Source organism: Petaurus breviceps, unplaced genomic scaffold, assembly GCF_028583685.1.
Source record: "Petaurus breviceps papuanus isolate PSGF00001 unplaced genomic scaffold, PetGlider_PUasm1.0 37, whole genome shotgun sequence".
Classification (NCBI taxonomy): Eukaryota; Metazoa; Chordata; class Mammalia; order Diprotodontia; family Petauridae; genus Petaurus; species Petaurus breviceps.
In genome coordinates this window covers 7,090,073-7,146,793 of record NW_027186296.1, presented here as the reverse complement: position 1 = coordinate 7,146,793, position 56,721 = coordinate 7,090,073, and the positions used below count along the sequence as shown (strand labels likewise).

The following is a 56,721-nucleotide window of genomic DNA, read 5'->3' as shown; positions in this document are numbered from 1 at the left end:
AGGATATCTACTCGCCCTTTTTTTTTGTCACGAAATGCAACCAATTTTGCAATTGTGAGTCGTTATGTAAGGTAAGAAGAAGTATAATTTCAAAAAACTTCAGTTTAGGAATGTAAATAGAAATGTTGGTAACTTTATGGATAATATTGATATTATGTTTGCTTGCTTAGCTACCCTTGGTAATATTACAATTAGTGTCTGACACTCAATTACCTTTGAGCTATTTGAATGGAGGGGTTTCACTCTTCCCTTTTAGGACTCTAGTCAGAAAACTAGGTCCCAAGAAAGCATACTTTGAACTATTTTTTTTAAGTTTGACTGTGATGAACATGGATCAGAACTAGTAGGATGAATTTAAAAGAAGGTTTTCTAAAAATGCCTTGACTCATTCACTCTCCTAATGGAATATGAAAGCAGAGACTTTTGGACTATGCTCTCTTGAATCTTTTCTCTGGAAGGAAGGATAAATAGAAAATACCATGACTTTTTAATCACTTCTTTTGGATAGCAATAACTAGAAGGCATACAAATGGCCAACCATCTTTTTATTTCTTCTCCCTGAAACCTTTCCTTTGGGAGAGTTGGGAAGTCCATATGGCCATTTTGGACCCAGGAGAGAAGATCCAATTCCATTCCCTCTTAAGAAGTAATTTAGATTTTCTGTTCAAAATTTTATTCATATATTGGAGTAAATTTTTATTGATTTCTATTTTTTTCACTGAGTTAGGATTACTATATGCTTGGGAATTTCATTAAGCATTTCTCTTGAACAAAATTGTGTGTTTTTTTCAAGGGATTCAGCCTTCCAAATACTTTACTGGTTACTTCCTACAAAGACCCACCAAGTACATGTCTCTCAACAGAATAAAAAAATTATCGGAGATGTCTGAAAATTCAGTTGTTGATCCTTATATCTCCTGTGCTTATTACATCACTCATTATGTTCAGCCACAAGAGCAGGATTTTCAATCTTCCTAACAAACTTGTTTTCCCCTGCTGACTTTTATCCAATGTATCTCATTTTTAAGGTATTTGTGTTTAAATTTCCCCCCACTTTCCTACTTTCTTTCTAATCTTGTCTGTATTAATTTCATTTTTGCAAAGACTTCTTTAGTGTAATTGAAATTAACCATTTTACTTCTTGAGATACTCTTTATCTTATTTGGTCATAAACTCTTTCCTTATCCATAGATCCAATAGGTAACTTCTTTCCCTCACAATTCCCTCATTGCTTATGTCTTAATCATATACTCATTTTGAACTTTTCTTGGTATGTGATGTGAGATATTAGTCTTTGCCTAGTTTTTGCCAGATTGCTTTCCAGCAATCAAATAGGAGTTCTAACCCCCAATACTTGGATTTTTGGGTTGAATAAACACTAGATCACTGTGGTCATTTATTTTTGTATACTGTGTACCTACCTTATTCCACTGATAGATCACTCTATTTATTGGTCAGTAGGAGATTGTTTTTATGATTACCACTTTGTAATATAGTTTGAAATCTGGTACTGCTAGGTTGCCTTCCTTCACTTTTTAAAAAATTGATTCCTGGGGGTGGCCAGGTGGTGCAGTGAATAGAGCACTGGCCCTGGAGTCAGGAGGACCTAAGTTCAAATCTGGCCTCAGACACTTAACACTTAACTAGGCGTGTGACTTTGGGCAAGTCACTTAACCCCATTTGCCCTCCAAAGAGCAAAAAATAAATGGTTCCTGTGGTATGTTTGACATTCTATTCTTCACTAAACCTCTCTGTATTTTATTGGTTATTTCATAAAATCAGGTCCTAGATTTTTTAAATTAATTCAACATTTTTTTAAACTTTTATTTATTTATCCTTTCTTTTTTAAGATTTCTATTTTTGGTGTTTAATTGAGGATTTTTCATTAGGCCTTTTTCTAGTTGTTTTTTTTTAAAGTTTTTAGTTGCATGGCCAGTTCATTATTCTCCTTCTTTCACTCTTTTATTTATGTATGTCTTTAGAGATATAAATTTGTCTCTAAGTACTGCTTTGACCGCATTTCAATAAAATTTTGTATGCTATCTAATTATTGTCATTCTCTTCAATGAAATTATTGTTTCTATGATTTATTCTTTGTCCCACTCATTCTTTAGGATTAGATTAATTTCCAAGTAATTTTTGATCTATGTTTCCAAGATCCCTTATTGAATATAATTTGTATTGCACTGTGGTCCTCAAAGGATGAATTTAATATTTCTGCTTTTCTGCATTTATTTATGAGGTTTTCATGCCCTAACACATGGATATTTTTTGGTGATGGTGCAATGTACATTTGGGGAAAAGGTATATTTTCTTTTTCTTTTTATTCAATTCTCTCTAAAGATCTATCATGCCTAACTTTTCTAAAATTCTATTCACCTCATTAACTTTTTTTTTATCCATATTACGGTTAGATGTATCTAGTTATAAAAGGGGTAAATTGAGGTCTCCCACTAGTACAGTTTACCATTTCTTCCTGGAATGCATTTAACTTTTCCTTTAAGAATTTAGATGCTTTGTTATTAGTGCTTATGCTTAATTTTGATACTACTTCAATGTCTATGGTACCTTTATCAAAATGTAGTTTCCATGATTATTTTTAAAATTAGGTTTATTTTTGCTTTTACTTTGCATGAGATCATGATTGCCCCCCCTTATTTTTTTTAACTTCAGTGTAAGCATAACAGATTCTGATTCAGTCCATTATTTTAACCCTGTTTGTCTTTCTGTTTCAAGTGTGTCTCTTTTAAGCAACATATAGTTGGATTCTGGTTTCTAATCCATTCTTTTATCAATCTCCTTTTCATGGGTGAATTCATTCAATTAATATTCAGAGTTATGATTGCTGACTCTGTATTTTCTTCCATTCTCTCTCTCTCTCTCTCTCTCTCTCTCTCTCTCTCTCTCTCTCTTTCTCTCTCTCCTTCCTCTCCCTCTCCTTTCCTTAACCTACCCTCTTCCTTATCATCTCTACCCTTCCTCTTTGTCTTTTTTTTTCTCCTACTTCTCTTTTGGCCAAAAAAATTTCTACACTCAGTTGATTGTGTGTGTGTGTGTATGTATTCTTCCATTTTTGAACCAATAGATATGAGTGAGATTCAAGTGTTGCCTGATGCTTCCCACCCCACCCCCGTTTCCCCCTCCATTGTAAAAACTCTTCCTTGCATATCTATTTTATGAGAGAGAATTTTCCCCATCCTTCCTCTCCCTTCCTCCTTCACTCAGTACATCCCTCTTTCTCAGCCTTCTATTTTTCTTTTGAGATCATCCTAAGTAACATGCTCACACCTATGCCCTCTATCTAGGTAGATTCCTTCTAACTGCCCTAATGACAACACAGTTCTCAGAGGTTATATTTATTTCACTATTTGGTAATGTAAACAGTCTAACCTTATTAAGTTCCTCATGATTTCTCACTCATGTTCACCTTTTCATGACTCCCTTTATTCTTGTATTTTAATGTAAAATATTCTGTTAAGCTCTGTTTTTTTTTCATTAGGAATATGAAAATTCTCTGTTTCATTAAATGTCATTCCTTTTTCCCCTTTTATAATTATATTCAGTTTTGCTGAGTAGATTGTTCTTGGTTATAATCCTATCTTTGCTATCCAGAATATCACATTCCCAACTCTGTGCTCATTTATCATGGTAGCTTCTAAAACTTATGAAGTCTTGCCTGTTTCTTCACAGTATTTGAATTGTTTATTTATGGTTGCTTTCAATATTTTCTCCCTGACCCAGGAGCTCTGGAATTTAGTTATGTAATTCTTGGAGTTTTCATTTTGGGATCTCTTTAAGAAGGTGATTGGTGATTTCGTTCCATTTCTAAGTTTCCCTCTGGTTCTAAGATATCTAGGAAGTTTTCCTTTATAATTTGTTAAAATATGATGTCTAGATTTTTTTCATCATGGGTTTCAGGTAGTCCAATAATTCTTAAATTATCTCTCCTTGATCTATTTTCTAGATGATTTGGTTTTTTTTATAAAATATTATACTTTTTTTTCCTATTTTTGACTTTGTTTTATTGTTGCTTGATGTCTCATAGAGTTATTAGCTCCCACTTAACCAATTATAATTTTTGAGGAATTACTGTCTTCATTGAAGTTTTGCACCTCTTTTACCATTTGACCAATTCTATTTTTAAGGACTTCTTTTCTTTAGTATTTTTGTGCCTCTTTTACAAAGCTGTTAATTGTTATTTTAAAAATAATTTTCTAGTATTGCTTATATTGTAAATAATTATTTCCCCAGTTTTTCCTCCACTAACTTCATCTTATTTTTAAAATATTTTTTTTTCTTTTTAAAAGGTCTCTTGCATTAGTGCTTCTAGGAATTTTTGTTGATCTTGTGCCTAATTGACATTTTTCTTTGAGGCTTCTCTTATAGATGTTTTTACATTGTTTTCCTTTGAATTTGTGTTTTGAACTCCCGAATCACCTCAGTAGACTCTTATGACCAAGTTCCCTTTTGCTGTTTGTTCAACTTTTTAGCCTATTTCTTGAACTTGAACTTTATGTTAGACCTCTGGGGAAGGAAGGGCACTGTCCCAAGTTTTAGGCTTTTTCCCCTGCTGTTTTCACAGCTAGTTCTGGGGGCCTTTTAAGTTTTTGGTGTCTCAAAGGTGGTGTAATGTGGGGAGAGTTGTGGTCTTTTCTCTCCTGGAGTATACACTGGTACTTACCCAAGTAAGGTCCCTACCTTATTATGACTACAACTTCTCTCCTTCCTGGAATTGCCACCTAGAAATATAATCCCTGCTCCCTTGTGATGGTGAGCATTCCTCTGTGCAATGGAACTGAGACCCTAGAAATAAAGACCCTGCTCCTTGCAACCACAAGTGTTTCTCTTCACCCTGGAAATGTGACTCCAAGTGGCACCTAGTCCTGTGTCTAGTGCTAGCACAGAAAACTCCTGGAATCTTTATGTGACCAGATATTTAATTTGAGAGGTGAGAGCTGTTGGTACTATTGCTGTTACTGCCACTCCAAAGGCTCACAGCTTTTTTCTCTGTCACATTGTACTCCCAGGAAGCCCTTATTCCAGTACCACAGACCCCCTCCTTTTGAACTTCTCACTTGTCCTTGGCCAAAAAAAAGTCTTACCTTGATCTTTTGTTGTATTGTTTAGAATTGTATTTAAGGTGTTTCTTTTTATTAATTAATTTTTAGTTTTCAACATTCACTTTCACAGAATTTTGAGTTCCAAATTTTCTCCCCATCTCTTTCCTTGCCCCACCCCAAGACAGTGTGGATTCTGATTAGCCCTTCCCCCAATCTGCCTTCCCTTCTTTCAGTCCCCCATGGCTTCTTATATCCCTTTCCCTTCTATTTTCCTGTAGGGCAACATAGATTTCTATACCTTATTGCATGTATATCTTATTTTCCAGTTGCTTGTGAAAACAATTTTTAACATGTTTTAAAACTTTGAGTTCCACATTCTCTCTCTCCCTCCCTCCCTCCCTACTCACCTTCATTGAGAAGGCAAGCAATTTGATATAGATTATGGATGTATAGTCATGCAAAACACTTCCAAAGGAGTCATATTGTGAAAGACTAACTATATTTCCCTCCATCATATCCCACCCCCCATTTATTCTGTTCTTTCCTTTGACCCTGTCCCTCCTCAAAAACATTTGCTTCTGATTACCCCCTACTCCCATTTGCCTCCCTTCTATCATTCCCCCCATCCCCTTTTCTCCTTCTTTCCTATAAGGTAAGATAAATTTTCATATCCAATTGAGGTGTATATTATTCCCTCTTAAGGTGTTATTTCAAAGTTGTTTAGGGGGGAATATTGTGAAAGTACAGCTAAAATGTTTCATTTTCTTCACTATCTTGGATTGCTATCTAAATAAATGTTTTCTTTAGCTATTTCTCAGAAGGCCCTGCAACAGTAAATTTGATTTTACAGGGTTTCAGGTATTATTTTCCTTTATTTTATTGTAGCCATTATATAAATTTGTTTCCTGGTTGAGCTTATTTGGGAACTATATCAGTTCATAGAAATATTACCGGATTTCCCTGAATCCATATTTATTTATTTTTATCATTTCTTACAATTCTGTAATATTTCATCATATTCATGATTTGTCCAGCTATTTCCCAAATGATAGGCATTCACTTTTTTCCTATTATTTTCTTCTACATCTATATCTATACTACTGAATATCTATACCACTGAGATGTGTTTCAGAGGAATAAGACATCTTGACCAAAGCTACACTCTCAGTGAATGAAAGCTGAAACTGAAATATAGGTCTTCTGAATTCAAGTTGAGTATTCTTTCAAATATAACACACCATATATCTTTCCTTATTATTTTGTCTTTTAATCCCAACGTATTATAAATGTATGTGTATTCAATCTGAAAATAATAATGGAACTTTAAGTTGCTTAATTATAACATATACATATATGGAAAATTTAATTATTGCAAAGAGTATTCAATTCAATCCATTTTTCTTCAATAGATATTAACTTACTGGCCTTTACAGACAAGTCACTGGGCTAGGTACTAGAGTTAAAAGACCTTCCTACATTTATACACTTACATATATCTCTGAATCATAGAATAAAAGGGTCACCAGTTCTGGCTCCTTAGCAAAATGCTATTATTTGTTCCTCATCACAAAGGATGGCTTCACTTTTAAATATAAATGCAATAAGAAAGAAAAGAACCACACACCTCTCTTACTTATATTATTCTTTTTTTTTTTAAGCAATTGGGGTTAAGTAACTTGCTCAAGGTTACCCGGCCAGTTATTTCTGGGTGTGGTGCTGAGTGTCTGAGCCCGGGATTTGATCTCTAGGTCGTCCCAACACTGGAACCGGTGCTCTTACTCGCTGAGCCACCTGGCCGCCCCTACTTATATTATTCTTGATACTAACTAATGATCTCAAAAGGTTTCATTTCAGCTGCCATGAAGGAATAACTACTCATGCCTGAATATCTTCCATTTTCCTTGAAGTTTTTGAAGATGGTGAAATCTTTTGGTGGCACTCTATCTCCCCTCCCCCTACCCCATCCCAACGGATTATGTTACCATGTTGTTTTGCATATTGCAGGAAGTGATTCATTCATTCATTCATAATGAAGCACCAACTTCTGACAGATACACAGGCATACACTCATACTCCATTGCATTAAAGAAGTTCTTTCCACATGGGATTATATTCATGTCTTGAGGTGTGCTATGACTCTAAGTCCTGGGATCCACTCTTCCCTTCTTGTGGTCCAAATAGGAAGTTTAAGGATTTCCTGAGTCCTTTCCCAACCACTCATCATATAGTGAAAGACCCCTGGATATAGCTCAGGGGAAAAAAAAATCTTTTTTCAAGATCCTGCTCTGAAAATTGCTGCCCTGGAGACCTTGGTTTCCATATCTGTAAAATGGGGACTTTAATACTTATACTGGTTCCTTCACAGAGTTATTGATAGAAAAAAGCTTTGTAAAAAATTTAGGTGCTATAGAAATATGAAATGTTTTAATGATGCTTAGCACTTAACACAATAATTTATGCTTGTTATGCTTTATTCTTTTAAAATAGCACAGTTGACTGTGTTGTATGCTGTATTATAATTTTCTCTGTTACCCATGTTGGAAGAAGTCTAGACAGTTGGTCCATATAGCCCAGAACAAAGGAACTATTATTTCCTCAGGAATAATGACTTTCATCATAAATATGATGAATGAGAAAGAATTAATATTTGAAAGACTAGAGACTCATAACTTTTTAAGGTTGTAGGTTTTTTCACATCAGCATGGTGGCTCTGCAAAATCAATGAAACTTCAATAGCATGACTAACAGTGTCTGGACCTGCCAGTTAACACAGATAATCTAATAGTCATTCAGCACTGGCATCCTGAACAAAGTTGTTTCACTTTTGGTCAGAGGTTTATTAGGTTTCATCATGGATATTATAATGACATTGTGTGTGTGTGTCCGTATCTTTATGCTCATTCGGATATACCTTTAAATGTTAATTCCCCATAGGCAGGCTGAATTAATTTGTTATATGTCCAATGAGAGCATATCATCACTATCTAATAAAGAAAATTAAAGGCAGGATGGCATGATAAATAGAGAATATTCCTCAAGATTAGGAAGATTTAGTTTCAAGTCCCATTTTTTGCATGTACTAATTGTGAGACCCTGGGCAAATTGCAGACTATATACACTGAAGAGAATTTCTGATTTATAGCAGTAGAATGTGGAATTTACACTGCATACTGTGAGTTCTCTACCTTAACGTAATCACAAGTATAACCTCTGCTCCCCATCCAAAAGTGTGTGTGCATTAATGGACAAACTAGCTTATTTTTTTGAGGGATTCTTCCACATCCTTTATTCATTTAACAGCTTCTTACCGATATTCCAGATAGACCTAAAGATGGATACAGAAAATAGTATTAAAAAACTGAAACACGTTCAATAGTGTTAGGACAGAGTCAGGTTCATACGGTTGAATGAGTCCTAGGCATGACCTGGGAAATCCGACTGTTCTATTTCCAGCCATAAGGAAAGCATTAAATATGCATTCCAAGAATATTACAATGAGTATGAATTGTATTGAGTTTTGCTGACAGCCAGGACATACTGAGAGTGTGATGCCTCTTTGAAAGCAGGTCACCGGGACCCTGAGAAACAAGTGTCCCACTTTCCTGAGTGTAGAGAATTAGACTATCAGAAATCATCAGAATTTAGGAAGTCTTCTGAGTCTATTCCTATTGATGATGATGAAGATCATTATAAAAACAATGCTGATGGAGCAGAACCATTTCATTTTTCATGTCCCTTAGGAAACTCTTGTGACAATCCCCTCAAGACTTTCTTTAGGGCATCCTTCATATCTTTGTTGCGAAGACTGTAGATCAGGGGATTGAAGAATGGAGTTGCCATGCAATAGAACAAGGTGACAAACTTCCTCATTCCAGGCTGGTTCTTAGACCCTGGACTCACATACATCACCATAACTGAACCATAGAAGAGGGATACCACAACAAAATGAGAGGCACATGTGGAGAAAGCCTTATTCCTTCCTGTGCCTGCAGGCACCTTTAACACTGCTCTCAGAACACGGGTATAGGAAGCCAGGATATAGAGGAAAGTAATAAAGATAATGAGAGAACTAACAGTAGCACATGTCAGAGTAGTTTTGGGGACTGGAGTACAGGACAGAGCAAGTAGTGGCCCTAAATCACAAAAAAAGTGGTCAATAATGTTTGGACCACAGAAAGGCACCCGTGACATAAGAATCGCAGGAACCAAAATAGAGAGGAAGCCTCCCAACCAGCAGAAAAATACCAGCTTGGCACAGAGCCTTTGGGTCATAATGGTGGGGTAGTGTAGAGGTCTGCAGATTGCAAGGTACCTATCAAATGCCATCGCAGATAGAAAGTAACCTTCAGAGGCACACATTGAAAAGAAGAAGTAGAACTGGAGAAGGCAGCCAGCAAAAGAGATGGTTTTCTTCTGAGAAATGATGTTGGCTAACAGTTTGGGCACGTCAGAACTAACATAACACATCTCTAAGAAGGAGAAGTTAGCCAGAAGGAGGTACATAGGTGTATGGAGCTGCCGGCTTGACCACACAGCACAGATGATAGATGTGTTCCCCACAATGGTGAGGGTGTAGATCATAGAAAATAATACAAAGAGGAGGATCTGAGTCTCCCTGCGGCAGGGGAAACCAAGTAGAATGAATTCGTTCACGGTATGAGAGATATTACTGGTCTCTAAGAGTTTCATTTCTCCCCAATCTGTAAAGATAAAATTTCAGTTCCATACAATGAACATTTGTTAAGTGATGACTATGTGCAAGGGCCCTGGGAGAAAAGTCTTTTTCTAGTATCTTTCTGGGGGATGAGTAATCCTTGATTTTTTGACAGCTATACTATTGGAGCACAAGCTCTGGCTTATTCTACCAAGTTGACTAGGCTTCAACTTCAGGCTCAGTGATGGACTCTCTCTGTTGTCTAAGCCTTAGTATTAGGGCTAAGTTCAGTGGGGCACTTTGCCATATTGACCACAGGATGATGAGCTTTGAGGACGAAGCAACTCTTGAAGACCACGTCATGGAGGGATTGTGATCTGTGTCTTCAGAGGGAACCTATATGGATGAAACTGTAGATCTTTGAAATAATGAAGTATTCATATAAGGCATTGTGCTCAACCCTAGAGGTAAAAATGTGAAGACAGTAAGAATCCAACAGATTAGCCTGGGCTTTGCATTTAATAGAATACTATACCTGGAATAAAGGATACCCGTGTTCAAATACAACTTCAGGCACTTGCTAGATGTGTAACCCTGTACAAAACTCCCCCAGACTCTGTTTCCTCACCTATAAAATGGGGATAGTAGCACCTAACTCCCCGGGCTGTGAGAATAAAATAGGTTAATATCATAAAACACTTTGGAAACCTTAAAGCACTGTATAATTATTAACTATCTAGTAAAGGAGAAAATGAGCAGGCAAGTAGGTAGGAGGAAAAGTAAGAGAGTGGTGTCTTGAAAGTCTGAAGAGAACAGAGTATCAAGGAACAGAGAGAGTTCAACAGTGTCAAAGGCCACACAGAGATCATAGAAAATGTGGTTGGGAAAGTCATCGGATTTGGCAAATAAGAGATCATTATTAACTTTGGAGAGAGCAGTTTTAGTAGAATGATAAGATTAGAAGCCAGATTGTAAGGGGTTAAGAAGAGAATGAAAAGAGAGAAAAGGGAGGCACCTCTTGTAGGTCTTTTTGAGGAGTTGAGCTATAAGGGGTAGAAGAAAAATAAAACTGTAGTTAATGGGGATAAAAGGATCACGTGGAGGGGGAGAATTGAAAATAAGGGGCAATCTGTTGAAGGAGATGGGATTGAATGGATTATGTAAGGGAAAGTATGGGAGAGGTGAAAATCCAACAGATTATAGTCAGATAAGGGGTTTTCAGTATTCTTAAGTATGGAGGTGTTACATTTGTGGATAATGGCAAGATCGAGGTATGGTGATGAGGCCAGGTCCATAGTTCTATTTCTATCTGTGCCAATTTACTTCAGGTAGAGTTTACTATTAGTTCCTTAACCCACAACTACTTAAACCTGGAGAAAACATCATATTATGAGTCCTGAGGCCCAGGATCTATAACACAAAAAGTTTCAGAAGAGTTCCCAGTGATAAATCAATCAAACACTCAAGTATCCATAGAGTACCTACTAGGTACCAGTCACTGTATTAAGTTCTGGGGATATAAGTATAAAGAATGAAACAAGATCAAGCTTCTGGCACCAGGAGAAGGGAAGAGAATAATTGAATTCTGTTACAAGGCAGAGTTTCTCTTGGCAAAATCTTGCCACAGCATAGTGGTCCATGGAGGAGGATTAATGTGAATGAGTTAAGGGTTAGGGATTAGTCTTCTCTTCCATCTGTTTATCTGTTACCTCTTTAAAGTTCTTGGTGTCCCAGACCATGGTGAATGTGAAAAATGTTTTGTATCTTGTGCACAATTCTTATTTTGGAGAGGCTTGAAAGATCAAGAAAATCAAAGAAAATGTCCAGTCTGCCATCTTGTCAGTCATAGGACTTAGAATCAATGATTCTATTCTAAACTCTTCTAAACATTCCAATCTTTTATGACACTGTTAGTGTGCCCCCCATGATTTCATTTATTACAGTCTATGATTTTTTTTAACAGAGTGAAATAGTTAATATACATATAACAGAAACCACCAGAGGCCTAAAGGAAATAGAATGGCAGAAATAGAAAAGACCTTAAAAATTCATCCTGTCTGGCTCTCTCATTTTAGGAACATGAGATTCAGAGTGGTGAAATACTTGTCCGAGGTCAGTTGGCTAGCTAATAGAAAAACTGAGACTTTCATAAAGATCTCCTGCCTCCCAGTCTCATGCTCTTTTCACTCTAATACCCCATAGATAGATACTACTCTTTTTCAAGTTCAGAGACCTAAAATGTTATCAAAATCAGGATTAGCAACATATATGTCTTCTGCTTTCCTTTCTTTTTGTTCTTAAGGACACGCATTTATCCATGGTAGAGTGGAAAGGATGCTGGGTGTGGAGTCAGAGGATCTGACTTTGAATCCCAGCTCTCCCTCTTATGATTTGTGTGACTTTTGACAAGTCATTTCACCTCTAGCTTTCTTCTCTATAAAATGAGAAGATGGAACTAGGTGAATTTCAAGGTCCTTTCCAGCTCAAAGTTTATAATCCTCTGATCTATGATACTTGGAAGGAGTGTTGGCTTCTAGTAGTTATGGTCCTGTCACTCAGGCAATCTATTTTACCTCTCTGGGCCACAGTTTCCCCATCTGTAAAATGAAGAGATTGAATTAGAATGATAGAAAGATACTTAGAGTCCACTTAGTACAATTCCCTCATTTTATAGATGAGGAAACTAGGAGGTTAAATCCTAGTCACAGTGATCACACAGGGTCACATAGCTGGTAAGTGTCCAAGGCAGGGATTTGAACCCAGACACCTCTGACTTTAAGTCCAGCACCCTATCTATTATTTCCAGACTTAAAAGTCCTATAGTCCATTGAAAACAGTTTTTAAAAAATAAAACCTACAAATAAAATGGGTAATCATCACTTTATAAATCAAGTTTGAACTTACCACTTATCCAATATGAAAGAAAGCATTCTGGGAAAATGTGTGCTTGTATACAAATATACATATATGTGTGTATATATACACACAGTACCAGGCTATTTATGTGTGTGTGTATATATATATATATATGTATATATATATATATATATATATATATTTATATACATTTACCCTTTTATTTATTTATTTAGACTTTTGGGGGGCAATTGGAATTAAGTGATTTGCCCAAGCTCACATGGCTAGTTTTTGTGCTGTGTTTGAGGCTGGATTTGAACTAAGGTCCTCCTGACTCCAGGGCCGGTGCTCTACTCACTACGCCATCTAGCAGCCCCTACCCTTATATTTAATACACATATATTTATATGACATTAACAAACTTAAGACTATTCAACAATAAACTTTGTGTCTAATTTTTCCTGTTATTTGAATCAATATAGATTTATTTTACTTATGCTTATACATACACATATATTTCTCTCCCAATAGAATATAAACTCCTTGAAGGCAAAGACTATTTCCTTTTTGTCAGTATATCTCAAGCATCTAGCACTATGACTGACATGTAGCAGATGCTTAATAAATGCTTACTGAGTTATTGTTTGATAGATATTGGTTTGAATTGAATGAGGAACAGTATTTTTTGCCCCTTTTTTCTTAGATGCAGTTACCATATTTGACCACCAGATGGTACACCAGCACATCCAAATGGAAAAATACTCATTTTTGGCTTTTCTAGGAGTGTATTTTGGCCTTTTTCTGGGGAAGGCTAGGGGTGTGAATGAGTAGGTTCAGTTGTTGAAAGACAAAGTATAGAGAGTTTTTTTGTTTATGTGTTTTGTTTTTGTTTCTTTGGGTCAAATGAGGAGATTGGTAAGATGTAAAGGAATGAAGAAAAAAAAAAAACCAGAACACCCATTTCTTCTGAAGCCTCAGTACCGCCATCACTACTTGATGGATGCTTCTTCCAGAACTCATCTTTCACAGTACCAGTGATTTAACTTCCTATTCATGGACTACTTGATGTACCAGACATGTGTACTTCCATTCTCTAGTTCCTAGATGTAGATCTGGGCTCCCAAGCTTTAACTTCGTGAAAGCAAGAATGACTTTTGGATTTTTTTGCTAGCTGCATCATACACTTCTACAATACTTGTTGCCAGGCTCATTCTTAGTTGTAGATAGTCCCACACTATTAGCCTCTGATGGTTAGCAACTAATTTTACTAGAATTACATTTTTTAATGCCAAGAAATAGGCTCAACACTTTTTTGAGTCCTTGACTTCCTACTTTGACAAACTTAAGATGTAATTTATTCTTTTGAAAGCCAGAAATTTTGGTAGCAGAATGATGTTGTGTTGCCCAATCATTCAGGTTAATATTTTCTGTATTTAAATCTATGTTAACACATAGATTTCTCTATATAGGCCAGTTTCCTTTTTATATTGTGTTCTTATTTATGAAGATAATTTCATATCTCCAAAAATAGTTTTTATTTTAATATTTTAAAAATTATTCTATCTTCCTTGATTCCTCTCTGTATCCATGGTAGTCATTGGAACACTCAAAACAGTATCATTGTGGTCTTTGCAGAGAGACCATAAAATCATTAGCAGTACAAATATTTGTCACATGAATGAAAATTGTCTCCAAGTTCATCACTAAACATCATATTCATTGGCAATCTCTCCTATCATTTCGGATTTTAAACTCTATGATTCAATAATTATAAAACAGTGCTATTCATGAGGAGAAAATGTAGAGATCTGTTATTTTTATGAATAGCATAGCTGTATACAAAGTTTGAAGAATGGATTATCTATGGACACATATACTTCACTCAGTGAATGAATGAATAAAAAAGCATTTATTAAGTGCTTATGTTTTATGTATATACTAAGAGCTGGAGACACAAATACAAAAGTCTCTGCCCTCAAAGGGCTTACATTCTAAAAGGGGGATACAATCAACACATACAGAGGAGGAGTGGTCAAGGTGTTTTCTTCAACTTGATCCCATAATGGAAACCACTAATTTGTTCATTTTTCTCCTTTCCTCTTGGGAAAATAACCTGACTCACTTTGTACATCATTTTTTCCATTCTAAATAGCAGATATTTCTATTAATTATTGATAGTATGAAATCATCTCTGCCTGGGCAAGGCTTGGCATCTTGAGTGGGATACATTTCATTATTTATTCTCTGAACATATTTTTTTGACATTTTTGTGGGTGCTATAAATTCCTGACTCAAAATGACTATTTTTTGCAGCCAGATTTTGAATTCTCAAAGGTTTGAATTCTCTCTGTAGGGATGCATCTACCAGTTCTCCATTACCCCTAATGACAAAACAATGTTTGAGTGAATTGATAACTTTCTGAATAAATTGTCTGTTATACCTCATGAGGACAGACCATTTTCCCATTACCTTGGAAATAATTAAGAAGATATTTATCAGTTTGCCTATTACTGCTGCCAAAAAGAGACTCAACTCCCTTTGTTTTAATTTTCCCAATAGCAGGCATTCAAATCTGGATAATAGATGTTCAAGCTTGTGTTTCAGCACAATAGTACTTGTCTCTGTGGGGAGACAATTTCTTTTTCATCTATTTGTGTTAGCTGAATTGTTCAGGGATCAATTGTTTCCTTTTGAGGGTTTCTTGCCTAGTTTGGTGAAGGCTTTATCATGTAGCCACCTTCTTCAACTAATGAATCAAATATTTTGATAATAATATTTAGAATTAGAAGGAGCATTTGAAATCATCTAGCTTCACTAGAGGAAACTGAGCCCCAGCAAGGTTAAGTTACTTCCTTGAGGTAACATAGGTAGTTAGTAAAAGAGATAGAATTCAACTCCAGTTCTGTGACCATTTTTCTTGTACTTTCTTCCCCTCCACTGAAAAGTATTCATCTAATTTTTTGGACATCACTTTGCCCTGGCACCTCAGGTATGGACAGAAACATTATAAAGTTAAAGATAATGGCTATGTATGCTTACATTTTAACTTTGATAATTTCTGTCTGCATTCTATCAGAGTAATGACTGTGGGAACAGAAGCCCCATTTAGTCTTTGTCATGACCCTTCACTCATGGTTCATATTATGTAACCCTTATGTGAAATAAGGCAGCTAAGTGGTACAATCTATAGAACATGGGGTCTGGAGTCAGTAAGACCTGAGTTTAAATCTGACTTCAGACATTTACTGGTTTTGCTGACCTTGGGCAAATTGTGTAAAACTGTTTGTCTCAGTAAAATGAGCTGCAGAAGGAAATGGCAAACCAATCCAGTATCTTTGCCAAGCAAACCCCAAATGGGGTCACAAAGAATTAGACATGACCAAAATGACTGAACAACAACAAAAACAGAATAATAATAACTGACTATATGGGACATTTAAAAAATATCACATTTAAACATCACAACAACCATGTGAGGTTAGTATTATCATGTATCTATTTCAAAGATAAGAAAACTGAGGTTGAGAGAGTTTAATTTAGTAAATGTCAGAATTGGGATTTGAACTCAGATCTTCTCTACCCACTCCAACTATAATATAATGTTTATTGTACCACACTGCCTCCTTGTATATCTTAGAGCTTACATTAACCTAGTTTGGGCGGAGTATAAAATAAATGACCATTCTTGCTTATTGTCTTTGATTTCCTGGGAATGAGTTCAGTGTAACTGTGAGCACAGATTCAAACTTTTCCTCTTCCACTTATTACCTATATGAGTTTGGACAAGTCATTAAACCTTCCCGTGACTCAGTTTCTTTCTTTGTAAAATGAGTAGGTTGGATGAAATGTTCTTTAGGGTCTTTGCTGGCTCCAAATCTTTGGCCCTATGGTCCTAGCTTCCTATATACTTGAACAAATTGTCCTGGCAATGAGAGCATTAGCTTTACATGTCTCACCACTCTCTTGGGTTCATCCTTGCTGACTCCACATTTAACTGTCCCTCTTTCATTTCATATCTGCTGAAATAAGTTTCTCAGATTGGGGCTGCTGATGGATTGAGGCAGTACGGTATCCTCTGACATGAAAAACAAAAAGAAAAACAACCCCAGACTATGACTGTGCAATAAGTATGATCTCTCAGACTCAAGTTCCAGATATGGAAAATGAAGATAATTTTTTATAACTACCTCAAAGGGTTGTTGTGTGGAAAGTGCTGGGAAAACTTAAACTATTTCTACTATTACTGCTAGCACATTTTAGATGGAATTAAGGAAGTATTTATTAACTTAACTATATCTTTGGATTACTCTGTATCTGTTACTTTATGTCTGAAGTATGTTTGTAACTCTCCCTAACACCTAGCGCATTATTAGCAGGAATTTAATAAAGTTGAGTCATTCATTCATGCATCTTAATTTCTTTGGTTAAAGTTGTGATGATGACACAATGGTTTGGTGTCAGGAAAATAAAGGTTCAGATTCTATCTGATATTTTAGATTAGCTCTGTGACTCTAACATCTAACATCTCTGTACCTCAATAAACTTTCTAGGACTTACCTATTAAGTTGAAGACAGGTCTGACTGAACCTTTCACTTATATGGGCACGGTTTTTGTAAAAGAAGCAGAGATCACTCTTCATACACCTGGACTTCATGGTGGATCTTAAATCTCCAGAAATTTTACACCAGGATGTTTCTGTGTTGAATGATGGATCTAAGGGTAATCATATACATTGATTGATGGGGCATAATTTTAATGAAAAAATACATCTTTAAAATACCTTATTCAAATAGTTGAAAGTATGCTATTCATATAATAGTTGTAATATTATTTCATGTAATATGCTATATTGAATATTTAATTTGTTAATTTTTTCCTAATATGACATAAAGTAAGTTGCATCACTGGTTTTCAAGATCATGGTCTAGGGTAGAATCATTGTCCTTTTTATTCAGAGGTTCTTGTGGTTCATATTGTTCTTTGTCTTTTTGGTGGGGGGGGGGATGGCAGGGAAATTGGGGTTAAGTGACTTGCCCAAGATCACACACCTAGTAAGTATTAAGTGTCTGAGGCTGGATTTGAACTTAGGCCCTCTAATAGAGCTGGTTCTCTTTTTACTGCACCACCTAGCTGCCCCATACTGCAAGATGTTTCATAGGCTCTACCTCAAACCTAAAGTATACTTCTCCCTAGATTTTGCCTCTCAGAATCCCTAATTTCCATTGAGGTTCATCACAAGGACCATCCTCTACATGAAACCTTGCCTGAACACCCCAGCCCCTGGTGCCTCTTTTCTTCCCCAAACCTCATCCTCACAAATGACTTCATATTTTTTTGAATTTATGTTCCTGATAGAGGATGAGTTTATAGAAGCTGGGAATAATATAATTTCTATTCTTATAAGTATCCTCTAACACAGTACCTGGCAAACAATAGATGTTTAATAAATGCTTGTTGATTTCATGAATGTAGAGTGCATTAACGGGAACAACATGAAATGAATCAAGGCAGGTAGGCTAGAACAATATTATAAAGGTCAAAATGAGCAATTGATGTTCTATTGTGACACTGGCCCCCTACATAGGACTCTTTAGGTCTTCCTAATGCTGGGTCAGTGGCATCACTTTTGTATTAAAAGGATGGCACAATATTTGAGACCAAAATGAGACTAAAACAAAGAGCTCAACATTAGACTGGAAGGCAGAAATAAAACTAGGAAAATAACAAGTACTTTAACTCAAGGGTCAAAATCTAGAAGGATCTTCAGTTTTGAAAACTTAAGTTTTGAAAAACAATTTTGGGCCAGCTAGGTGGCACCATAGTGGATAGAACACCAGCCTTGGAGTCAGGAGGATCTGAGTTCAAATTTGACCTCAGATATTTATTAGTTATGTGACCTTAGGCAAGTTACATAACCTTGATTGCGTCTAAAAAGAAAAGAAAGAAAAAAATAAACATCCCTTTTGAAAATGACATTGAGAGGGGCGGCCAGGTGGCTCAGCGAGTAAGAGCACCGGCTCCAGTGTCGGGATGACCTGGATCAAATCCGAGCTCAGATACTAAGCACCACACCCAGAAATAATAACTGGCCGTGTAACCTTGAGCAAGTTACTTAACCCCAATTGCTTAAAAAAAAAAAAAGAAAATGACATTGAGAAGCACCGGCCCTGGAGTCAGGAGGACCCAAGTTTGGTTCTGGCCTCAGACTTGAACACTCCCCCCCCACCCCCCAACACACACAAACACAAATTAGTCGTGTAACCTTGGGCAAGTTACTTAACCCCAATTGCCCTCCAAAAGGTAAAAAAAAGAAAGTGACATTGAGGAGAAATGGTGGCTGGAAGGGGCCATGTAAAATTTAATAATTGCACTAAGTTAACTGAATGTACCATGAGACTGCATTTTTGAGCCAATTCTAGATCTCCTTACCATGAAATTAAATCTAGTCATGTACTTGAACTGATGATGTGGAAGCACCATCAGTGTTCAAAAAGAGAAAATGGAGAAAATTTAGAAACCAGGGGATACAACTTTTGGAAGAAAAATTCCTTAACTGTCTAAATTTCATCTAGTAGCATCAGAAAGTTAACCTAAGAGAGTTGTAGGGCAAGAAATACCCTGAAAGATCCTTCATTCTGTTTGGAATGTGGTTCTGTCATTCAGGTAATTCAGATAATTAATTATTTCTTCAGAAGAGATATGGAAGGAGCTAGAGAAAGATGTAGTGCCACAAAGAAAAAAGAAGAGAGTGGAGGTGATCCCACTTTCTATTTCCTGACCATCCTTGTTCCAAGTGTCCTCCTCCTTTGGCTATACCTATTAAGGATACTGATGAGCTGTCTTCAGCATTTACTAGAGGGAACTAAAGGGGGTGACCCTCTTCAGTGTCTTTCTCAATGTCACTCTGTTCCCTCCAAAATGTCATATTTTCCCTCCAGGTAAAATACAGGGGAATCTAATTCTTGTCCTTGCTTTAGGGGTCATATATTCAACTGGAATTCAACAGGCCCACTTCCTCCTTGACTTTTTATTGCCCTGTCATTGCCTTATTTCATATTTTAAAGACTATTTTAATCTGGATTATAATGGGTAAAAATATTGTTATATTTTACCATTAACTCATCCCTTATTAATCCTATGCTGGAAAAAAATTATATATTTGTGTGTGTGTGTGGTGTGTGTATAAAATCTCCCTTTGTTGTGGAAGAGAAAATAGGTATGAATTCAAACTATTTTAATAAAACCTTCAAATTCATATATTCCTGGCTATTAAGAAAACAATCTTCCTGTATTTCCTCAATTTTCCTGAGGACACTCTGTAGGAAATTTTATAAATAAATTCCTTTGTTTTCTGTCTACTAAGGTACATTTAATCTGAAATATACATGTAATATCAAATCAATCTTGTGTATTCATACTTCTTTTTGATAGCATCATTTATAATGAAGTAAAAATTGAGATAACAGAGAAATGACATCCTTATGTAATACATACTTGCATATCTTCAAACAAAATCTGAGGTCCTGGGTTTCTGGGTCATCACTGAAGTATTGTCATTTGATTTTCATTCAAAGTGGCAGCTTCATCTTTAACTCATAAAGGAGAAGAGTGCCAGGCTACTAATTATACATCCTCTATTACTTATCTCATTCTTGGTCATACTTTCATTTCACCTCTGGGACAGTGGGGAAAATAACCATGCAATGCCCGAGTGTACCTTGTTTTCAGTGATGATTATAAAAATGATAAGCCCTCAAGGCCTTTTAATGTCCTCCAGTGATAACATTATTATGAAGTTTCATCCACTATATCTGTTATGCCTCTCTCCTAATGGAAATAGATTGTCTTTTGGTCTGAATAAGTGGTTTCCTCATGGGATGCTTCCAAGTTTTGAAGAGGTGATACCTTTGATCCTAAGTCCTGAGGTCCTCTTCTCATGTATGTAGTAGTAACTAGCAAAATTTTAGAACTCTTGAACCTCTTGAGTCCCACACACTCAGGTTTGTGTCATTGAGATCATCTTTGTAGTTTGGACATGATGTTTTAAGTTGACAATTTCTCCATTTCCTTCTGACACTCTTAGTTCTACCTGAAGGAGAATTAGGAGGAGGGATGTTGCTAGGGAATAGACTGTCTAATGGAAAACTAGAGTAACCAAAAGAACAACATGGTAAACGCAATAGTTAATAACAACCATTGATCTTAAGTCTCTTGGGTCAACATAATGGTTCTGTCTAGTTAAAGTTCTGTTCTGGTCATGGTCAAAGTGTCTTTCCTCTTCCATACTTAGTTTTCTTCAATATTTCAGTTTTGTTCTATTTCTCTATATCCCATTGTTGACTAACACTCTATTCATGCCTTGGATCCTTTGCTAGAAAAGGTTGGGTTTAAGTTACCTTGGTCACTGTCTCTACTCAGTCAAGAAAACACCAATGATTCAATTCAATTAAGTTCAATATCTATTGAGTTCAATTAAGCAAACATGAATTAACTAAATTCCATTGGCCTGACTGATTCTGAAAGATTCTGAGTTGAGGAATGACATGATCAGATCTATACATTAGGCAGATCAATGTGGCATAGTATATAAAATATATATATTTTGGGTAGAGAGGCTTGAGGCAGGGAGAAGATCTAGGAAGCTATTTTCATAAGCCTATGGAAAGTTGAACATTTCTGAGGGCGTAGATGAGGTCTGTGTCACTGGGAATAGATATATGAAACATTTCCAAGGTAGACTTTACAGGATTTTGCAGCTAATGCAAAGTAATGGTCAGAAGAACAGTGAGGAAGAAGTCTCAGAGTTGGAAGGAACTATTTATTACAACCCATACATAAAAGGAAACCATACTATAATATACTCGACAAGTGGTCATCCAGTCTCTCTTTGAAGATTGACAGCACAGGAGAACCCACTACTTCTCAAGGTACATCATTCTATTTTTAGATACCTCTCATCACTAGAAAGATTTTTGTGAGATCAACCCTAAGTTGTTTTCTTTATAATTTTCACTGATTATTCTTATTTCTACTCTGTGGAGCTAACCAAAAGTCTAATCAATCATCACATGGGAGCCCTTCAAGTATTTTCAGAAATCCATTATGTTTCCCCTGGGTATTTTTTTTATTCTGGTTAAACATGTCAAGTTCCTTCAACTTATCCTCACATGTCATGAAGTCCAGGTCATTCACCATCAAGGCTGCCCTCCACTGGATACTTTAGTTTATTAGTCAACGCAATTGGGGTTAAGTGACTTGCCCAAGGTCACACAGCTAGTAAGTGTGTCAGGTGTCTGAGGATTGATTTGAACTCAGGTCCTCCTGACTCCAGGGCCGGTACTCTATTCACTGTGCCACCTCGCTACCTCTATTAATGTCTTTTTAAAAGTCAAACTGCACAGACCTGAACAAATAGTATGGATGAGGTTGGATGAAAACAAAATGAAGTAAAACTATCATTTCTTTATTCTAGAATCTATGCCCCTCTTAATGCAGCCCAAGATCGAATTGGATTTTGCTTTTTGGCTACATCATACAATACCTTCATACTGAGTATGCAGCACATGAAAACTCTCAGATTTTTTTCCCAGAAGACCTGTTATCTCTCTATGCCTCCCTCATTTTATACTCATGATGTCATTCTTTTATACCCAAGTGCAAGAGATATCTACTGAATTTCATCTTATTAGATGCAGACCTGGGCTCTAACTTGTCAAGATTCTTTGGAATCCTGACTTTGCCATTCTCTTTGTTAGTCCTCCTTTTCATCATTGTATGATTCACTTTATTAGTATTCAAGTTTGGGTATTCACTTTATGCTGTTCTCTGAATTACTGACAAAATCGTTGAACAGCCTAGGGTTGAACACAAACCCCTGGGGGACCACCCTGCATGCCTCCTGCCCCATTAAACCATTAATAGCTACTTTTTTAGTCTAATAATATAACTATTTCTTAATCCAACTGGTCTTATTCTTTATCTAAAGCTTTCCTAAAATGTAAATAAACTCTTATACACAGTATTTCCTCACCTACTAGTTGATAACTGTCAGAAAAAGGTAATGAAATTAATATTACATGACCTGTTCTTGGTGAAACTGTGTTGGTTCTGTTTGTAATTACCATTTTCCTTTTTGATATTGACACACCGTTTCTTTAATATCTTCAATAATTAATCCATTGTAGAATTTCCCCAGAAGTCAAAGACAGACTCAATAGCCTATAGTTTTTAGACTTTGTTCCTTTCCTTTTTTTGAAAATCAGGATAGCATTTACCTTCCTTTAGTCTTGTGGCATGTCTCATGGTTTCCATGGCCTTTCTTTTTCTAATCTTACTTTCTTTTTATATTAATAAATATTTATTTCTCTCACCCCCTCTACCCATTCTTTAAAAGAAAAAAAAGCAAAATACATTTAATAAATCTGAATAGTCAAGTAAAAAAAGCTTCCATATTGTATATATCCAAAAAAATATGTATCATTCTGCATCTTGAGTCCATCATTTCTCTGTCAGGAGGTGGGTAGCACAGACCATCATTTTTCCCCTGCAATTATGGTTGGCCATAGCATTTATCAGATTCTAATTCTTTTTCCTACCATTTTACAATACAAATTGTATACAGTTTTGCTCTTAGTGACTCTTTTCAGGACTACTCAATCCATATAAAGTTGTTGTTTTCTTTTTTTTTTCAGCTATTGTTTTTATTGGCCATATTAAAACTTTCCCATAAAACCTTTTGGATTGCCTATAAGTTTTCAGAATGTTGCAGTAGAAAGTTAATAATAAAATGAATAAATTTAAGGGAAAAATAATATTTCAAAACATCAGACCCAACACTTTCATGTATACTTATGATTCACTAAAATTTCATGTAATTGATGTGTATCTTGACTTGTTTTGACATTAATTAGTCTTGTCACTGGGATGATAGCATCCTTTTTGTTGATTGAATAAGCCACAAAATCACAAATGAGGCATCTTTAATAAAAATAGTCAACACAAACATGTCTTCTTAAACTTCATCAATTTTCCTCTCTTCACACCACTCAGTTTCCAGTCCCAGCACAGATAATACAAAAAACAAAAAAACAGGGTTAAAACAATCAGAAAATATTCAGGCTTTAGTGTTCTTTAATCTTTTGGGGCAGTAGAAAAGGAAACAAATTACAAGTGTGGAACACTTGATTGATTTTCCAAACAGATGATTTTTGTGGAACAGATGAATTTCCCAAACAAGACTGACTGCAAAATGAATAAAAACACATTTCATTTCCTCTTCAATGGAAGGAAAGTTGAAAAGCTTTTTTCTCTTTTTCTCATAGAAATATTTTCAGAACCCAAGATATTTATTATACATATCACACAACATACCACCATTTAAAAAAAAATCACAAATTTAAAAGGAAAAGGGATAACATTATAGCAAAAATAGATAATACTAAAATAAATCAAGAAATACCAACATAAAAACAAATTGTCATACTAACACATCTTTGACTGGAGTTAGAGCCACAGAAAAGAGGGATATATTCTAATGAGATGCATGATCCTTTAAATGTAGTCTATCATTTTGATTACCCTTCCTATGCATTAAAACACAGATTATGTTGTTTCTAGTTTAGAAAATTAATTCAAAGAGAGGTAGTGGTCAGAAGAAAGTCAGACTTTTGAGAAGAGACGGGGTAAAGAAGAAAGGGGAGAGACAGAGTGTAATATAATGCCAAGCAAAGGCAACTTCCCAAGGTTCAAAATACCAGCATAGGTGCTCTCCATTTTATTCAGTGACAAATTAAGAACAGAGAAGATCAAAACATGACATCATTCAAAATACAGCATTTACTAAGTGTGATTAAATAATCTCCAAGTACTACCCCACCCCAGGACCTTCCATTCATTCAATCAATTACAAAGTCCCTGTTCTAAATACTACTCCACCCCTAGGCTGTACCTTCATTTAGTCCACCACAAATCCCCTCTTCTCAAATGGAGATTAGTTTCCAATCTAAGTAAAGTACATTCATTTGTTCAACCATAGAACACAAAAAGGTCAAAAGTTCCCCACCCCTGGATCACAATTGAATCTACCCCAGAGTTACATCAAGTTTAAGCACAGCACTTAATACCCAAATGGATGTCTTTTCTTCAGCTTACACAGGCAAGTTCTCAGCAATCTTTGTTCCTGGGGAGACAAAGTTTAGCAAGGCCACAAGATACATTGCCAGTCTCTTCATTAGTTCATCCTCTGTCTGCAGAACAGTCCTAGGACCCCTGAAAACATTAGCAAAACCCTCTCCCAGGATTTCTGTAAACCTACAACAAGAAAATCCTTTTTCAGGGCTTCTGAACCAACAGAAAGGTTCCCAGACCCCTGCAACAACAGCACTGTCCTTCACCAGTGGACAGTATTCACTCTCTGTCTGCAGGACAGTCTCAGGAGCTCTTATCCAACAGCCAGGTTCCAGGACTTCTTCAACAACAGGACTGTCTTTCACCAGTGGACAAATCTAGCAAAACAACATCAAAACAGACAGACAAAGTACCAGCAAAACAGCCATGTCTCCTCAGTCCTTGGCAGCTCAGGGGGCAGGTCTCAAAAGTCCAGGGCAATTCAAAGTGGCCCTCAGCAATCCTCTCAGTCTCTCTCTGCCTCCACAAGTACTGCTTCCAAAAAGTTCTTCTGCCTCTCTCTCGTGTCTCTCCAAATCTACGTCACCAGCTCCTCCCAGTTCAGGACTTTCTTTTCACATCAACAAGTCCATCCCACAGGTGGGATTAACAAGCTCTGGGTTTTAACACAATCAGTTTGAAAACCAAGCCAATACAGGGGGATCTTTATATTCCATTACTATCACACAGAGTCAGAGAGAGAGAGAAAGAGAGAGAGAGAGAGAGAGAGAGAGAGAGAGAGAGAGAGAGAGAGAGAGAGAGAAACTCAGAATAGTGTATATTCATCAGTGAGAAAGTATGAAATAGAACCTTCAACTTGATCCTTGAAAAAAGACATGTTCACCAGTTTGGGTTTGGTTCCTAAGCTAATAAGTAGGCCTCTAGGGTTGTGCAGTTTACTAATGAATTCCACAGAGCTCTCTACAATGTCGCCTTTCTTTATAATTTCAGATTAGAGGAGGAATGGGTTTTACAGTAGCCTTTCATGTCTTGTGAGAAGTCCTTTTGGTCATCAGAACTTTCCGCAGGGCTGCCTTCATATCTTTGTTTCGAAGACTGTAGATCAAAGGGTTGAGGAGTGGAGTGATAACTGAATAAAACAGTGTCACAACTTTCTGGAATTCTAATGGCTTGTCTGATCCTGGCCGCACGTACATTATCATAACAGAACCAAAGAATAAGATCACTACAGCCAGATGTGAAGCACATGTGGAGAAGGCCTTACGTTTGCCAGCAGCAGAGGGAATCCGCAGCACAGAAAGAATGACCAAGGCATAGGAGATGAGGACGAAGATAAAAGTACCAACCATAAAGATAATATTGAAAGCAGAGTAAATGATCTTTGTTGTATGGGCTTTGGAACACGAAAGGGCCATCAATGGGACAGGATCACATATAAAGTGATCAATGATATTTGAACCACAATAGGACAACTGTGAGATGAGAGTAACTGGTATTATAAAGAGGATAAAGCCACTTGACCAGCCAAAGGTCACCAAGCCAGTGCAGAGATGTGTAGTCATGATGGTTGGGTAATGTAGTGGATAACAAATAGCAAGGTACCTATCAAATGCCATGATGCAAAGATAAAAGCCTTCATCACAGCCAAAAGAGAAGAAGAAATAAAATTGTACAAAGCAACCAACAAAGGTGATGGTCTTGGTCTCAGAAAGGAAATTGGCCAACATGTTGGGAACAGTTGTGGTGACATAGCAGATCTCCAGGAAGGAGAAATTCCCCAAGAGTATGTACATGGGAGTGTGGAGGTTCCGATTGCAGCGCACAGCACAGACAATAGCTGCATTTCCCATTAATGTTAGCATATAGGTTACTGAGAATACCACAAAGTAGACCATCTGTATCTCTTGGCTGGAGAGGAAGCCCAAGAGGATGAAGTGAGTAACAGAATTGACCATGTTTTCTATATTGGAGATATTTCTTTCTTCAGAAGCCATGAAGATGATGCTAGGTAACAAAACACAAATTAAATTGAAATTGTCGCATTTCCATGAGAAATGTGAATTACATTTTTGTTTATCTTAATCAAGTGGTGAGCATCCTGATTTTTGCTGGAGAGACAACATTATGATGTCCCCTATCTATTAGAAGATATACACGGACTTCTTTACACTATAAAGCAACACAATACTACAAAATAAAAAATTGTCATGATCTGGGTTAGATTTTAGTTAACAAAGACCATTGAACTCAAATTCAAGAATCCTTGTTTTTGGCCCTGGATTTGCCACTACCTTCCTATTTGACTCTGGGTTTGCTGCTTAACCTGCTTCCATTTCCTTATCTATAATATGGGTATGAAAGAAAGCATGGCATAGTGCATAAGAAGATAAGCTTAGAGTCAGGAAGATATGGATTTGAGTCTCTAGATTTAATGTATCTCTGACACATATTGTCTGTAGAATTATGGGCAGATCAACTTAGACTATCAGTATCCCAGTTAATTCAGGTTGCAGAGCAGTTGCTGTGTTGGTGGGAGGGAGTGCCATCACCAACTTCCCTAGCCACTTTTTCCAGCGTTGTTTGCACATTCTTTCATACCCCCAACTCATTGGTGAAGGTGGAGGAGTTGAAATATCACCTCTTCCCCATTGTCACTTCCACTTTCCCTTTACCATGATCACTCAATAACTACTTTGAATTTTATTGAATTCATATTTATCATCCAATAAAATTCTGATGTTTTTTATTGTCTATCAGTCTCTGGGATACAACTTCCTTTCTCAATGGTTAAATGCCTGCTTCACAGTCTTTCTCTCCTCATCAATTCCTGCTCTAATACTTGGGGACTTCAATTATTGATGCTTCCCTCAAAAACTCTGACCTCAATTCCTCAACTTATTCATTTCCTAAGAAAGATTCCTTTGCCCCACATCAGTTGCAAACAAAGATGGTCATACCTTTGATCTTACCATCACCTAAAAACATTCCACTTCAGAATCCATATAGACTCTGAAATTCCTTTATTTGATTGTTATCTGTTGTCTGTCTCTTCCTCCTCTCTGAAGATCCATGCTCTTCATCCTCCCTGTGAGATTCAATCCCTCCATCCCTCAGTTATTCCTCCTCAAACCATCACACCTGCACTGGCTACACTCTCTTCCCTTTAACTCTACACTGACCTTTTCTTCTAAGTCCCTTGAACCCCTTACCCCATCAAAGCTCTTGCCAAATTTTAGCCTCAGATTACTTATACCATCTGTTATCTTCAGTCCTACTCACATGCTATTATTGAAAGAAGCCAGAGAAAATCACAAACTGTGATGGCTTTCTGGACGAATCCACTATAAATTTGTTACATAATATTGACTGAGCCCTCACTGCAGCCAGACAATCCTCTTAAACCTCCTGAATTGATTCACTACCCCACATATCAGAGTCTTTTCCAAACCTTTCCTCAAACCTCTGATAGCTTCTCCTCTTCTCACGATCCCAGATAAGTATTTCATTAAAGAAACTGAGGCCATTCACCTAAAGCTTCTTTTTTCTTCCTTTTCAACTCATATTACCTAGATACCTTTCACTACTAACTCCTTCACTCTTTCCTAACATGAAGGAGAATGTCTCTTTCACCTTGCCGAGGGCATTCTCTCTATGTGTACAGGGGATCCCATTTTGGTTCTTCTCCATCAGACTGACCCCTCTATTTTTTTCAATATCTCACTTATCTTCATTCTCTCCTTGTTTACTGGCTACTTTCATGATGCCTGCTAATATGTCTATGTCTTCCCCATCCTCAAACACCCTCTCTAGTATAACCCATCCTCACTATCATCCCATATCTCTCCTCCTTTTTGCAGATAAACTCCTTGAGAATTCTGTTTACAGTGGGTACCTTCACTTCCTTCAGATGTTAATTTTCTGCAGTCTGGCATCTCATTTCGTCATTCAACTGAAACTGTTCTCATCAAAATTACTGGTGATATTTCAATAGCTAAATCCAATGGCCTTTTCTCAATCCTCATCTTTTTTTTTTTAACTTTTCTTCTGCCTTTAACATTGCTGACCACCCTTTATTTCTTGTATTTTTTTTGGAGGGAGGGAGGCATGACAATTGGGTTAAAAGACTTGCCACAAGCTAGTAAGTGTTTAGTGTCTAGGTCACATTTGAATTCAGGTCCTTCTGACTCTAGGGCCCATGCTGTATTCACTGTCCCACCTAGCTGCCCCCCCCCCCAACCTTTACTTTTCTCTCCCTCTCCCTCTCTTTTTTTTTTTTTTTTTCTTTTTTTTTTTTTTCTTTTGGGTTTATGTGACTTGCCCAAAGTCACATAGCTAGTAAGTGTGTCAAGTGTCTGAGGCCAAATTTGAACTCAGGTCCTCCTGACTCCAGGGCTGGTACTCTATTCACTGTGCCACCTTGCTGCCCTCAGTCACCCTTTACTTCTTGATGATCTTTTCTCTTTATATTTTCATTTCCTATTCTTTCCTGATTCTTCTTCCATCTTTCTGACTTTTCAGTCTCCTTATCTGGATCTTTATCCAGGTTATGCCTATTAATTGTGGGTATTTTCCAGGGCAATATTTTGAACCTTCTCCTCTTCTCTTCCAAACCATTTTGCTTAACAATCTCAACAATGTCCATAGCTTCAATGATCATATTTGTGCAAATTATTGTCAGATCTAGTTGTTCAGCCCTAATCTCTCTCCTGTCCTCCAGTGTTTTCATCCCCAACTGCCTATTGGACATATTAAACTGGTGTTTTTAAGATGACTTAAATTTACTATGTCTAAAACTTATCTTTTCTCCCTCAAAAAGGTCCCCTATTCCTGTTTCCTATTACTGTCAAGGATATCACGATCCTCCAAGTTACTTATGTTTACAATCTAGATGTCAACATAAATTCTTCCTGTCATCCCCCATCTCAAATCAGTTGCCAAGTCCTGTCATTTCTACCTTCCCAACATCTTTCATATGCTCTACCTTCTCTCTTTGACCCTGCTTCCACTCTAGTGTGGGTCCTTATTACCTCATGCCCAAACAACAGTTATACCTTCCACAGGGGTGTGGTGCCCCAGAAATCTGAAAATCTGAAAAAAAATTGTTTTTGCTTTCCCCCTTTGTACCAGGGAAGAAGTCAAAATTATTATGGCATTAAAAGATAAAATATGTTGATATTACACAATACTATACATATATTTTATGCATTTCCAAGTTTCTAAACTTTTTTGTGTTATCTACTAGCCCTTGCATGGCAGCTGCAGCTTCTCCAAAACTCCAAAATATTCCCATTTAATTTTTTATGCAGACATGTAACATCAAAGCCGTGACTAGGAAAGTCACAATGCAGAAAGGATAATTGTATTACAATAGACTGCTGATTGGTCTCTGCCTCAAGTCTCTGTCAAATTGATTGCATAAAGGACAGATCCGATCATGTCACTCCTCTATTAAAAAGAAAAAAGGACTCCAGTGGTTCACTGTTACCTCTAGGATCAAAGAGTTTTTAAGTTCTTTCACAACTTGATCTTCTATTACTTTTCCAGTCTTCTTATACTCTACTCCCTCCTATATACACTGTGATCCAGTGGCACTCGCCTCCTTGCTGTTTCTTATACATAACACTCCACCTCCCAATTCTAGCCATTTTCATTGGTTGGAATTGTCTCCCTCATTGTCTCTGTCTCTTGGCTTCCCTCAAGTCTCAGTTAAAGTTTCACCTGTTGCAAGAATCCTTTCCTAGTCCTCCTTAATCTTGGTGCCTTCCCTCTGAGATTTTCTTTAATTTATCTTGCATATGTCTTATTTGTACATAGCTGTTTCCTTGCTGTTTCTTCCATTAGACTGTGAACTCCTTAAGATCAAGAACTATCAGGCAAAAAAAGACTTTCATTGTGTCCTCAGTGCCTAGCAGTGTTTGACACATAGTAGGTACTCAGTAAAAACTTGTTGCTTCAATTTGAAAAGTTTCTCTATGCATTGATAGAGAAGATTTTCTCACTAGGAATTCCCTCCTAACTAGGAGATTATTAGGAGTTTTCTTTGGCTAACCTGTTTTATTAAATCCTTAGACACTACCTGTCCCCAACTTGTATCTGTAAGTCATTTGCTTCATCAGAATACAAAACCAGAATTGTCTACATGTAGTACAGCAAAAAGAGCACTGGGTCTGGAGTGAGAGGTGCTGGATTCAAAACTCATCATTTATACTTATTATGTGACCTTGGTAAAGTCACTTCATGTCAATGGCCCTCACTTTCTTCATTTATAAAATGAGGAGTTGGATTAGATGGTCACTGAGGTAATTTCCAGTTCTAAATCTGTGATCCTAGGAACTCCCTTAGAAGACTGAAACAGAAGTATTGGAGGACATGATATCAAATATGTAGTTTAACTGAAACATCTCCTTTTCAACTAATTGTTCTTTTATCCTAGATCTTGGCCAGGAATATGAAAATTCTGTGGCTCTTTTTATTCCCATGACATGTGAAAGAACTGTAATCCCTCTTTCTTTTCTCCATGTATGTACTAACAACTGTTTAACAATAGGCTCTCTAGGGGCAGCCAGGTGGCTCAGTGAGTAAGAGCACTGGCCCCAGAGTCAGGATGACCTAGGATAGAATCCGGGCTCAGATACTTAGCACCACACCCAGAAATAACTGGCCATGTAACCTTGAGCAAGTTGCTTAACCCCAATTGCTTAAAAAACAAAAACAACAAAAAAGCAATAGGCTCTCCAGAGGAAAAATATGTGTGCAACAAATTTTCAAGTTTTATCTGCATTATTAACAATTTATCACATTTTAATGTTTTAACAAAACTAACAAAACAATATCTCCAGCCCTGTTTTGAAGTGTTTAGCCTTTTTGGTCCTGAGCCAGGGGTATCCAGTTCCAGCCCACTCTAGCTAGCCCCCAGAGACTTCTCACAGGTGGCCTTGTAGAGACAACTTTGAGTAGTCTATCCACCTGCCTTCCCTTAAAGGATCTTTCTCTAATCCTTGATACTAGACCTAGCCTCCTTTTGTTTTTAAATGATTAGCATACTCTAATACCTTTTAACCATTCTCTATTCCAACAGTTCTGTACTTTAGTCTACCAATGTGCAAATTTCAAACCCCACTACCAATCTATCAATTCCTTGTTACCATCCTTCTCAATGCTCCCCTCCTTTTCCTGGTCTAGATCTGCCTGCTCCCTCCAATGTTCTCTATGGAATGCTTGTCCCATAATTAACAAGCTTTTTTTAAACCTTAAACTTCTTCCTCTATTACTCCTTCCATAATTTGCTCCTCACTGATAGATGGTTCTCTGCTGATGACAGTTCTTCTCTCACTACTGTTTCCAATACATGCTATACCTTTTCTCAAGATCTCTTACTTACTGATTATTGTGGACATGTAAAAATATTCATTGCTTTTCAATCCACTTGCATACTTTCCCTCTCTAACCCTCATTCAGCAACCTTTCCTTTGAGGTTCACACTGTCTAAATTTATCACACAATCCAGATGCCAGTGACTGTTATCTGAAGTTCCCAGTACATTCATTCCTAAATGAGTTCTGGTTCACAGTCTTTCTATCCATGACAATTCTTGCCTTCACATTAAAGGACTCCAATATACCTATTGATACTTCCTTAAATACCTTAACTTTAAAGTTTCTCAAACTACTGATTTCCATGACCCACTCCTCCACTCTACCTCAGCTATACATAGAGGTCATTATGATATTGATCTTCCATCACCCTCAAGTGTTCCACTTCTATGTTCCTAAACTCTGAAATTCTTTTTAAAAATCATCTTCTATCATTCTGTCTTTCCCTATGCGTGATTCCCAACTCTGTTCTTCTTCCTCACCATCCCCATCATTCCCCACTCTTCAATTCTTCTCTTCAATTCATCATCCCCACTCTTCAATTCTTCTCCATGGCATCACCTCTACACTGCCTAAATATTCCTCCTCTCTCTCTCTCTCTCTCTCTCTCTCTCTCTCTCTCTCTCTCTCTCTCTCTCTCTCTCAACCCTTTGTTAAACCAGTTCCAACTCTAAATTATTTTCTACTCTAGAATCTCATAATCCCTTCTCCCATAATTTGCCACACCAAATCCTGTCCCTGAATTACTTCTGCAATCTGCATGCTTTTCTCCTATTCAAATGATATTGAATAAGGCTGGAAAAAATCCCAAATATTTTTTTTTAAAAAAATTATGTTATCTAGTCTAGTTTGGGCTCTCAATGCAGCAGTGCAGTCATTTTATTCCTCCCTAATTGATTTATAACTCCACTCCTCACAGCATTTAGTTTTTTTCTTAAGCCTTCCTCCACCCTCTCAGTTAAGGACATCAACTTGGAGAGGTATCTGTTTAGTTCACTGGACAATAGGAAAACAGCCTGGCATGGGGGAATAGAGTTAATTATACTTGGAGTCCAGAGGACCTTGGTTCAAATCTTGTCTCAAACATGCATTAGCTATGGGCAAATTATTTAACCTTTCTCAGCTTCAGTTTCTTCATATATAAAATGGGGATAATAATATCTCTTAACTTTACCTCACATGTTTGCTATGAGGATAAAATGACATCTCAAATGTGGCCAGGGCCATACAGCTACTATGTATCAAAGGTAGGTCCGGAACCCACATTGTCCTGGTTCAAAGCCAGCTCTCTATTTAACAACCCATATTCTCTTCACAGGATTACTTCAAATCCATGTTACTACTCATTCTGGCAGTACATTTTTCTCTGGAATCTCTTGTGACCAGGAGCTATCTCAAATCAGAGACTAAATTGTATCCTATAAAGTGCAATAAATTAAAGGCATACATACATTGAGCATTACCTGTTATTTTTGTGAAAGTTACTATATTCATTTGGTCAGTTCATAGGACCATAGATTTTGATGCCAAAGTACATTGATTTTGAAGGTGATGACCAGGTCCTACTCTTTCTTTTTACAAATGAGGAAAGTGAGTTCCAGAGAAGTTGGAACTTGCCCAATATCATACAGGTAGAAGAGATGAAGTCAGAATTTTATGACTCCAAAGCAATTTTTTTTAATGCACTCTATCATTATGCTACCTCTCCAAAGGCTAGGCAAGGTTCCTTCCCCCTAACTTCCATTGGCAAAACAACTCCTTAAGTCTTTCATTTGCAGAACGGGTACCAATCTGCATTGTAGAAGGATATATTCAGGGATATGCTGAAGCCAGAACACTGGTGAGAGCAGATTTAGTGGGAGTATCTATACCTTGGAAATTGGCAAACAATATAAACCAGGGCTTGGTTTATTGTTTTGCTGATTATCTAGATATAAGAAAGTTATAGAGAAAATGTTAATAATGCAAATTAAAAGAAGGTTCTCTATTTTTAGTGATTTGGTTGTTAACCATTTGCCAGGACATCCTTCAGTATGCTCCCATGAAATCATAAATATAGTCTTGTGATGTCACCTAGACTCTGTCTGTGGTCCGTGACACATTCCATTGAATGTGTTTCATTGATAAAGTCCCCTTTTACAACATCATTTTAGGTGAATATTCTTAAGTATCTATTCTTACCCTGGTGGGAGTTTCTTTTCCAGTGTCTCCTGTGGTAGTCAGCTGTCCAGAGTAAGATCTCTAAGAATAACCAGAGTACACATATAGACTGTTGCTTAACATTATACCCCTGAAGCCTGGGACATGGGCATTATTCTTCTGTAGCAGCAATAGGAATTTTTATGGCAATCATTTTCTAATGTTTTATGAATTTTTACCTGAAATTCTCAAATTACTTAAACAATGCTGAACAGTTCCTTAATAAACAATACCTATTTGAAGTGATGAACAAGCTAGGGGACTAAGAAACGATTCCCTAAGGTTCCTAACAGGCTCTTGGAAACAGCAAGAAAATCCTGCTAATGCTGACTTTTGGATTTTTTTTTTCAATTTTCTCAGAGGCAAGAAGAGAGTACAGATGGGGCTGACCACTGAACACATTCTGGCCCCAGACAAAGCTCTTACTGCAAGTGGTTACAGCATGCCTTGACTTAATTCCTTGGTTCTTTCCTGAAGAGCTCAGTCAAAGCTAGGATGTAAAACATTGGTCTAGGGGGTGATGGGTTTGAAAGAGGGATGAGATCAGTGGCCTTGTAACCTGCCATGTGTGTAACCTGTACACTGTGAATCTGGAAGGAATCTTACTCTTTAGCTTCTGAGTGCTCACTGACAATTGTGAAAGCCCAGATAAAGGCCCAATAGGTATTTGTTTCCTCCCCTAGCCTATTGAGGTTTGGGGCTCTCCTCTTGAGCATTATCTGACTTGTTTATTCAACATCCTTAATTTTTCTTGTTTAGAATTAAATCCCAAGTCTCACTATTTCCAAAAGTCACATCCAATTGTTGTAACTTTGTCTCTCTTCTCCTAAGTCCTCATTCCAGGCATTTCACAATGTGTCTGGGAAATAATTTAAAATTGATAAAGGTGATAACAGTGATTAAAATAATTAAAACCTTTGTTGATAGATTCCATAGTCTTATTTTTTCCCAAGAAATTCAATGAAATTCAGTAAATATTTGTGTATTCTATATGCTAAAGAAACAAAAGATAAAAAAACCACAACTCACTAGACCTCAAATGAACCTTAGATATTATTTAGTGCAGTTCCTCTCTTTTTTTCTAAACTAAAATAATTTCAATCACATAAGGGACTCCCAGTGAGGAAACAGCCTCTAACAATGTAGATTGGCATCCCTTTTGCAGCTTGCATTCTTAGTTTCTGGGGAAACTGCTCAGGCTGATTGATTACTCAAATGGCTTGGATGATATGTGAATCAACAACTCTCTTCTAATGAAATGGGGAACCACCAAGCCTTATGCTATGCCCTGCCATGACTCTTAAGGTACTTAGAACCTTACTATCTGCAATGACTCTTTGACTTTCTCTACTTTTAGCACTATCATCTGATCTACTTATATTACTTAAAGACCTGTGGATCTTTATATTCACCCCACTGCAATAACCTTAGGACCTCTAGGGCTTTCCATGTACTCTGTGGTTGGATCTTTTTTGTAAAATGTGTTGTCTATCCCTATTATAAACTCCTTAAAATAAGGCATTATTTTTCTATTTATATCCCTAGCATTTAGCATACTGCTTACAAATGGTAAGTGTTGGGGGCGGCTAGGTGGTGCAGTGAGTAAAGCGCTGGCCCCAAAGTCAGGAGGACCTGAGTTCGGTTCCGGCCTCAGACACTTAACACCCACACAAAAAAAAAACCTAGCCGTGTAACCTTGGGCAAGTTACTTAACCCCAATTGCCCTCCAAAAGGCAAATAATAATAATAATAATAATAATAATAATAATAAAAACAAATGGTAAGTGTTTAATAAATGTTTTTCATTCATTCATTCACTTAGAGGTTATATGACTTGTGCAGGATCACTCAATTAGTATTCATTAAAAGTGTTGTTTGAAGCAGTTCTTCTTGTCTCTATATCTATCCTGATTATCCCATCCTGACTTCTTTTTATAGAAAAGAAAATTAAAGCTTAAATGTGCCCAATGACTTATCTAATGTCTCAAAAGTAGTAAGTGGAAGTCCACTATGTGTACTTAGGTCTTCTGATGCAAAACCAATGGAGGTTCTACCATATCTTGCTATCTATCACTCACTTCCACACAAATATGTCTCCATTGACTTTAAATTCTAATAGGTGTGGGAAGGCTATAGCATGTATGCAAATGAACAAGGTATAAGAAAGAATATAAAAGGCAAAAGCATCCTAGGTAGTGCTACAAAATTTGTGAAGAAGTCACTTTAACCTGAATATTCAAGAGAAGGTATTACCAAGGAGAGAATCTGAGATGAGCTCAAAAAAAAGGCAAGCACCTCAATTGAGAGAGATCAGATAAGGTATTCCATTTTCAATATGACAGTGTAGAGTTTGTACCTATCAGGAAGTGCAGGGATAGGTAAAGGGAGAATCTTTCCCATTCAAATATCTTGTCCAACTAGTAAGTATTTTTTTCCAAGTAGTTCTACCAGATAGCAGTTTTTCTTCCAACCAGCTTTTCCTTGCATCAGAGATTTTGCAACAGGTGGCAGGTCAGTCTTTGGAATATTGCTATGACCCTGCTCTAAGTACTAGAGTTAGACCCACTTGGAGATCTGGTCTTGTCTCTCAGATGCCTGGTTCTGACCAGCCCCCCTAGTTTAAAACAAAATCTTTTGTGTGAAATGATTTACCTTGACCTTATAGGGAAAACCCCAAATCTGCATTTCTTTCAACCAAACCACAATTAGGTTATATAATATTGTACCATAGTCCCCTAAATATTCTAGATATTAGGATTTTCCTGGTATCAACCTCAAAACTCTCAGATCATCTAGCTATATACATATCAGATACTGGGAAAATGAACACTTCGACCATATTTAATCTGAGTACCTTTTCTCTTTTTTTCAGTGTTTGTCTCATAACCATCTTTGATTCTACTCCTTTCTGTTATAAATTCTCCAAATCAGAAAGGAACATAACTTTAAACTAACATAGGAACTAAAATGAATAAATGCAATACAGTAGAAAAATTTTTTAGCTTAAATTATGATTCCAATATGCCCGTAAGACAGTGGCCCTCAGAAGATGAATTTATAATTGTTTATGAGTAAACATGAAAACTGATCCAAAGAAATAATCCTTATTCACTTTATGGTTATATGACATTAGATAAACCAAAATGGTTTATTTCCCAGGTTGTCCATTCACCTTGTCCACCAAACTGAGTTCACAATTACTTTGTGCTTTTATTTTCTTTGTTTCTTTCTTTCATCTTATTTTTCCCAGTTACATATAAAACAATTTTTAACATTTTAAAGAATTTGAGTTCCAAATTCTCTCCATCTTGCTCTCCTCTTCCTTTTACTGAAAAGGCAAACAACTTGGTATAGGTTATACACATGCAGTCAGGGAAAACATTTCCATATTTGTCACCTTGTGGGGAAAAAAATGGACCAAAAAAGCAAAGACAAAAGAAAAAGAAAGCTCAAAAAAGTATGCTTCAATCTACCTTCAGATTCCATAGAGTGGAGAGCATTTTTCATCATTAGTTCTTCAGAATTGTCTTGAATCATTGTGTTGCTGAGAAAAACTAAATCATTCACAGTTAATCATATTACAATATTGCTATTATTATGTATGATGTTCTTCTGGTTCTGCTCACTTCACTTTGCATCAGTTTGTGTATTTCCAGTTGTTGTTGTTGTTTCCTGAGAGCATCCTGCTCATTATTTATTATAATATTCCATCACAATCACATATTGCAGCTTGTTCATCCATTCCCCAACTGGTGGAAATCTTCTCAATTTCCATGTTTCCCACCACTGAAAAAGTTGATATTTTATACATATATATTCTTTTCCTTTTTGTTTTCATCTCTTTGGGATACAACCATAGTAGCAGTATTATTTGGTGGAAGTATCTGCATGATTTTATAGCCCTATGGGCATAGTTCCAAACTAATTTACAGAATGACTGATTCAGTTCATAACTCTGATATCTCAATCTTCCCACAGATCCTCCAACATTTGTAATTTTCCTTTTATGTCATATTAGTCAATGTTATAGGTGTGGGTGATACCTTAGAGGTATTTCAATGTACATTTCTCTAATCATTAGTGATTTAATTTTTTTCATATGATTATAGATAACTTTGATTACTTTGTTTGATAACTGCCTATTCATATTCTTTTACCATTTATTAATTAAGGAAGGGCTCTTATAAATAAATTCGACTCAGTTCTCTATATATTTGGGAAATGAGGCCTTTATCAGAGACACTTGCTATAAATTTTTTCAGTTATGATAACTATTTCTTTCCACAATATTTCAACTCTGTTTATCCTGTTCTCTCTCTCTTTTCATCTTTATCCATGTCTTGCCACTGAATTCAAATGTATCTGGAGGAGAGAGTGAGGCTTGTGACTTTGCACACCTCTGCCTCACTTAAATACTATTCTCTTGTAAGTCAAGATATCACCTTCCTGATATCATTGGTCCTCTTTGAGAATGAAGGACAAACAACAATATGTGAGTAGTAGTAGCTACCCCACTGGGGACCCAACTGACTGGTTCCACTTGGACAATACTGCTCCTTTATCCTTCCTTCCTTCCTTCCTTCCTTCCTTCCTTCCTTCCTTCCTTCCTTCCTTCCTTCCTTCCTTCCTTCCTTCCTTCCTTCCTTCCTTCCTTCCTTCCTTTTATCTTCCTTCCTTCCTCTGTCCACATGGGGAATTATGCCCAGAGCAAAGTGGATTTCTTAAAATAGACCTCTGAACAGCCAGGCTTTGGTAAAGCCCATTGGGACTCAAATAGAACTACTTGACTATGCCATAAATGCGAATCAGTATGACTCTCACTGACTAGCCAATAATAAATCTCAGTCCAAGCCTCTGTTGGTCATTTTTCGGGTTTTGATGCATCCTAGTGAGTGTAAATAGTCATTGTATCTATTCTGACCAGAAACCCTGAGGTCTTAACCTCCCAGATAGATTCTTTTATGGAGGCAAACTAGGTCATCTTTTGCCTCATTTCTTACCTAGCCTTAATCACTAAATGGGTGTTGTCTCAGACAACTGGGAGTCCTGGGGAAAACCTTAGCTTAAATAGTCCAAGGTTCCTCTCTGTATCTGGGGCAATCTCCAGTCTTCCAAATCTATGTCTTGCCACTTAGCCCAGATGGCTCTGGAGGAGAGAGTGAGATTGGTGACTCTGCAGTCTTGCCTCACTTAAATCTAATTCACTTGCAAGTCAAAACATCACCTTCCTGATGTCATTAATCCTTTTTAAGAACAAAGAACAAACAACCACCCCTGCCAATCTGCCCTGCCTTCTATCAAGCCCCCCTTTCTCTTATCCCCTTTCCCTTCAAAGTTCCTTTAAGATAGGCTAGATTTCTATACCTAACTGAATATGTATATTACTACTTCTTTGAGCCTATTTCAATGAAAATAAGGTTCATGTGCTTTCCCTAAACTCACTCAATTTCCCTATCACTGTAAAGCGCTTTCATACCTCTTTTATGTGAGATAATTTACCCCATTCTACTTCTTCTTTCTCCTCCTCCCAGTGCATTCCTCTTTGTTATCCCTTCATTTTTTTATAATCATCACATCATATTAAATTCACATCTGTGCCTCTTTCTATGCCACAATAGAGAAAGTTACAAGTATTAGCTTCATTTGTAGGAATATAAATAGTTTAACCTCATTGAGTCCTTTATAATTTCTCTTTCCTGTTTACCTTTTTATGCTTCTCTTGAGCATTGTATTTGAAAGTCGGATTTTCTATTCAACTCTGGTCTTTTCATCAGGAATGTTTGAAAGTCTCCTATTTCATTGAACATCCATTTACCTCCTAAAGGATTGTACTTGATTTTGCTGGTTAGGTCATTCTTGGTTGTAATCCTAGATCCTCTTCCTTCTACAGTATCATATTCCTCTCTCTCTGATCCTTTGCCATCCTGACCATGGCTCCACAATATTTGAATTGTTTCTTTCTGGCTGCTTGCAATATTTCTCTTTCACCTGGGAACTCTGGAATTTGTCCATAATATTTCTGGAAGATTTCATTTTAGAATCATTTTCTGGAGATGATTAGTGGATTCTTTCGATTTCATTTTTACCTTTTTGTTCTAGAATATCAGGGCAATTTTCCTTGATAATTTCTTGAAATATGATATCTAAACTCCTTTTTTTGAACATGGCTTTAGATTAGTTCAATAAGTCTTTATTAGATAGAATTAAAAATAATTAAGTTCTTGCTGTGTACAGGCTGGTAACACAATACAGTTATATGTACATGAGATGTACTTCTGGAAACTGTCATGTATCTGTAGATGGGTTTGCATGACTTTTTTAATCTGATTTTTTTCTTATTTTTTAATGTATTTACTACTTGTGATCCTGTGCCTGTGCTTTGTATCATGGAATAATTTAGTTCAATGTGTACTCTATCACCTGACCTCAGGATTACTTGGCAACTAATTTCAATTGTACCTACAGGTGTACCAAATTCTGTATAAAGAGCATTGGAAGGAAGCTTCTTGCATTGTTGCATTTGTTTTTTCATCCATTAAAAGAATATTTATTAAAAACCCTCTTTCTAGCAAAAAAAAAAGGTAGCTCACAAGAACAGCAAATCAGAAATTTGGAAAAGCAATGTGAAAGCAGCAGAAAACCCACAATATTTCTGTTAATCATATTATAGTATCTAATCTATTATATAATAATATGATTATATTAATAATTAATATAATATTTTAATTGTATTATAATATTGTTTAATAATATGTTGTATTAACTATATTAATAATAATAAATAATATAATCTAATTAAACTATTTATCTGTTCTTCAGAGGAAGCAGGTAAGGGAGCATCATCTGTTGTTTGAGAGTGGGAACAAATACAATTAAAATGGCAAGTAAGACAGGATAATGTGTAATTTGTAAGGCAGGAGAATGTGTGGCATGCTTTCATTACAGAATACCACTCAAATTAGTGTCTAGGAATACAAAATTAATGGCACTTTTAATTTTGTGGATGATAATTATTTGTGGCTTAATAACCAAAGTACATATAAAATTTTCTGTGTGTATACAGATCACAATTATCAAAGTGTGTGATAATAATCTGGTCTTTACTCAAGATAAAAAGAAACATCTATTACAGGTTTAAAGAAACAGAATTAGGTTTACAAATCTCAAAACTGTATAATTTCAAATCTGAAAATAAAAAGATGGAATGAAGAGTAACCCTGATGTCTGTTTCAAAGAACTGTGAGAGATCCTGATATCAATTCTCTTCTCAACACAGTCACCTAGAATTCCCTGTACAATTTAAATATAATCATCAAGAATCACCTCTTTCATTGTTTCAAATTTGTTGTTGCTGCTAACCCTTCCATTTATCTTATATTTACTGTGGATATTGTTTCTGTAGTCGTGCTCACTTCACAGTTCATGTCCTCATATGTTTCCTCATATTCTTCATAGTCATTGTTTCCTGTAGCATAGTAATATTCTATCAAATTCATATACCACAACTTCTTTAGCCATTGCCCCATTATTGGATATCTGCTTTGCCTTCAGTTCTTTGCTACCACAAAAAGAAAGATGTTATAAATGTTTCGATGCATATTGGACCTTCCTTTCTATCTTTATCTCCTTAGAGTAAATAACTAGCAATTAATTTTGGGATAAAATGGTATAGACATTTTTAGGTAATGTCAACATAATTCCAAATTTCTTTCCAAAATGAACAGATTAACCAACAGTTTCACCAATAGAATTAAAGTAGTTTTAGTTCAAGAATCCCTCCAACATTAACTGCTGCCACATTTGATCATTTTTTTGGCCATGAAGTAAAACCATTTTTAATTTCCTTTTTTATATTATTTAGTGATTTTGTGTAAACTTTCATATAGATATTAAAAGCTTGCAGTTCTTTTTTTTTAAAGCAATTGGGTTAAGTAATTTGCTCAAGGTAACACAGCCAGTTATTTCTGGGTGTGGTGTTAAGTATCTGAGCCCGGATTCGATCCCAGGTCATCCCAACTCTGGGGCCAGTGCTCTTACTCACTGTGCCACCTGGCTGCCCCTAAGCAATTGGGGTTGAGTTACTTGCTCAAGGTTACACCGCCAGATGTTTCTGGGTGTGTGCTAACTGTCTGAGGGTCATCCTGACTCTAGGGTTGGTGCTCTTACTCACTGTGCTACCTGGCCACCCCTGCAGTTCTTTTGAGAACTTTGTATTCATACACTCTGAGTACATCCATTGGAGAGTGACTTTTAGTGCTAAAAAAATTGTGTTATTTCCTTATATGTTCTAAGTAATAGACAAAGGTGATGCTTTAACAGTGATTGAGAAAGTAACTGCTCCTACAACAGAGAGAAAATTTTGAAAACACATTGGGAAATGTTTCATTGTTTTATGATTTTTGTTGTGGAAAATAATGTTTCATCAATAAAACTCTATATTCTTGAAAAGCTTGAGAATAGAATTTTCTGATTTGCTTAAATATCTTCCAAATGAAAAGTTTTGATGGGTTTTGAGCTCTTTTATTAAAAATATAAAATGCAGCAGTAACACTAGAATAGCCACAGGAAAAAATGTTTAGCATCAAGGAAAATGGAAATTAGCAAATTTTAACAAAAACCTATGCATAATTAATAGATAGGCCTGAAAAAAAAGTGTTAGGATTTTGTAAAAATAACCAAACTATTTTTTTTCTATTTAGAGTTACCATTTTAAGGCATATTTCTTCTTTCTAGCCAGAACAACTATTAATACCATTTATTGAGATAAATGGAACTTAGAATATTGTATGTTTATGTGTGTGTGCCATGCATATGTTTTGTTTTGTTTTGAACTGATAAATATGTTTGATAAAAAAAAGTTTATCGGTAACTGGTCTTAGAATTAGAGTTTTGTCTCATAATTCCAGGGGAAACCAGTGAGCATCTATATTGACTAGGTACTTTGGGGAAGACAAAGATGAGAGAGGCTTGTTCTCTGTTCTCAAGGATTTTATAATTTAGTGTAGGAGAAAAGTAGGTATCTGTAATATATAATAAAGGCATTAGATGTACAAAGACAAATATAGAAATGAATATAACAAAATGGCTTAAAAAGTGTGGTGAGAGTATATCTTGAAGGGATCACATAAGGCTTCATAAACAATGTGATACTTGAAATGAGATATAAAGTGTGTAACTTATCTTGACAAGTAAAGATGGTTGTGAAGGGCAATCAAAGTAGAAGCAAAATGCAAATTTTTTGCTAAACAATAAGTTGTCTTGTTTGGAATAATAATAATAGCATTTGTATTTGTAATAAGGGTTTTTACAAAGACCTTTACAAATATTCTCTCATTTTAACTTCAACACAATCCTATGAGATAGGTGCTATTATTATCTTCATTTTGTAGATGCTGAAACTGAAGCAGACCGAATTTAAGCAACTTGCCCAGGATCACATAGCCAGTAAATCAAAGGGAGGATTGGAACTCAAGTCTTCCTGACACCAAGTCCAGCACTTTATCAAATTACATAATGTAAGAGTAGATGGTACCTGAGAGAGCAATATGACAAATGACTGAAAAGGTAGATTTCAGCCATATTTTTTAAGGACCTTGAATAACAACGTCAAAAGTTTGGCCTTATTTCAATAGGGAAATGAGTTTCATGAAAGGTTTTTGATCTAAGGAATGATGTGTTCACAGCCATGCTCTGAGAAAAATTAATCCAAGAATTGTTATGTGAAGAGTATTAGTATAGTATAATACCCTGAAGAGTATTAGATCAAAAGTACGAAGACCAACTGGGACTTTTCAGTAATCTCTATTAGAGATGGCGAGTGATGGGCCTAAACAGTAGTTATTGCAGGGGGAATGGAAGGAAAAGGACAAATATTTCAGAGGTAGAATGCATAGAATTGGACAACTCATTGGATATTAGGGATGCTGAAAAGGAGAGTCAAAGATGATTCTAAGCTTTTGAACCTGGGTAATTGGGAGAGTTGTATAATTTTTTTTCAGTAATACCTATATTCATGTTTTCTTTCTTTTTAAAGAATGTTTTCTTGATTATTTTTTGTTTTTCCATTATGTTATTTACTAAATGATATCACTTCCACCCTGAATTGAACCCTCATTTGTAACAAAGAAAAAATTTAAGCAAAATCACACAAATTTGCCTATTGATAAATAGACAAAGGATGGAGCAACAGTTTCTGACAAAATATATAACATTCCAATCTCTTAGTTTCCCACCTCCATGCTTAGAGGAAGGATACATGTTCTCCTATTGATATTGTTTTTAATAGTTTTAGTCAGAAATCCTTGTTATAATAATAATGATGATGGTAATTATAATAACAATAATAATGCAATACCAGAACTAAGATAGTAAATGTTAACTATAAGTATGGGAAGCTTATTCACTTTTCTTCTATCTCCAGATTTTAATCAGTCATCCCTTTTCTTCACATGTGGAAAGGTTCAGGTGAAAGCTAACGTAATGGTAAGGTAATTTGAATTTGAAGATCCCTTTGTGTTGGCAAAGGTAGCAGGTACTTAGCACTTAGTAATTGATGAGCCTCTGTTGGAGAAACACAAGGTATGAACTCATATCCTGTTGATGATGTAACAGGAAGGGGTTGGCTGAAACAGGAAGTAGCTAATGCTGTGTATATAAGAAAAGCCCCAGAGAGGCACAGTCAGAATTTCTTGAGACCCCCATCTGGTGGCAGAGCAGCTACAGAAGAGAGAATCAAGAATTGAGCCTGAATTTCCTGAGAACTTGTGGTGGTGGAGCTTCATCTGAACAGGAGCCCAGGAGCCCAGGAACCCAGGGGCCCAGGAGAAGACTGAGGAAGAAGACTGAGAAAGCATGGTGTGGATGCTAAGACTTTGTCTGTTTGTGGCTTGGTTGAGCCTTGCATTCCCAGGAGCAGAAATTGTGAAGGATTTGAGATGGACTGGACCCAGTGTGGAGCAGGACCTACCCAGAGAGCTGGACAAGGAACTGGGAGCTGCCTGCCATTGAACCCAGGGGATAGTCTGGTGAATCCAGGTAGAATCTGGGACCATGGAAGGTGATCCAGGGAAATTGAGAACCAGCCCCAAGTCAAGATGAAAAGACCTCTCCCTGGGTACTTAGTAATGATAAAATTGTAGTTTACAAGTGACTTAGGGGTGGAGGGTTTATGTATGATATTTAGTAACTGATTGCTGAAAATGACTGTTTGAGTTAATCAAGTGTGCCCCTTCAGTGGAAGACTTTGACTACTGTACTTTGAGATGATTGTTATTGATAAGTGACTGATTGAGTTAACTTAGTTGCCCCATGAGTGGAAGACTTTGTTTTTTGTACTTTGAGATGATTGTTCTTTGTTCTAAATATTGTGAAGCTTCTTTGGTGAAAACTATGTGTCCATTTTAATGATAAGCTGTTGTGAAAACTATATTGTGATTTCTTTGTGACAAGTTGTAATATTGTGAATGCTGTACCTTGATTTTCTGTAGATGTTTTGCTTTGATTTATTATGGAGTAACCAGAGTGTTCATTATACTGTGTAATCAGAACTTTGAAAGCTGTTCACAGTAGCAGTTCTCTGGAAAGCTGCTCATTCATGGCATTACCGCTAATTATGCCCATTGTTATTTTATGACCTCATGCCACCCCATAGACCTTGGGCTTAAGTTACTTTCTGATTTAAGCCCTTGTGTAACATTCATGCATGCATGAACAGCTTTCCAGAAGACTGCTCCTATGAACATCTTTCAAGTTTCTGAATACACAGTATAGTGAACACTCTATTTATTCAGTAACACATCAGAGCAAAACATTCACAGACAATTAAGGTACAGCATTCACAATATTACAACTTATCACAGATAATCAAAATATAGCATTCACAATGACATCACTGAAATGGCCACATTTCACCAAAGTGGTCACACTAGTTTTCAAAAAGTACAATCATTTAGTAACTCAATCATTCAATCATCCTTAAGGAGGCCTCCTTAAGGGCCACAAAATACAACAGTCAAAGTTCTCCACTCACGGGGCACACTAAGTTACAAATCAGTCACTATTCAGTCATCAGTCACTATTCAATCATCAGTCACTACTCAGTCATTAGTCACTACTTAATGCCCTCTTAAGGGGTAGTGGAAAATACACAGGCCATTGACCACTTTGTCATAAGTAAATCATAATCTTCTCAGTCAGTACACAATATCCAAAGTAAAGTCTTACAGCTTGACTCAAGGCTGGATCTCAGTTTCCATGGTTCCTCTTCCATGGTCCCAGCTCCAACCATCACCTAGGTTCAAAGACAGGCAGCTCCCACTTCCTTGTCCAGCTCCTTGTCCAGTTCCATTCCACATTGAAACTCACAGTGTGCACTCCACCTCAAGTTCTTCACAGTTCCTGTTTCTAGGAAGACAAAGCTTAACAGAGCCACAATAATATTCATGCACATTGACAGCACCATCATCAATTCACTGTCTGTGAAATCAACTAGGATCAACCAACAAGGTCTGAGAACTCAACTCAAATCATCAACATAGAAATAAACACAGACCCACAAACAAGGTCCAAGAGGTCAGCACAAATCACCAGTAAAGTCTCAGGACCTCCAAAACCCTCCTCCAGGACTTCTGTACACATACAACCAGAAAATCCTCTTTTCAGGGCTTCTAGTAAGGTTCCAGGGTTTCTGTACAAAGTATCATAAAGAAACATCAACACAGACAGAGCAGACAAACAGAGTGCCAGGATACCACAAGTATTCCCCTTGACTCTGCCACCAAAGAGTCCTCTTTTCATCTCCTGCTATCTCTAGCCCTGGGGTTCTCCTTATGTAGTCATTAGCTCCTCCTCAGAAGTTCAGAAGTTGTGGAGTTCACACATTCTGTTTCTTAACAGACTGAAACAAAGTGTTAATTCAATAGCTAAAACAAGGTGTAAACCACTTCTGTGCTTGCCATTACACCTTGGTACTCTGAAGTTTACAAAATTACTTAATGAAAAATTATCTCAAAAATCCATAGGTCTTAGCTGCTGAGGCAAGAACTATTTGACAAAAAGTGTTTGGAAAATTGGAAAGTAGTATGTCAGAAACTAGGCATAGACTAACATCTTTACATCACATACCAAGATAAACTCAAAATGGATACATGATTTTAAAATAAAAGGTGATATAATAAGCAAGTCATTGGAGCATGGAAGAAATTACCTGTCAGATCTATGGACTGGGCAAAAATTTATGGCCAAACAAAAGATTGTCATTGTTTTGTTTGTCCTTCATTCTTGAAGAGGACCAATGACATCAGGAAAGTGGTGTCTTGACTTGCAAGTGAATTGGATTTAAGTAAGGCATGGCCGTCCAAGGTCATCAACCTCACTCTCTCCTTCAAAGTGGTCTGAATACCAAGTGACAAGATGTATATCAGGATGGCTAGAGATGGCCCCTGTGGGAGGCATTGGACTTTTAATTTATTTTTTAAATTAATTTGTTTGCTTCCTTTTAGTTTACAGGATTCAATTCCACAATTCCTTGAGTTTCACATTTTGTCACCCTCCCTCCCCTCCCCACCATGGCGGCATATAGTCAAGTATAGGATCTGTAAAGACTTTCACATTATATACATTAGTCAGGTTATAAAGATGGATTGTATCAGATGGAATAAAAAATGGTAGAGAGGACATAAAACCAAACAAGAGAAGGAAAAAGATCAGGTATTCTGCTATCACCTGGATATAAACTCAGTTCTTTCTCTGGATGCACATATTTCTCTCCATCATGAGTCTTTTGGGATTGACTTATATCACTGCATTGCTGAGAAGAGTCCAGTCTATCAAAGTTGGTCATCACACAGTTTGTTGTGTCTGTAATTGTGTGCAAACTTCTCCTGGTTCTACTCTTCTCACTCAGCATCACTTTGTATAAGCCTCTTCAGGTAAATATGAAGACCGTCAGCTCCTCGTTTCTTATAGTACAATAGTATTCCATAACATGCTGTAGCGGCAAGCACCCCAAGCGTCCTCAGGGTTTGCAGCTACCACAGGTTCTTGGATCTGCTTTGTTAAAGGAAAGCAACTCAAAATGGGTTAACAAGCTTACTTTAATCAGTCAGACATATATCGTTTACCTTGTTCAGGAGAAAAGGTCAGCACCCTGAACCTCAAAGTATACTGGCATAATTATCAAGACAGAAACATCAAGTAGACAGATTCCCAAACTGTCCAACCATTACACCCATACCCAGTCAACATCTGGGTTTCCACATTCTGGGTTTTTCAAAGCCGGGGGACTCTCAACAACGGCTTCCCAGAATTCAGATCAAATCACAGAATGCTTCTCAAAGTGAGTCCCAAAACAAAGCTACACATCAGGGCTTATATAGCCTTCTCCTTGCTCAGAGAATGTAACAACCTTATTGACCCACTGGCCAATCAAAATGTATCTACTGAAAAACAAGCCTCCCTCCCCAGGCTTCTGGTGCACTTTAGCCTAGGGGCAGGGAAGATCTTCCAAATTTGCATTCCCATTACACATGCATATACCACAACTTGTTCAGCCATTCCCCAATTGATGGGCAACCCCTTAATTTCCAATTCTTTGCCACCACAAAAAGAGCTGCTATAAACATTTTTGTACATATGGGTCTTCCTCCCACTTTTATGATCTCTTTGGGATATAACCCTAGGAGTGGTATTGCTGGGTCAAAGGATAAGAAAGTATTTATAGCCGTTTGGGCATAATTCCAGATTGCTCTCCAGAAAGGCTGGATCAGTTCACTACTCCACCAGCAATGCATTATTATTTCAATTTGCCCACATCCTCTCCAGCATTCGTCATTTTCCTGTTTTGTCATCTTAGTCAATCTGACTGGTGAGATGTGGTACCTCAGAGTTGTTTTGATTTGCATTTCTCTAATCAATAGTGATTTAGAGCATTTCTTCATGTGCTTATAGATATCTTTAATTTCTTTCTCTGAAAATTGCCTGTTCGTATCCTTTGATAATTTCAATTAGGGAATGACTTGTATTCTTATAAATTTGACTCAGTTCTCTGTATATTTTAGAAATGAGTCCTTTGTCAGAGACATAGGTTGTAAAGATTCTTTCCCAATTTCCCACCTCCCTCTTAATCTTGGTTACAATGGCTTTGTTTGTACAGAAGCTTTTCAATTACATGTAGTCAAAATTATCCATTTTACATTTTATAATGTTCTCTAATTCTTGTTTAGTCATAAAGTCTTTCCCTGTCCACAATTCTGACAGGTAAACTATTCCTTGTTTTATGAGACTGCTTACAGTATTAACCTTTATACCTAGATCATGCACTCATTTAGAGTTGATTTTGGTGTATGGTGTTAGATAATGGTCTATGCCCAGTTTCTTCCATACTATATTCCAGTTTTCCCAGCAGTTTTTGTCAAATAGTGAGTTCTTATCCCCAAAACCAGGGTCTGGGGGTTTATCAAACAATAGATTACTATAGTCTTTGACTTCTGAATCTTGTGTGCCTACTAATCATGAAAATAAAAACAAAACAGAGAGAGAGAGAAAGAGAAAGACAGAGACAGAGAGAGACAGAGACGAGACAGAGACAGAGACAGAGAGAGTCTCACCATACCTTGTGTAATCAAAGACTGATTTTTAATTTCAGACTACTTTCTTTCAGGGCAAGTGTCCCAACACTAGTCCCTGGCTGCAACAGGATAAAGTTTTCAGCAGATCCAAAGAACTTCTTGCTGTTTGTCTGGGAATGTATCTTGGCACTTTAGGATGGTGTGTGTGTGTGTGTGTGTGTGTGTGTGTGTGTGTGTCTATATGTATATACATGTATGCATATGAGTGTGTGTTTTAATGGGTATGGATATTTGAAGGTAATGGAATAGGATGAGATGTGAGTGTTGGAAGTGCTACACAGACTGGCTCTCACTTTTAAAGGTAGGAAAGGGAGGATCCTCAGGGATCATAGTCTCTCTAGATTTGGCCAGGGGCAAGTTACTTCCCAATTACTAGAGGAACACTTGAGGTGAGGACATTTTGAATTGTGACTGAATCCCCTGAAACCTGTACTTGGACTGGACTATTTCTCTGGTATCATCCATGTGCTGGGTCAAGGGTTTAATGGGGATCTATGGTGACTTTGACTTTACTTTTTGTCCCAATGTTATCAGGACTTGTCTTTCACTTTCATGGATTGGCCAGGTTAGTCTCAGGGGCTAAGGATAATAAAGAAATATGGAGACAGACAAACTGTTTGGCCAGCTTTCAGAAAGATTTTTTAAGGAAAAAAAAAACATGAATAGAATAGCTCCCTCCAAGGATTAAGGAAAACCTGAGGGCCTGAGGATTAGGTCTGGACTTTAGCTAGACTAGACATCTATGGGGGATGGGTTGGATTACAATCTAGAAGCCAAAGTACCAAAACTATTACTCAAAAAACATTTCCCAAATTAATTATGGCACAAAACATCTTGAGCCTTGAAATAAATGAAAAGGAACAGTAAATACTGGTCTAGAAAGTTAAGAGAATGTAACATCCTCAAGATAAAACACAATAAACAACCCATAAACATTGATATATTAAGTACCTAATATGTGCTGTGTATGTGAAAAAAAGTCATGGAAATATTGATGCAAAAATGAAGAAATCAAGCCTATTTTCTAGTGATTTTCCATGTTTAATAAGTATTTTAATATGCACATGTATAATATCATATTTAATATTCTAGCATAAAATATAATATTGAAATTTTGCTATACTAACATTTATATAGTACTTCGAGTTTTACAAAATGTTTTTCCTACAACAACTCTGAAATATGTGATGCATATCTTATTATACTAAATTTACAGACGATGAAATGGATGACAAAAGAAGTAAACTGATTTGTAAACGTAAAATAGAAGTGTCAGAGACATAATATTGATAGCAACAGTAATAACCAGCATTAGATAAAGACAATTAAATGAGAGCCAAGAATAATTTTCCTAGGTAAGTCCCTAGGGTTCATGATGATGAAGATGATGATGATTACGGTGGTAGACTGAATTCATGCAGAGAATGAGGGAATAGTAACATTAACAAGAATCAGTTCAGTGTATATAAGGGAATGTTGAGAGTTCAGGATCCTCCCCACCTTTGTTCCTGGCAAGGTTTGTGTGTAGCTGTGGTGAAGGGTAAGGCAAGGAGAGAAAGAATTAAGGAGCATCTATGAGTTTGGAGCCTTTATGCCTTGGAAGAGAAACATTGTAAATTAAAGGTAGCCTCTGTACCCTAGTAGGTACTAGAGAATTTGAAGTCTGGAGTGTAATGGCAAGCACAGAAGTAGTCCACACCTTGTTTCAGCTATTGAATTAACACCTTGTATCAATCTGTTAAGAAACAGAATGTATGAACTCCACAATTTGTGAACCCTAGAACTTGTGAACTCCTGGAGAAGAGCTAATGACTATATAAGGAGAGCCCCAGGTCTAGAGACAGTAGGAACTGAGAAGAAGACTCTTGTGGTGGCAGAGTCAAAAAGGAGAAAACTTATGGTATCCTGGCACTCTGTTCTATCTGTGTTGATGTTTGTTTATGATAGTTTGTACAGAATCCCTGGGACCTTACTGGAAGCCCTGAAAGAGGATTTTCTTGTTGTATGTGTACAGAAGTCCTAGAGGAGAGTTTTGGAGGTCCTGGGACTTCACTGATGATTTGTGCTGACCTCATGGACCTTGTTTGTGGGTCTGTGTTGATTTCTACATTGATGATTTGTATTGAGTTCTCAAACCTTGTTGGTGGGTCTGAGTTGATTTCACAGGCACATAGTAAATTGAGGTTGGTGCTGGCAATGTGTATGAATATTGTTGTAGCTCTGTTAAGCTTTGTCTTCCTAGAAACAGCAACTGTGAAGAACTTGAGGTGGACTGGACACTGTAAGTTTCAATATGGAATGGGAACTGGACAAAGAACTGGACAAGGAACTGGGAGCTGCCTGCCTTTGAACCCAGGTGACAGTTGGAGCTGGGACCATGGAACAGGAGCCATAGAAGCTGAGATCCAGCCTCAAGTCAAGCTGAAATAAAGTAAAGTAAAATCAAACTTTACTTGGATACTGTGTACTGACTGAGAAGATTATGATTTACTGTGACCTAAAGGTGGATGGCCTGTGTATTTTCCACTACCCCTAAAGAGGGTATTGAGTAGTGACTAATGACTGAGTAGTGACTGATGATTGAATAGTGACTGATGACTGAATAGTGACTGATTTGTAACTTAGTGTGCCCCATGAGTGGAGAACTTTGACTATTGTATTTTGTGACCCTTGCCTCCTTAAGGATGATTGAATGATTGAGTTACTAAATGATTGTGCATTTTTGAAAACTATTGTGACTACTTTGGTGAAAACTATGTGGCCATTTTAGTGATGTCATTGTAAATGCTGTATTTCGCTATATTTTCTGTTTTAAGTTGTAACATTGTGAATGCTGTACCTTGATTCTTTGTGAATGTTTTGCTCTGATTTGTTATGGAATAAATAGAGTGTTAACTATACTATGTAATCTTAAAGGCTGTTCACAGTAGCATCTTCTGGAAAGCTGCTTGTGCATGGCATTCCATGGAGTGAAAGTGTATGCACCCAGGGATTTTGATTTGTTCTAAGTCTTAGTGTTCCTCACTATCCCTCTCCTAGGCGGTGGTACCAAATACTAGGGCAATTGTGATGAGAGAGTTCAATCAGGTTCTACATGTAAGTGGCAAATTTCTGCACTCTCCAAAAGCTCTGCAAGAGGAGAGAGTATTTTGGGGAAATAAAGGGGAATAGATAATTGGAAATAAGTAATACCAGCGTGACTTTGTGGCAAACCCCATTCTACTATAATAAGGGTAGAACCTTTACTAGTGAGAAAAAGTCAGGGATCCTGGTTTTGCTTGTTTTTCTCTTCCTTGATCTATATATCCATCTTGAAAAATTGAGTCATTTGATTGTCAACTTTCTTTACAGCATCTTTCTTTCTTTTTCTTTTCTCTCTCTGTCTTTGCTTCTGATATATTGAAACAAAGAGATAATGTGGTCCAGAAAGTAAGAAAAAGTACAGATTAGCTCTAGGGTGATATGATGAAAATGTTAATTTGTCAGGATTTAAGATAATAATTAGATGGGGGAATTGATCAGATTTCCTGATTTTCAGATTTTCCTAGATTTTTTCCCCCTACAATCAGTAGCAATTATCCCAGAATAATTGATTTTGTGATAAAGAGATAAAAGAAGAAAAGAAATAGGCTATGCACAGAATGTTCATATTTTAATGAGATTTATTGAAACCTATTTTCTGTAGCCAGCAGAGTCTTGTAAAGGCTCAAGATAGTGCAGGAGTGCTATGGCTTCTCAAGTCTGTGTCTCACACTAGGACACTAGGTGTCCATCAGCTTTCTGCACATGCAGCATAGAAACTTGTGGACACAGATAAATTTTTGAGGAGGAAGTAGATCTAAGATGGTGATATTCAACATAGCTCAAAAGCTTTCCTTCTTATAATAAAAAAGATTATATACATATATTATGTTGTAATTTTCCAGTACCCAGAGATCCTGGGTGAGTTATTGGCTTGATGGAATGGTAAAAAAATGGATCAGAAAACTATTCTTTAATGACACTAAAAATGTGGAAATCTCTTAATTACTGGAAATCAGATGCTATGAAAAACTTACTTTACTTGGGCTGAGATAAGCATTATTCTAATTTTTTGGATACAGGGAGAAATCTGAACAGTTCAGGGGCATGAGGCAAAATTGTCAGAGGCAATATATTTCACTGATAAGCAAAAGAAACACTTTGTATGAACCAGTTCGTACAAGTCTTCCCAGATATTTTTTCTCCTGAACATTAGTCTGCATAATTTCTTTCAGCACAATAATATCTATCAGAATATCACATGTCATAACTTGTTCTTTTTGTTTGTTTGTTTTAGTTATTTCAGTTATTTCTGACTTCATGACCCCATTTTGGATTTTCTTTGCAAAGGTACTGGAGTGATTTGCCATTTCCTTCTCCAGCTAATTTTATAGATGAGGAAACTGAGGCAAACAAAGTTAAATGATTTGCCCAAGGGTCACATAGTTAGCATCTGAGGGCAGATTTGTCATTCCCTAATTGATGGGCATGCCCTCAATTTCCAATTCTTTGTTAACACAAAAAGAGCTGCTACAAATATTTTACAAATATCATTGAAGTCATATTTATAGGCTTTCTGAATATTGAATTAATGCATTTTGTTATTTACTAGGCTGATTCTTTTATTTGTGTCATCTATCAGGGAATTTTACCATTCTGTTTAACACTTGAAGAATAAAGTTTTGGTGAGAGGGAGAGGAGCAGGAAAAAGATTTTTTCAGGACTGGTGAGTGGTCCTGAAAAAATGGGTTAGTCCAACTTTGTGTATATATGTGTATGTGTGCGTGTGTGTATTTGTGTATTTGTATTCTGGGTGGAAGAGTGAGACAAAGAATAGTTGGTGTTCAGAGTAACATATGGGGGAATGTAAACAGGAATACTTTTTAATGTAACTTTTGATAGATATTGTTAACATCAGAAAATTCTCCTCTCCTTGGCACAGAACCTGTGATTCTATAGCACAATGGTATTTATCTTGTCATGTTAAGTTTCTTGTGACATAATAAAAGTTCAAAGCACCCAGGGGACAGTCCCACACAGGAAGTACAAACCTTGTCCCTTATCTGGTGAGATGGTGCCAAGGAAAGCATGATCTAAGCTTGTCATTTTGCCTGAAGTCAGCCCTGACAATGCCAGTTATACCACTCAAAATAATAATCATAGTGTCAGCATGCTAACCTTTCTCATATATAGATGTTAACAAGATTTTTGTGGTGTGGTACAAACATTTATTAAGTACCTACTGTATACCAAGCACTGTATTAAATGCTTTATAAATGTTATCTCAGATAAATCTCACAACAATCTGATAAAGTAGGTGCAATTATTATCCCCATTTCTAGGTGAAGAAACTGAGGCAGACAGAGATTAAGTGACTTGCCTAGGATCAAAGAGTAAGTGTCTAAGGCTGGATTGGAATTCAGCTCTTCCTGACCTTAGAACCAGTGCTGTGTATATCATGCCATCCAACTGCCCCTCCCAACACAGACTATTCTCATCTTTGTCAGTTTTCAGGGTATGAATTAAAACTCCAGAGTTGTTTTGATTCACGTTTTTATATGATTATTAGTAGTTCACAGTTCTTTTGAGAACTGTTTATAACCATTGGACACTGATCTATTGGCTAATGACTGTAGCCCACCAGTTCAATTAGCATAAATCTACTGTTCCTCTTCTGAAACAAGAACTGCCAAGAGTCTGCTTGGTTATGCTTTTGAGTTTAGAGGATGGTGGGAATAGGGGGAGGGAGTTAGGCTACCCAAACACATTTAAAGTTATAAACCAACCAATTAAATGGAGTTAGAACTAAATTACACATTCTTCTATTGAACTACCAGTTTCTTAAACCTAGACAGTAAGGGCAAGGGGTAGTGCATAGACCCAGGCGCTTGTCATCTCACTAGTAGTATAGGAAATCCCTGGGCTCATTAGGTAGAGAACTAATGTCAGAACCATAAAAGCCCTGGATACAAAGCCCTGGGGGCAGTAGGTCTCTAATTCAGAAGACCAGCTCTCACTTAGCTCCATATAGGATGGGAGCTATAAGAAAATCTGACAAGAAATAAAAGGGTTAGAGGCAATACAAACTTAAGTTGATCTGATGCTGTAAAAAAGAAGGCCAGAGGGTCAGATGGAAGAGTAAATCATCCAGCCCAACTCATCTCAGCTCACCCCAAGTGGCTCCAACTTTGCAGTAGGTAAATATTAATGACCTCAACACTATTGCACTACTGACTTCCTTTTCTTTATTCTCCTGTCCTGTCCTGTCCTATCCTGTCCTGTCCTCTCCTCTTCTGTCCTCTCCTCCCCTCTCCTCTTTTCTGTTCTCCTTTCCTCTTCTATTTCCTCTCTATCTCTATTTGTTTCTATTTTTCTCTGCCCCCTTTAACCCTTCATTCACTTGAAGTCCAGCTGCCACCTCCAAGGGGCCCAATTTTTAATTATATTATTTGGATTTTTCTGCTTTAGGATGATTGAAAGATTAATTCACAAATTAGATTAAGTTAGGTGACTGCAGAAGTCATGCTTGGAAATAGGTTGTTCTGGGATGATCTCGAACTAGCTGTTGAGTTGATTGTGTGAAATTTTCAGTATGAGCATTTATTCCTCAGATATTGACAAACACACACAGTGTGTAATTTATTTTTATTCTTCAGACTTAAGAAAGTGATAAAAGGTTAATAATGCAAATTAGACATAAAAGTGTGTTGAGAGTACTCTGTATATATCCATCTATCCATCTATAGTCTATCTATCTATCTATCTATCTATCTATCTATCTATCTATCTATCTATCTATCTATC

The 56,721-nt window shown here is 36.8% G+C and overlaps 2 protein-coding genes across 2 annotated transcripts; both read right to left on the bottom strand.

Annotated features, from left to right (window-relative positions):
• Positions 1-8,780: 8,780 nt before the first annotated feature.
• On the bottom strand, positions 8,781-9,749 carry LOC138168745 (olfactory receptor 11H6-like). Its single transcript, XM_069097607.1, has one exon. The coding sequence runs from the start codon at positions 9,747-9,749 to the stop codon at positions 8,781-8,783; it is 969 nt and encodes a 322-aa protein (XP_068953708.1).
• Positions 9,750-25,720: 15,971 nt separating this feature from the next.
• On the bottom strand, positions 25,721-26,692 carry LOC138168744 (olfactory receptor 11G2-like). Its single transcript, XM_069097606.1, has one exon. The coding sequence runs from the start codon at positions 26,690-26,692 to the stop codon at positions 25,721-25,723; it is 972 nt and encodes a 323-aa protein (XP_068953707.1).
• Positions 26,693-56,721: the final 30,029 nt, after the last annotated feature.

Bases quoted from the DNA above. Each gene is read 5' to 3' on its own strand.
- LOC138168745 (XM_069097607.1), bottom strand. From the start codon at position 9,749: ATGAAACTCTTAGAGACCAGTAATATCTCTCATACCGTGAACGAATTC.
- LOC138168744 (XM_069097606.1), bottom strand. From the start codon at position 26,692: ATGGCTTCTGAAGAAAGAAATATCTCCAATATAGAAAACATGGTCAAT.